Below are 72,089 nucleotides of genomic sequence, written 5' to 3'. Positions count from 1 at the left end.
TTAGATTTGGAGAAACAAAATTTAAGTCATTATGAAAATCTTGAGGGAAAATTTGAAAATTAAATTAGTTTTTAATTCAAATTAGCCGCCACAGATGGCTGAACCAATGAGGAATAAGTGTGATTGACTTTCGAGATATCGATAGTCTCGATATTCGTTTTTTTTTAATAGAATTACTCAAAAACTTGAGCTAGAGAGAAGTGAACTGATCTCGTTTTACCACTTTGAGACCGAAAAAGAAATAAAAATATGAGGAATGTTCTTCTTAAAATTAATGAATAAACAAAATAACAATTAAATGTTTTTTTAAGTGAACATTTCATTGATAAGGATTCAAATGTGCAAAGGCAAGTGCTGCCCCCTGTGCGAATATATTATAATTAGTGCTACCGGAGGTGAATGAATTGCTTTATATCACAAGTCAGTGAACAATTTATATAATAATTGACTTTATTACTTTGTTAAAATACAAATCTGTACAAATTTATTTGTTCATATCGCCGTTCAGTTCTAGATCCAATTTCTCTAATTTTCTAGAGTATAAAAAAATACATCAATACCTGTAGTCACTATTTAATTATAAACTATCAACATAAAGCCTTTTTTTATAAATCACCAATCGAAAGAAAATATTGTTATAAATCAAAATTAAAGGATAATCTTCTTTCTGTCAATACAACTTTATCTCTATATAATTTTTCCTTCCATATAAATTGCCAACAATAATTTATGAAGTTAAAATCGATTAAGGGAACCCATTTTTGATAAAATAAATGATCCTCTCAAGGACATGAACATTCCGTAAAAATATATATTTATCTCACTGCATGTAACAGAACTTCGTCATCGCTGTCCATTAGCTCGTCGAAGTTCTCGGTAATTTTTTTTATCTCTAAAAACTGCCTCTTTATTAATGGAAACGAAAAATAAATTCACACATTGGTGTATTGTATGTGGGTAGACTGATGGTAAACATAAAGTTGTGAGTTGATCGTGCTTGACTTTTGGACGGTTGACGGTTGGCTAACTGTTGTATAGTGAGACGGCGATTCAATTCTCGTGTATAATATCCAAGAAGTGTGGGACCACTAAAAATCCTGGATCGTAATATACGAAAAGTGTGTCATAATCAAGAAACTCGCACAGCAAAAAACGAGTTTGAGCTGTTTATCCAACAGTTAAGCGCGTGTAGAATGTCCTGTTTCGTAAAAAAAATATTTCATACAGTCGTCCATCCGAGTCGGTGAAGATCCTGATCTCCCATCCTATTCGGAATATATAGGATAAAAATTCAGGCCATTCACGGACGCGAGTGGGCGACTGTACCCCATTAATTTATATAAAAAATGGAATATAAACCATGCGCGGTAATAATAATAAACATTGACGCATCTGAGCCGTACAAATACTGGTGAGAAGGTAGTAGTGAAGGATGTAATGATTGCAGCGAATGAAATATTCTTTTTCAGACGATTGTCAAGTGATGCGCTCTGAAAGCCATAAGAAATGGTCACTGATGTCATGTTTATGGATATAAACAATGGGAAATGGTGATAACATGAATTTTATTAAATAAAAGAAATAAAATTAGGGTACCATATATCATGTATAAAATATGGTATATAATATATAATACATAATAGCCAATACATAATATATAATATATAATATGGATAAATAATCAAAATGCACAGTAGCACTTGAAACATTATTTGTTTACGATTACTAACTAATCAACGATTCGATGAACATTAGCAATGATGGTTGCTCATCAATTGATGAACCAATAATGACTCAATTCAACATTGAATTTAATGTTTCATCAGTCGATCGTTAATTGCAATTATTGATTGGTTTAATGCCGGTGATAAACTTCAATGGTGATGACTGATCAATTGAGTAATTGATAATTATTCTGTATTATTATTTAATCTTATGATAAGTTTAGAAATATAGATGGGTACTAATTGATAAAATGAACGAGGAATCTATACCTGTGAATATCGATTGAATTAATAATAATGTATAATTATAATTCGATTATTCATTATTTAACACGTCTTTTTTCTGTCGTCGATTGATAACTATTACAATAATTATATATTATATATTCTTTGAATTGTTAATTAAAAAAAAATCAGTTTTTATTCTTTTCTCCCCTCCATTTTTTATTACTTATTTTTTCACACGATAGTTTAAGGCACTCTCCATACATTATTGTTTAAGCAAAATCACTCTGTCAACACATATCGACAAAATACTTTAAAATGTTAAGACAGTCGTCACCTAATAAAAATATTGAAGAAATAAAAATTTCCATTAAAAATTATTTACAATAAAACTGCTTTCTAAATTAACATTAATTCTGGACACACATTAAAAATCTTTCTCGACGAAATGCCTTCCAAGTTGTTGAGATTTTCCTTTCAACATAAACAAATTAAATTTCCCCATGAGAGGCACTTCAAGAGTCTCAGTATGAAAAAGTAACTCAAGGGATGGAATATGATATGGTGTCTCGCACAAGCTCTCACCCTCGTTTATATCTGCATGTACTCTCTGAAAGTTATTATAAAAATAATCAAAGTTTCCCCCGTACCCTTGGATTGGCCAAGTGGAATGGTCGAGGCGTAGGGGATGAATTCATGGGACGACTGTCTCACAAACCTATGCAAAAAGATGGCGAAGGGTTTTCCTTTGGAGGGGTTTAATACGAAATGGGAGGCGGCCTCCGGTCCTCCAACCGGGCTTGACTCTCTCGTTACGTTTGACAATTATGCGTTAATTTGCACCCTGTGATACTTCAAACGGTTTTTATTCATTGCGCATCGAAGCGAGTTACGAAGAAAGTGCTATATATACAAGATGTTACTTCTAGGACAGTCTTCACTGGTAGCTCAACGTGGTAGATAAAAAATGTAGTGGGGAAAAAAAAAATAACGGGGATGATTTTATCTCTTCAGGTTTGAGATTTCTGTGATTTTGCCGGATGAAAGTTGGACCAAAGGAAACGTGAGATGATAATGCGTAATGTTGTGCTGAATATGTAGGCGGTGGGGGAGGGGGGGGAGGGCAGTTTCCGTCTTCAATATGGAAGGGGGGGGGGCACAATGGGATCATCTTGATGAATTTTTAAAAATTGAAGTTCGTTTTTTTTTCATTTTTTAGGTGTCATTTTGGTCGAAAGATGATGGAAAAGGAGTTTTGAATTAATGTGAAGGGTCAAAGGTATTGATAGGTCAATTTGGGGGTATAACGGGGCATAAGTTGAACGGGGATAAGTTGAACCGAAGTTATCGATAATTCTGCTTTTCCTCATAAATGATTGATTTTAGGAGAAAATGTCAAAAAATCTTTTTTGTAGCTGATGAAATTTTCTACAAAAAGTTTATTTGCCTTTTTAGAGTCAAATGTCTAATTTCGGAGATAAAGGATAGTCCTAAATACAGTTTAAATTGGGAAATTGTGCTCTAGTCATTCCCATTCTGGTTTCCTTTCAAGAAACAAGATTTCCTTATACTATAACCTAAATGATACTCACAAACAATACTAACCTACCCTTATATTTTTGTAAATAATTGTTAACAACTTTTCTCCTCCATGTATAGTTGTATAATCCTGAAGGTGTCGCGTTCATAATAAAAAATATATAAATAAATAAAAGGGAGATAAATGCACAATTTTGAAAAAATGTCATTTTCAATTATTACAGTTTGCCACTTCATCACTGATGTAATTCATTAAATCTTTTTACTTCATTTTTATTTATTTCTACATTTTCCACTTTTCAAATTGTATTTTATTCAATATTTTCATTTTTAATGTTTTTTTTTTCAAGCTCTTTGCAATTACGCGCGTTCCAACTAGTGCGGAGCGATTTTTTTCAGGTACTGTAGTCTTATAATATTAAAAAAAAAAACATTTTTATAAAATTTTGAATCTCCTGGGGATACCCCATCCTACCCCGTGTCCTGTTTGCCCCCTCTTTTCACCCCCCCACCCCCCTCTCCGTTGGATTCTCATAACAAAAAATGGATTAAAAAATCGATTTTATAATTTACCATTTTTACACACCTGAAAAATCCAGAATTTCGGGTAAAAATTACATGAAAAAACGTAATCGCTATCCAATTTTTATAATTGTAAATTTAACGTGACATCGACTGTACTTTTTACGCTTCCAATCACGTAAACTCGACGGCGGAGCTGACTCAGTGTGTTGTCCTAACGATCGACCCACTAACAACAAATCTCTAGTGTAGTGGGTAAGTTTCTTGTCTCACATGCCAAAGGTCGTCAGGTCGAAACTCGGTCGAATAAAAAAAAACGGTATAGCCAATTTTACGGAACTGAGTCGTAAAATTTTCCTACTCGTGTGGTATTTTCCCTGATTTCACATTACGCCCCACTTTTACGTTTCAAACAGCAATTTTTGCGGAACTTCTCACGTACTTTTTCCAGTGTTTTTATTTTCTTGTAGAGATTGTAGTGAGACGACATCGAATTGAAAGGAGTTGATATTTCTTCGCCGGAAGTAAATGGTATTAATGTACAATAACAGAATTCCAGATGACAGTGATTCTAGGCAAGTTTGAATATCACGTGCGACGAGCTCGATTTCGGAGTCCGCATCACTTGATAATACATTGAAATGAATTTGTTATCAATTCATGGGAGGAAAACATTTTTTTAATACTATTGGAAATGGGATAATTATAAATAATTTATACCTGTGAATCCCGTTTTATTCTTTCATTTAATACGCTGGAAAGGCACAAACCTAACAGGAGATGAGGAATGCTGGCCGACTGTCGGCCAGCATTGGCCAAATGTCGGCCCACTGTCGGCCATTCCTCATCTCCTGTTAGGGATAACCCCTCTGTTTCTCTCTCATCAACAATAGTCCGACTCATGCACCTCTGTATACATTCAAGAAAACAGAGCATACACATCACCCCCAAATTTCCTAGAATTTTCTCTCACAAAAAAGTTTTCCAATCTCAAGTGGAAACACCAGAATAAAAGAAATACTAATTGCACAAAGACCTATTCAATCCATCTGTAAATTAATTTTTGATAAACATTCGAAATGTAAACTCCAATAAAGACAGATGACATTTCGTAATGAAATATTGATAGATATTTTATATTGATTAATTCTGGCGTTGTCGGTTACGTTTTGGATTCTGTCACAATACATGTTGAAAATCTTGAGCGTCTGCTCCACAACAGCAACTCGGATCGTTAGTTATTCCACCTCTCGCCAGGGAGGCTACAAGATGCTAATGATTGGCTCTAATCCGGTTAACTATTACCATTGCTCCTCCCTCGAGTTTGCAATTTTTATATCACAGCTGTGCAGTTTCCCTCCAATATGAGTTCAGATATTTCGCGTTTTTTGTTAGAACTTGCCTTGTTCTTGTGCACGATATACTGAGTGTTATCTTTTTCTGTTTCAAAATAATTTCTGCGATCAGTGCACGATATTGTTTTAATGTATTAACATGGACCAGTGAGGTAAAATAGACGAGAAAGATAAAAAATAGTTATGAACATTCCACAGAATCACGAATTTAGTTATGAGTGAGGTTAGAATGCACCATTTTATTTTAATAAATTGTCACTTTCACTCTTTGATTGTGATCTAGTTTACTATAGCATATACTATATAGTATATGGTATAGTATAGTATAGCATAGTACAGTAGTAGTAGAGTATATACTATATAGTGTAGTATAATATTAGACTATACTACACAGAGTATATTCTATATAGTATAGTATACGAAGTTTAATATATTAAACTATAGTTACTTGTATAGACCATAGTGGTGTCGATAGTTGTACCAGTATAGTTCCAACTACTACTATTACTATGCTGCCCCTACAGCTGTATCATTACAGTTACAACTACACCATCACTATAGTTGTAAGTAGTATAGTAAGTAGTGTATAGTATCGTTACAACTATAATTACCACTATAGTAATATGTAAAGTCTTGATACAGTGATACCACTATAGTTATAACGATAGTTACACTATATAGTTACCGCTATAGTTGTAACGATAGTTACCACTATAATAAGTATGGTAAAGGGCTCAATGTGCAAATAGCCATCTCTCCTATAGTCACATGATATTAATTACTATAGAACAATCTAATATCTACTACTCTACATGGTAAGAATAACTATGACGGCCAATTGAAGACGTCATTTAGCATATTCTTATGGTAAAATCTCCCATACGATAGTAATCTCCATTCATTTTTCTCCCTGTATTAGTGTCCAGTAACATTCCACCTGGAACCGCACATGTCAATACCATTGAATAGTGTTTTTTTTTCATCGAGATAGAGAGAGAATTCCAACCTAATGGACAATGGGCTCTGTCTCATTGAGGCGTTAATCTTCTTTCGGTTTTTTTCTGGTGAAAAACGTAACAGATTGGAAACCGCATTTGATCGGAGATATATAAGGGGTGGTTTTTTTGTTATTTGTTTACAGTGCTGGAACCCCAGAATGGGGTCATTTACACTATCAATCCGCTAGTTATACTATTACTATCGATTTCACATCTTGTGTACATTATTTTAGTTTAAAATATCAAGTCATGTTATACATTGAGGTTGCACTCTTAAGATAATTATATATTTGTTCTACATAGTTATAGTCGGTACTATGTAATAGTGTTAAAGTGTTCATCTTCTGCTTCTGTTTTTTTTAGTAAAAAATGAAGATTGGAAATCGCAATCGATCGCAGAATTTGGTTATTTACCCGACAACCCACTAGTTATACTCTCACTATCGATAAGGATAGTTAGTTGCACTCTCACTATCAGTGTTACATTTTATGTACATTATTTTATTAGTATAAAAAATTAAGTCAAGTCATAAATTTAGATTGCGCTCTTTAAGATAATTACATATTTGTTGTACATAGTTGTAGTCTGTACTATGTTATAGTGTTTTTTTTATCGCGATAGTAAGAAAATTCAGACATGATGAACAATGGGCCCTGTTTCATTGACGCGTTAATGTTTTCTTGTTTTTGCAGAATTGGGTTTTTCACACTGTCAACCCACCAGTTACACTATCGATAGTGATTGTTAGTTAGATAGTTGCACTATCACTATCTTCATTCTGTGAACATTATTTCAATTTAACACATCAAGTCCTGTGACATATTTATATTACATTCTTTAAAATAATTACATACTTGTTCTACATAATAGTAGTTCCTACTATGCAATAGTATTTTTTTCATCGAGATAGTAAGGGAATTCTGGCCTATCGGCCAATCGTCTCTGTTTCCTTGAGGCGTTAATCGTCTCTTTTTTTACAGAGTAAGATTTTCTAAACTATCAACCCACTAGTTTACACTATCGCACTATCAATAATGATAGTTGCACTATTACAATCTTCATTTTGCATTTTGTCAACATTATTTCAATTTAACACCTCGAGCCCTCTTACACATTTATATTACATTCTTTAAGATTAAAATTACATATTTTTTCTACATAGTAGTAGTCCCTACTATGTTATAGTATTTTTTTTTTCATCGCAGCGATAGAAAGAGAAATTTCACCTAATGGACAATGGCCTGTTTCATTGCCGCGTTAATCTTCTTCCTCTTTTTTTTCGGTGAAAAACGTAACAGATTGGAAACCGCATTCGATCAGATGTATATAAGGGGTGTACTGGTGTATTAACATTTCTCCCACCGTGGACGCTATTAACTAATGCCACCCCTGTAGAACGTGACGCCATACGTGCGGCAAGAGTCACATACAGACGGGGTGAAGGCATACGCAGAGCGTGAGTGAATCCACCGTAGAGGATATATCCCTGTAGGATACGACTGGAGTTTAAGCCTTGATATATCGCCTGACGACACTCCCAACTTCTGTCACCGTTTTGTATCGCTCCTTTTTTTTATTCCCTTCCCTTCCCTTCCCCTGTTCTCACTACGGTTGACCATATGTCCACCGAGATGTCCAAATCGGTTTAGAATTTGTTTTTATTCAAAAAGGTCTTGTCATGACTACCAGTAACGGTAGATATCTACAATTTTTATGGTTCGGATGTATCGCAAATGGGACAATTAAATATTTGGGAAACGTCAATTGCGTTGCACGTAATGGATTCCAAATTTGTGATTTGATGACGTTCTGTAATACGATTGGCAGATCAGGATAGAGTACATGAATTTTTTTAATGAAATTAAAAATTGAAATTCAATAAAATTATAATTTTTATCGAAATTTCATTGGAAGGACGAAAATGAGGATAATTGGATGACTCAGGGGTCCAATTAAGGATAATTTAATGGATTTTGGTATTTAAAGGAGCAATCCTGAGGGACCTTAAGTATAATGAATCAATAGTTATGATATGACACTAAATTTACTAGAATAGTTACTAATTATTGAATTATTCTTGATGAATAGTCTCGCAAAATTGTGAAACACAGTTGCAATTCAATTTATTAACTTACTTAAAATTTCTAATTGTATCATAAAATTGTATTAATCTAATTGTGCATTGGTCATGTGTATTATTGAACATCCTATTGCATTTAAAAATTAAAAATATTATTATTAAAAATGGAACACAAGGAATTCGTAGCAGAATCTTGCAATTTTGAATATATATTACGTAGTTTCCAAAATATCAATACGTCACTACGAATTAATCAATAAGCTAGTGAATAAAACTGATTGCACAGCGTCCTACATCACTTGAAAATTCACAGATGCCACTGACCACAATTATATTGAAGAATAGCCTATTTCGATATAAATGCGACGGGGTGGTAACGAATGTGAAGTTGGCGGCCCGAGGCGAAGCCGATGGCTACCAATCACTCGAGTTAAAACACCCCGTCGCACGTGTACCCGAACTATACTTTTTGTTAGTGATGTTACGTTCAGTGAGTGGCGAGCTTTTCTATTTTTCGTTTACTGCGAAACGAGAATTCTCTTCGTCCACATGTTTCGACGTTTCGTTTGCTAGTAAACGAAATAATTTGTTGTGTCGTTAGGCTGAAATCCTAGGCTTTTCCAGACTGCCACCTGCTGATGGTCTAGAAATACTTTACGCATATTTATGGAGTAGCTCTAGTGGTCCAAGCGCACAAAGTCGCCTTTATTTTGGTACCAGATATTGGAGTTTACATTTCAAACTGTTTATCAAAAATTAATTTACAGTTTGATTGAATAGGTGTTTGTACGATTTGTATTTTTTTTATTCTCGTGTTTCCACTTGAGATTGGAAAACATTTTTATATTCTATAGAATAAACTATAAATAAAATAACATTCATCTGTTTGAATCATTACAATCATTTCAAATATATAATTTAAAAAATTGTACTGTAAATAATAAGACATAATATCATTATAAATAGTTAAATGTTTTTCCCAATATGTATTTCTTAGTAATACAAACGGGTTAACATAATAAATTTAAAACCCAGTGGATAAATTTTTCTTCTAAATCTTAATTATAACTTATTCGAAATGGGATTTAATTAAATATAGAATTCAGTGGATTTACTATCCTTTTTTTTAATTTTATAATTGGCAATGAGGAAGCAATGTTCGACCCTCACGAACTGCTCACGCAGTCTAAAGGTAGTGGCAAAGGTCAAATGAATGTCGTCACCCATCGGTAAAGAACTCTCAGTTCTTCCTCGACCTTCAGTCATTGTTTATGTTTATATTAGCTCTCTGGGACTCTGTACGTCTATCCGTGTTTGGATGACAATTCAACACAATTCAACATCTAGTAAAGTACGAGTGCATTTCACCCCTACCCAGCAGATAATAAAATTTGCCCCAATTTTTTCACTTATTCAAATCTTTCCCCGATGCAATCAGGAACTTCTGATTAATATCGGGCTTACGCCTGATCTGAGATCGGGCAAACAACTGAATTTTCCATTCACAATTGCCGCTACGTTGGAAGTCCTCTGACTCCACCCTCAAACCCATATTTGCCGATGCGAACCTCTCAAATTTTTGACAAATTTCGGTCCCGGTGACGAGACGGGATCAAGAGAAAATGTTGAATAAAAACTACCGAAGGTTCAGTAAAAAGTACGAAACGCCCCATAAATTATCCCCAGTCAGTTATTGAATTCCAATAAACTGCAGTCTTCCATAGAATCTATATTTTCAGATTAAGATTCAAGGACTTTTTAGATATCTTCCTGACAGATTGTTACTTAGTGTAATGCCGGATCGAAGCTGGGGAAAAATGCGGAGGTCCTCAATATAAGTGTTTGTCGTTTTGGTTCGTTGGAGGGGATGATTTCTAGTACCGAAATCGTAACTGTCATCCCTGTGAAGAGGATATCTATTTAATTCGGAAGAAGTCTGAAGGGTTATCTCGGTAAGGTCGAGGTTTTATTGAGGAAGGACCCAGAGGGTTATGGGAGTTTACTTGAGGTTCACTAGTAATTATCAACATGTAGATATATAGGTATATAACACAGTTACGTAATTTTTGCTGATTCCTTCGTATTTTTTATTGATTCCTTTGTAATTTTTATTGATTCCTTCATAAATTTTATTGATTACTTCGTAATTTTTATTGATTCTTTCATAATTTTTATTGATACCTACGTAATTTTCATTGATTCCTTCGTAATTTGTATCGATTGCTTCATAATTTTTATTGATTACTTCGTAATTTTTATTGATTCCTTCATAATTTTTATTGATTCCTTCATAATTTTTATCGATTACTTCGTAATTTTTATTGATTCCTTCATAATTTTTATCGATTCCTTCGTAATTTGTATCGATTCCTTCATAATTTTTATTGATTCCTTCGTACTTTTCATTGATTCCTTCATAATTTTTATTGAGTCCTTCATAATTTTTATTGATTCCTTCGTAATTTTTATTGATTCTTTCGTAATTTTTACTGATTTCTTCATAAATTTTACTGATTCTTTTATCATTTTTATTGATTCCTTCATAATTTTCATCGATTCTTTCGCACTTTACATTGAAATTTTCTATAATTTTGATTCACCTATTTCTCTCCATATGATCTAATCAGTTTCAAATTCCCAAGTCCTTCATCTTCATTACTGAATTAATTGAATCGAAGTGCAATTCAAAAAAATTATTCCCCAAGCTATATTCAACTGTCCTTAAACCCAATAGTTCACTTGCTAGGTCACTTAGTCACGGTCCCAGTTGTCCTGCTGTGCTCCGAGGTAACAAATGATGCCACATGTTCGCATCTTGAACGTATGAAGCGTAACCCGCGGGCATGGGGTGAATTTAACTCGTCGTCACTGCCGCACGGTTTGCACGGGTCGTTGGACTTGTCCGCGTAATTCGTCTAGTCGCTCTTCTACCCTTTGCAGTTGTGTGGGCTGTTTTAACCCCCTGAAAAGAAATATAAGAGAGGGCGATGAAGCGAGGAGTGAGATTGGATAACTGCCGCACCGGGACCATTCTCAAATGATAGAGAATTATTACTTTTTAAATGAGCAAAATTTTTTAAAATTCGACTGAAAAATTACGAAACCTAAAATTTTAAAAATTTTATATTGAGTGGTACGTACAGATATTCATACGAAGCCAAATAAATATCATGCGGGAAAGTGGATGATCTGCACACCTCAAAATAAATTTGTGGAGAAGTTGTATTTATCGATAAAAAGGTCTTCATGTTTTTTCCGTTTTTCTCTTCAAATTCGCTTAACCGGTCAATTCGACAGCAGTTCTTGTCTTCTCTGTTTTGGACTTTCTAAGTTCGGCATAAGGTGAGAAAGGACAAGACCAATTGTCGCCGCCTTAGCGTTAACGTACCCTATTTGCTGTTTGAAATAGATCTGAGCATCGATCATCTCTCCCTAATCAGACTGATGGGTATTGGGTTTGGTAGTAGCCAGATTTCTCTGATGACTCGATGTCTTCTGAAAAACTGGTCAAGTTTGATGGGATTAGTCGAATTCGTTATTGTAAGAAACATTTTTATTAAAGAAAACGATAGAAAGAAATGGAGGCAAATGAGTCTCAGGAAACCTGAGCAAATTTATATTCACAAAACTTGATTTGGATGAGGCTAGACAGTCCTGATGTAGTTTGGATCTAGAGGTCTGACCTGAAGCATCAACTTGATTTAATCTAAAATCATAGATTTGATTCAGTGCGGAACCACAGGCTTGATCCAGTCCGAAACTATGGACTTGATTCAGTCCGGAACTATGGACTTGATCGAGACAGACTTGATCTAGTCTAGAATTACAGACTGCACCTAGTCCTGAATCATCAACTTGATCTTATGCCCAAGTAAAGACTTGATATAGTTCGGAACCACAGATTTGATGCAGTCCGAAACTATGGACTTGATCGAGTCTGGAACTATGGACTTCATCCAGTCCGGAACTAGAGACTTGATCGAGACAGACCTGATCTAGTCTAGAACTACATACTGGACCTAGTCCTGAACCATAATCTTGATCTTATGGATAATTAAAGACTTGATTCAGTTCGAAAACACAGACTTGATGCAGTCCGAGACTATGGACTTGATTCAGTCCGGAACTATGTGCTTGATCGAGACAGACCTGATCTAGTCTAGAACTACATACTGGACCTAGTCCTGAACCATCAACTTGATCTTATGGATAATTAAAGACTTGATTCAGTTCGAAAACACAGACTTGATGCAGTCCGAGACTATGGACTTGATCCAGCCCGGAACTATAGACTTGATCGAGACAGACCTGATCTAGTCTACAACTACAGACTGGGCCTAGTTCTGAATCATCAACTTGATCCTATGCACAATTAAAGACTTTATTCAGTTCGGAATCACAGACTTGATTCAGTTCGGAATCACAAACTTGATCCAGTCCGAAACTATAAACTTGACCCGATTTGAAGCTGTTACCATTCGATCCAGCCACCATATTCCATCCTGACTGTAATCAGGTCCATCCTGGTCAAGTCCTGATTTGAAACTGATCGACATTCCCTCTCGGTCTTCCCAACATTCTGTCTACTCCTGCCCAGCACAGCCTTCGTCTTATGATCTCCCTCCATCAGTCCTTCCGGATCTCTCCACTGACGGATTCCCTCCTGGATCGGGTCGAAGATGTCGGTAAGCTTCGTCAAAGGGGCGAGGGGGAGAAAACCAGATATCGACTTGAGAAGACTTCTTTGTCCTCAGACTTCTGAATACGAACCACTCCCCATCATCAATAGTTCAGTACTGCATCACACCAGTTCTTCCCAAAATGTCTGTAATTTTTAGTCTATTGTCAGACTTTATTCAACCACAAGAGAAATCTCCCATTCGCCCCGAGAATAACTCGACAGCAGATGAATACGTCATGGGCATACCCGAAACAAGTCAAGATTGAGAGTCCAATGTTTGAATAAATGTGGACTAGTCGTTCCAGAATATTTCAAAGGTATCATCTCGTTGATTAAGAACGGGCTATCAGTTAGTTCTTTTCATCCGATGTCGAGACAAATGTTCTGTGAATTTCCATTGGCCGGTGGCTGGTTTGTAGACCAAGGTGACAAAAAATACCGGTAAAGAGGAAACCGACGACTAAGTGGCATTCAAATCTGTGAAAAGAAGCCGAACGTGTAACTGACCGGCGACTTTCAATGGATTTCTTGAGAGGTGTCATTTGTTGCGATTAGTTCCGGACTATTCAGAGCTTATTTCCCGCCATGGGCCGTCGGGAAATCGGTCCCTGGAGGAAAAATAACTCACTTATGTACAGAAATAGTCAACGAATTCAATCATTCAATTGAATACTCGTAGACTTCATGTGGTTATCACTTGTTTCAGCTGTTTGGTCGATCCGATCTCGGTATCGAAGAGGATCGACTACTGCTCGATCGATACACCGCGAGAAACAATGAAAATCGGCCATTGAGTTTAGATCATGAAATAAACATCAGGGGATCGATTCGCCCAGCCGTCCGCAATGTCGGTACCCCACTTTCGGTGAACGTCGGCGAGAATGCCCCGGGGGTGAAGGACCGAGGAGGGGCCTTTGGAGGAAGAACCGATGCTCCGTGAAGTGCAGACTTGGTTTTCTACGAAAATTAATCAGTGGCCGGAAACCAGCAATTTTTTTTCATTTTACCCAACGCCAATACCAGATCACCCTCCTGTGTTCTAATTTAATAGATTCATCTGCATAATATTAAGGCGGTTATTGAACGCGAAAATTTGGTCCTCTTCATCGTTTATGTTGCTGCTTTGTGAGTGGGGGAAAATTGGTTTATGGTCGGGGATTATGGGCAGAATGTAAACGGTGAAAAAAAAAATGGAATCAAGTCGATAACAGATTAATTCCAATTGATTTTTTTATCATCTCGATTAAGTACTGGTGGAGTAGGGGATGCAGTATTGAAAAGAGCGGAACCATTCGATGTTTTTAGTTTCGATACTATTCGATATGTAAGGGGGGAGGGGGGAGGGTTTTCCGGGTTGACAGGAGAGGCCTTTTTCTTAGTATCGAGACAAAGACAGTTCTATGTGACAACTGCAGCGTTTTTTATGAAGAGTTACGGGTTTCGATACGATATCGATAGTTCAGGGTATCGATATTTTTTTATTCGATATTCGGTGTTTTGTATTGGTATTTTCTCGCGTATGTATTGAGTGCATCGATATTGTTGGGGTAATATTGGTATTTTTTTCACATCGGAGAGAAGCTCCGGGAGTTTGTTAATTGGAGGAGATATTTAGTGATGAATATAATTAGTGTTAAATTACTGTGTGAAAGAGCAATTTTTGGGTAACTCATTGTGATTGGTGAACGATGAGTCCCGAACGGAGCCGATTATTGCCGACGTTGGACTTCGTCAGGGAAAATGGCGGATGGGACTGCGAATTTTGACGAGGCGGATATAGAGGTTTTTCTAAGATGATAAAGAAATTGTACTATGCGGCATAGTAATTTTTTTCAGGTCTGCAGTTTGCTTCGAGATTGTAAGACAGCACAGTAATTTTTATGGAAATTACAGTATAAAAATTATCATATTTTATATGGGATTGTGGATAGGGATTTACTAAATAATATCAAACGATTTGGCTATAAACTTTAATTCTTTATTATCACACGCAGAAGGTATATCTGTCTCCTATGATGTATCAAGAACTAACCCTTAGTGACCAAAGTCTTCACACTCTGGTTTATTCATTCCTTTCTGGTCCTTCTCTGGTTCCGTTTATTAAAACTATTCTAAACATTTCGGGACTGTTGGAGTTTTCATGAAATAAATAGAGAACAAAAATCAATCTTATTCTCTTCTGAGTGTTTATATTTACATTGAAAAACATTTTTATGGACTGGAATTTTGAGAAGTGTGAGGTATGATGTTTAGATTTGATTTTAAGTATGTAGACAAAGTGGAATGAATAGGACTCTTTGAGAGCATGTGACTAAAAGGTCCAGGGTGTTGTTTCCCTTTGTAAATCTAGTTAACTCCTCTAATCAATCGGTACAGAGCGGATGCATCTTCCGAGCACAATTATTTGAGTTACATAATGAAGAAAGAAAATAGTGTAAATTACTTACAGAATTATTATTTCTAATAACCCATTCCCAATAGGGACATTTTGGTAAAAACTATCAAATACTGACATGCACTAAACACAGCTATAGACAGACGGTTAATGTTTGTTCCCACATACCATCCATTTTGAATATTTAACTCTCCTTGTAGATGTCATTAGTGGGATAATTACGGGAGACTAAATAAAATACCATATAACCTTAGATTTAGTCGAACCATAAAATATGTACATTTTTATTATCCCCACGGAGAATAGCAAACAGTCTGGCAAGTTTATGTCTACTCTCCAGAAATTAACTGATCTTTGTTTCCTGTACCAATCTTTACTGAGTATAGAGGTAGAAAGATTGATAGATGGAAGTCCCCCATTCGTGTTTGTTTTTCCGATTACTTAATGCCTTCCAATCCATCCCTTCTCGTTATTTGCGTGGCATGGGTCCCGGCCAGAGTGAATTCCCGACAGATGGAGGAAAAAGCTTTGTAAATTCATCCCACCTGCCCCGACTTGTATCGAAATCTCTTGTGCCCCTGTCGATTTTTATATCGAGGAAACTAATTTTTTTTCTCTGCAGACATTGAAATTGAAATTGAGAGACTGATGAGCGACACTGGGGCGTTTCTTATTTACTGCTATTCTTAAAGTATAATTATTATTGGGTATGGGGTATATAAATTATTGGAGTTTACATTTAAAATGTTTATCAAAAATTAATTTACAGTTGGATTGAATAGGTCTTCGTACGATTGGTATTTTTTTTATTCTGGTGTTTCCACTTGAGATTGGAAAACATTTTTATGGTAGAAAATTCTAGGAAGTTTGGGGGTGATGTGTATGGGACTATTGTTGATGAGAGACATGAGGCCCAGGGTGTTGTATCCCTTTAGTCTTTTAGTTAGTGCCTTTAAGGAATCGAAGCCGAGCGGTTGTGCCTTTCCAGCGTATAAAATAAAAGAATAAAACAACATTCACACGTATAAATCATTTATAATTATTCAATTTCCAATATAAATGGATATAAAATGCAAAGGATTTAACTTTAACTCTGTCTTTATTTAGAAGGACACGAGGAAGAAACGTCTGTTCTCTGTGGATCTCTAGACGAGACTGAAAACTGATCATAAAGGCTAAAAGAATATTCGTCACCTAAATGAAAGAAGTCTCTGTTCTTTCTCAGTATGAAATTATTGTTTATGTTTATATAAACACTCGGGTGGCACTTCGGCGCCGTCCACGTTGATTCGTTTTTATAACCACCATTTCTCTTTTAATTAATTCTATGAACACGATTTAATAATCAAATAATTATTATATATTATTATTGATCCCTTGTAGATTTGCATTTGACAAGTTAGAAAATATTTTCGAAGAGTGAACACCGATTTTTTGGAAGGGAAATTTATGAAACGATAGCAACTCAATGAAATTGATAGCTCCGATGATCTATAATTTTTCAATATAGCGTCGCGTAGATCAACGTGAAAAAACCACTTGGATATTGTTAACATAATGTCATCAATTTCGTTAATAAACTTTTAGGTGTGATCTGAATATTGTCGTAGAGGCAGATTGGGCCTGATGTGATTGTGAGAAACAATAACTCAGCATTTGTTCATTCATCTGAACGAAATTATCGAGACACTGTGATCGATCTATTATTTTTTAGCATAATTCAATTGAAAAGTTATTCGTGGAAAGTTAACTGTTTGTTTCCACCCCAACCCATCCGGTATCAACGCATCCAAAGTGGGCCCGAATCAAGCGACCGGCCTGATAATAATGAAACGAGTAGAATTTCATTCACGACTGCCTCAATAAAATAATCGATCGCTATTTTATTTGATTTCATGAGGACAAAATTTTCTTTTCATACGACAGAATTCGATGAAATCAATTACTCGGGATTCACTAATTATTCACATGGCAAGTAATTGACGGAGATTTCGAAAATTTTAGTCAAATCTGCTACGTCTTTACATCGATTTATCAATATTTTTTTTACATTCGTAATTATCCTTTCACCTTATCGTATTCAACGGAGGGGGAATTCATTTCCGAAATCAATGTGTCACTGAGGAAAGAAATCACCGTTTTAATCACGTGAAAGCACATGAAGTCATGCGATTTCATTGATTTAGGATGATTTCTCCCACGAAACTAATGAATCAATGGAGAAGGAATAGAAGAGAAAAAGATTGAGCGTACGAAGGAAGTGATAAATAAGGAACACAATTTTTTTAAATGACCTTGACGTGTGCTGTGAGGCGCGTTGTTTACATTTGCAGACGCAGAGGAACGTAAACAAAACAACGACAATAAGACACGAAACGATGACAACGTGAGGTGCTCAGGAAATATCGATTTTTGTATATCGAAGATGGACTTTTTTTCTGCACTTCATTGAATAAATAAATAGTTAAGAACTTCTCAGGCCCTTGACTTAGTTTTCTCGCGGCCTAGTGTATTCCAACATTCAATTGAACTGAACTTTTCCTTCTCTATTTCATGAGGGAAATAAAAGAGTTGGAATCGTTCGAAGTCATTCGAAATCATATTAAATCATGAAATCACCGGAAGAGGGAAATGAGGCGGTGGACAAGCTGACAGGGGAAGCGACAGACAATCTTTCAGATGAGTTTAAAGTCCCATTCACGGATTTCCAAACTCAATTCAAATGTGAACAATAGAGAGGAACGTCCACTAAAATAATAGAGCAGGCGACCAATGCCAAAAGGAAAGAAGGTGCAGAATTCTTCCAGCTCCACTACAAGGGCACTCCTAAGACTTGGTATTATAACTATAAACTCCCGAGAGAATCAATAGTTACTATCAATCGTGTTAGAGCCAACCACTACCATTTAGCCGCCTCCCTGGAAAGAGTTGGAATAATCAATGACCCCAGCTGCTCCTGGGGAGCCCTAAACCAAACGCTTGATCACGTCCTTTGGTATTGTCCGAAATATGTGGACCAAAGACGTGAGTTACTTGACAATCTAAGTAAATCGATCTCTACACAACCTTTGACGACTAAAAGCTTTGCAGATGCAACTGATAAAAGATACATCAACCTTATTTCTAAATATTTGAAAGTCTGCAATTTACAAATCTGAATCGACTCAGAACATAAGAAAAAAAAAGTTAAATACCCACTAACATTAATGACAGTCTAAACAACCCATCACCCGAACTACACCCTTTAAACAAATAAAAAAATCGGCGGAAAATTCCGAGGAAATCCCATGAAATTCACCACTTGAAAAATCACCCAAATCTATTCCCTTTCGTATTCAACAGTCATCACAGCAATTGTCCATCAAATTGTTGTCTGTTCATCAACCTCAACCGACTGTTAATACAAATACGAACAAAACCACCCAACAAAAGAATCAGTTCACTTGTTTTTCTTTTTCATTCCCTTTCTGCCTCTTCAGGGAGACGAAAGAGAGGGAGACCACCTTCCTTTAACCCTCGTCATTAATACCAACCGACTGTTACATATGGATGAGAATTCTCTAGTCCTGGAGTTGTGAAAGAACAGACGAAGAACGGAATCAGCAGGGAGTTATAACTGAACGCAAAACGACACAGAACACACGCGGACATTATTCAGAGGATGTGAGAAACGATGCACGATCGAATGGGGTAAAGGAAAACCGAACTCATCGACTAAAAGCATTCGCGGAAAGAACCGCGAGTCACCCCTCCACCACCCCTTCCCCCTCATCCCCCTCCCCAACGAAGGACTTGATTTGATTCAGAGAATTTTTGCTTCGAGTATTTAGAGATGGAAAAACATGTTTTTGTATGATGATTTCCGGTCCAAGACAACTAATTAATTTATGTATATTGTTGTTAACAAAAAAAAATCTTTTTTGGTGGCTGAATGACACGATAGGTTTAAATCCATAAATAAATGAATAATAATAAAAATGTGACCAAATAATTTATGTGTATTTTTGTGTAAAAAAAATTTTGTTAGGAACAAAATCAATTGAGAGGGTTCGATGTAAAAATAAATAAATAAAAAACATGACCAATCGTGAGCTTTTTTTATTGTTTTTTAGGGTTGTTGATTTCTGAGGGTGTGGATGGGCAAAATGAGAATTTTCAGAGGAAATTATTTATTAGCTACAATGTTTCGGTCGTCGTGATTGGTTGTTACAAATAAATAAATAATAGAATTATGATCAGTTGAACTTTTAATTTTTTTTTGCAAACTATTTACTTTTTTTAAAAGTATAATTTTGATGTTCGTTCTGAGCTAATGTTTTTATTTTTCGATTGTTTCGTAGATGTTCACATCTTATTAACTGGTAATAATAATCTCCTGGGAAAATATATTGACTATTTGTATTAGAAAAATCTTTAGATTCAAAGGAATTTTTTTGGTTGAACTCTTTAGTTTTTTGTGAACTATTTGCTTCTCTAAAAAGATAATAGGTTAGTTCTAAGGTTTTTTTCATCGTTTCGGGACCCAAAAATAGAGAATGGTTTTTTATGCAAATGTATATTTTTACGAGATCTAGGCCCATATTATTTACAAAATATTCACATCTTACAAAGTAGTAATAAAAATTTTGTGGGAGAATATATTTATTATTTGTTTTAACAAAATGTTTAGATTCAAGAAAATTTCTTTTGGTTTTATAGTTCACTGGTCATAGTTATTTGAAGGTGGTATTGTCTTTTGCAAAATATTTGGTTTTCTAAAACGATAATTATAATGTTTTTTTTGAGCTTTTAGAGACTAAAAATACAGAACTGTTTTTTATGCACAACAGTAACAATTATAAGAATGAGGAACAACAACATGTACAAATGCATATTTTTAGAAGATCTGTGACTCTAAGAAATAATAAAATTAGATAACAAATTATAGTTTATAATTGATCGAGTTGGGGTAGAGTTCACCACACGATAATTATAATGTCTTCCATAGCACAGAGACTACTTGTGGATTCTTTCGTGTTTTTACAATTGTTTATTGAATGTTCCTATCTCAATTTATAATATATGTCATTACAAACGTTTAAAAAAATCCTCTTGAAATATTTTGCAAAATTACATTCATAAAAAATTCTGATTTCAATCTTTGATTGCAACGAAAATATTAACTTTTTCCTAAGACACTCTATGAAGTTCTAATTTTGAAAAATTATTTTTTTTTAAATCAGAACGATCATTAAATCCAGGAAAAAATTATGACTCCATGTGTGATTACGTTCGCTGAAAATTTTGGGTAGCTTGCGATAATTTGTGAATTTACTAAAAGGGTAGAGCTACTTTAATTGACGCTTCCCTCGTTGGCTTAATGTAAGTGGAGCGGTATTTTAATAGCCGTATACTCACGCTCGAGCCTGCACACGTTGATTTTTATAGTATTTTGGAACCTCATGGTGGCTCGTCTCATCCGTTCCAATAAATAAATTTTTCGAGTAGTCGAGTTTATTATCCTAATTAGTCATGCGCATATTTATTTTGATCAGCTAGCTTTTGTGCAAGCCTTTACCGAACCTTTGCGCGTTTATATTTTCAAAACCATCTCCACAATGAAAAAAAAAGTGAAGACCTTTTTTGTGTGGAATTTTACAAGGAATAATTTTGGTTCAATTCATTTTTTTGTTAGGAACAATATTTACGGAGATATTCTCCAAAAACGCTCAAGCCGCAACTGTAATTTGTTTAAACAATATATCCAGGGGAAATTAAAGGGCGAGTTATTTACATTTTTGTTAGTTAACATTACAACTAGGAATAGAAACAATAAAACCTTTTACATGAATTATTCGATCAATTTTCCACGTCTGACTTTGAACATGAGACAACTTTGTTTATGTTTCATTTGAACAAACGACGTCTGCAATGTTTTTCATGACGAATATCACGTTGACGATCTTCACGACGGGATGACAATCGACTCAGTCGAGTCACATCGCCCCCACTCCTCATATTATTCATCTCCTAATATATTTTTACATCTTAATTAATTTTTAAAAAATCCTAATCAGTTTGCAACACACCGAAGACACTATACTCAACAAAAAAATATTCCTCAATGAATTTATTATAGTCCTGCTCACCATAAACCCTTTCCCTGCGTAAAAAACTGTAACAAAAAAAATGAACAATAATCACATGATCATTATCATTAAACGACAGATCAAAAACCTTCATTTTCCGCACGTCCTCCGCTCGGAAATTTCATGTTTATTTGAATTTAAGATGGCCAGAGGGTGGAATGGTCCAGACTCTGGCAGCTTTACTAGACCCATAAATCCATCGTCCACCACTATCCCCATGTATTTCTTAAGAGGAGTGAAAACCCAATATAGGTAATGTTCTGGCTGAGCTATTTAACAAATTGCTACAAATTGCGGTGGGCATTTAGTCTCAGACTGGTGAATCCCACACACTCGGTTACCGCCCTTCGTTTATGCCCTGCTAGGCGAAAAGAGCTATATGGGTGATAGTTTTCAAGGGAGGGGGCTGGTCCTGTCAGGGCTTTCCGGGGACCACAGTGGTTTTCACAGTGGCCACATGGTGTTCCCATATGTCCAGTGGCAACTCCCCTAATGCTAAATGTCCACTGAAGTAGACAAATCTCATGAACACACTCAACGAAACTACCCGAGATATCAAGTCTCCTTGTCATTCTGAAAATGGAAACGCGCTTTTACCGCTGAGAAATGTCCCATGTTGATTCTGACCGTAAGAGAATGGGAGAAACATGGACGAATGGTAGTTCAGTGTAGTGTTAAATACTGTGGTTATCCCCACAAGGTTTATTTATCGAATACGGACTAAGTTGATTAGGCGGTCGAGCCATTTGTCCTCCATTTTCGTACCGATGGTTTAGCGTTTTATGAATGCAAATGGAGGTATATACGTTATACGTAAAATCAGGATAATTATTTAACTGGAATAAGTAGAATAATACATTTATTTGAAGTCGATTTTATATTCGATTCGAGGATAATCGATTTTTGATGATAATATTGAGTAAAAAATCATTCTTAAATGAGGTTATGTTCTTCTGCGCATAGATTCTGCGCAGAGAAATGTCTTATGTTCATTCAGACAATAAGAGAATAGGAGAAATATGGACGAATGGTCGTTTAGTGTAGTGTTACATACTGTCGTTATCATCACAAGGTTTATTTATTGAATCCGGATTAAGTTGATTAGACGATCGAGCCATTTGTCCTCCATTTTCATACCGATGGTTTACCGTTTGATGAATGCAAATGGGGGTTTACAAGTTATATCTAATATAAGTATAATTATATATTTAAAATAAGTAAACCGATGACGGTGGCCGAATCGGTTAACCCACTCGGTCGGACGACAGGATCCTGAGGCGCGGGTTCGAGTCCGGCTTTTAGGGCATCGGAATTTTTAATTTTTCGGAAACCGTCGAACGGAAGTCTAGACAGCGCGAATCGTCAAGAAATATTATTTTCGTCTACTATTATTTCAAATAAATTTTGCACATAATTCAAGGTTATTCGATTATCGCCGACAATTTTGAGATAAAAAATTATTTTCGTTACTGAGGCGCGGAAAGCTCTGTCTACCCAACTGGTTTGAGGACGACAGGTTAAATATTATAAAACCGGACTTCCCCGAGATACATTACAGCTCCTAGGAGTACAGGTCCTTACCTACCCTCCGCTAAACGCCATCTACTACGCCTCTAGCGGAGACTCTCGTAACTTCGGAGTGACATGACAGTTGAGCATTATTCATTTTTTAGTATTTCGATTAACATTCGTTTTCCTTAGTTTATATTGTTTATGGCTACATATTTTTCCAAAGAATGAATATTTTTTCATTACGTCTATTTCACCCCCCTCCTTCGCCCCCCGCCATAGGCCTTCGTAACGAAAAACAGATTATGGCATCAGGACGATGGGGTCAGATTGTCTCCACCTACCCTAGTAGGAGATGACGAACGGCCAACAGTGGGCCGAGGCTCGGCCCGTATTGGCCGACACTGGGCCAGTATCGGCCGATTGTCGGCCAGTTCTCATCTCTTACGTGGGTATCCTCCTCATGCTATAATCTACTATTTCTCAGGAGTCTATTGTCCTTTGTGCATTGATTAAATCATTTAGAAACTTTCATCTTCAATATATGATCTCAATGCTTTCAAAACGACCGCAAGATGGCTCCACTGGATTTTATATCCTGAGGACTAAAGGAATCCGAACCGCTCATTACGTTCTACCCGCGCAGCTGATAGTTGATGTGAATGTTGGCCCAACGTCGGCCTCGTCAAATGGTGCGAAGTTAGTTTCTAGTGATCGGCGGATGATTGATCGGTCATCAGCGGTAATGATCGGCTAGCTCGGTGCCGATCTCGGTACAGCTAATGTTAGCATGCAACGTTTCACATTCCGCTACATGAGAAAGTGCCTAAGAGTCGAAGGATATTGTTCCGTTTCCACCTTCGAGTCTCTGAATTGTAAAAATCAATTGAGGGAGTGAAGAGTATTGACCTACCATCGGTGAAAATTGGGCTGAACCAGAGGGTGGGGTCAGTGTCATGTGCCTCGTGATTGGGAAGTTGTCATTGTAAAAGACTGATCTCGTCGTCAGGCGCCTGTGATACGCTGCACGTGTCCTGAAGTGACGCAAAGGGCTGACCCGTCAATACATCATTAAGTGTGTTGCCCCAATATAACTAAGCACTAATGGCGCTGTAAAAGCAAATGCTTTAGGAAAGCAATCAACGATCAGGCAAGTTAATTTCACGGGTATTTCACGCATCTCACTCGACAGTGGCACAAAACCAATGGTCGGGGGATCCATTTGACCGGACGTCTGGAGGTTTAAACGAGATCCCTTCGGTGATGGTACCACTGATTTCTTATACTGGAAAGCATAATGGGAAATACAAACTTATCAGCCCGGACGGATGATTGATCAATCATAGTTAGATGAATTGGTTACACGTCAGTTCGTACAAAAAAACTCATCTCACCAGGGTTCATCCGTCAACTCAGCGAAACAACTCATTTTGGTTCAAGTCAGCGGCCATTGCGTTCCAAATAAATGTCATTCTCGAAGAAATTTTTCTACTCGAACTCGTCCAGAGGTACGATATGATAAAACAAAAAAATTGGATAGTAGGAGAAGTTATTGATTAGAAAAAGTCAATTGATGGCGAATGTTGACAGTTGAGTTTTGAAAAAAAGAGAAAACGTTGTGTTGATGATGATGGAGTGGACGAGGTCGTTGGCAGCTCAAAGTCATGAGGGACATGTGAATCAAAACATCTGAGTCAAATCGATATAAACTGAAGTCCATCGAATACACAACAACGGAGCTGATTTAGGTATCAGATGGACAGTAATTCAATGAGTTATGATATTATCCTTGTTATGTGATCGTAATTTGTAATGTGGGGAAGAAGAATGTCCTTGAGTTGCACCTGATGGTGCACCACTGATTTTGAATAAACTTAAGTCAGTCAGTGGTTTTGTATTAAATGAAGACTTTAAAGTCTCATCACTATATTTAGTTGACTTACCAGAAAATACTAAATGTAAGAGCAGCCAAATATTTCTCTTTGAATAATTAATAAACTGTGTTAAAGAATTGTTAATCATCGCATTTTGCCATCATTGGAAATCGATTATCAGAATTTATCTGATTAAATCCATTATCAGAATCCATTCATCTTTTTGAGATCAGAGCTGTTGTTCTCCTCTCCCAAATCAGTTTCTCCTTTTCCATTAAATTAGGAGTAGCTTTTAATTGCTCATTAGAATTTAATTCTAATTTAACTAAAGATAGATTTATCTGAAGATATTCATTGCTTCATACTTAAAATGGAGCCCCCAAGAAAGCAAATAATTCTGAAAAAAATTCTTCTTTAATCCAAAAAAACCCCGAATCTCTTCACATAAATTATCAATTAAAAGCTTCGTCCAAATGAATCAAAACAATAAAACCCAGTTCATACAATAAAAACATCATTTCTGTCATTTCCACCATTTTTACATTTTCATTTCTCCATCACTCCTCACAATACCAACAAAAACATTTTTCTTTAACATTCCCCTTCCATAAAAGACTGACCTACAATCCAAGGCCCATAAGGCCCCCATTCCTCCCCACTACCCTCCCCGCCATTCTCCTCATCCTGACAGATTAATGCCTCTACCTATCCAATTTTTTGATCCATCACATCATCTGCCCACATCCACTGAACACATTATTGTCCTCCGTTGACAATTTAAACATAGGACAATCCCCATCTCCATCAACCGCCCACCTCCACCCCTCATCACATCCCCTTTCCATACACGAGCCCGTCCAGGCAATTCTACCTCCCAGTGTGAATGTTGTCAGCCAATTTTCTTGGCCAGTGCTTCCAAATGCCGCAGATTTCCATCTAACCCACAAATTCGCGGGAACGAAGGCCCCATCGCTTGGTACACTCGGGTAAGTATCCCCCTGGAAATGCTTTCTATCTCTCATTCCATCCATTCCCTTCATCCCATTTCAGTCCATGGTACATGGCTGGGGGTGGGGAAGGGGTTGGGGGGGTGGGGGGACTCGTAGGAAGGGGGGGAATGCTATTTCTACCCCCTTCAACACCTAAAATCCACCCATGGCTGGCCACAACTGTGATTATAATTCGCAGGGCCTTCTCTGGTTATGTGTTGGTGTATTGCCATGTTCCTGTACTTGACGGATATCTCACACTCGTACACGACAACTTGTCCGACGGAGGCGTATCAAACGACGATGTTCTTGCTTATGCGGCATTGCGGTTGTGTGCGACACTGTGATGACGGCGAGAGGGGGTGAGGGGATGTGTGTGTGGAGGGGTGGGGGGCGCACAGGACGTTGTAAAGGATTATGCACGCGGATTTAACTGATGAATCACATTGTCGTCTTGATTCGCGGTGGCGTTAATTTTCCAGGGACCTGGACCACCATCAAAAGGTAGATCTTGATGAAGAGAATAGAGGGTTGGGGGGGTGGATTTTCCGCTCGTTGCCTCCTCGACGGCTATGTGAATTTTACGGATTAGAGTCATGGACAGCCGGGGATTAGTGTGCTCCATTGAAAAAGTGTGAAATCAATCAACATAGAGTTGGTGGAGTGGAGTGGATTTGGTCTGAGGTAGAATCAATTTTGGATTTTCCAATTTTTGTTTTTTTTTGGAAAATCCGGGGGCTCTATAATTATCTGATGTTGCCTCACGTCTGGAGATGTGTTTCATAGCGATAATGAAATATTTTTGTTGATATTTTTTTGGAATCAATGGGGGAGGGAATAAACAGTGACATTTAAAGGGGTAATTAAAAAAATAAATAAATATGGATGCACAGCTCTGCAATTTAATTCTTTGTAGGAGTGCAGGGGGTTGATATTTTTGGAGCATTTAGGGGAGATAGTAATTGGAAGTTTCTGTAAAAATTGAGAATTTGGGGCAGGGGGTGAATAGAAAATTTTTGAAAAGCGAGAAAAGATTTTGCGGGGATTTTGTTTAAGAGGCGAAGGAACCGATGCAATTTTTAATATTAATGAATAATTTATTTGAATTTAGCAGAATTAATGCTGTTTATTGGGGAAACTGCTTCCAATCTCAATTAACATTTCAGCAAGATTAATATATTAATATATCAAGATGTTAATGAAGCGAAAACGAACATGGAAATGTTATTTTTTTACCAGACATTCCAATCGGAATTTTCGGGAAAAATTGAGGAAATTTGAGGAAAATTGGGTTCAGTGGATGGAGAGAAAGTTTTCTAGGAGTGGGAAAGGATTTACTGGACGATTCTTTTCAAGAGTTAAAGGAAATTGTACGATTATAATAACAATAAGTAATTTATTGAAATTTAGAAAAATTAATGGTGCTGATTATGAAAATTGATTTAGATCTCAATTATTTGGAGTTGACTCAATTCTTCAGATCTCTATAAACATTTCATTGACAGTAATATATTAATATATCAAGATATTAATATACAAATTCAATCTAATATACAAGTAATATTTGGTATAACAATCATGACGAATTATTATCGGATACTTTGCGATTACGAATATCGCAAATGCTACTGTCCGCACATCAGGCTTTTTACTATACTCGATATAGTGGCAACTATCAAATATGTGATAACGATTACCTTAGTAATGAAAATTCATTGTTCTATTATTTTTCTGATTTTTCAAATTATGGGTTATCGTTTACTATAGCATGTAGTAATCACTACTATGACATAGTGATGCTTACTAAACGATAGTTATTATTACTACGCGTGTGGGAGCAGTCAGAATCAGAATATGTTGAAGTAACGATGAAGTCAAAATTGAATTGAAAATTGTAAATATTTAATCATAAAAATGTATTCGATTTGAGATGATAAGATATTAAATATCTTGAATATATAATATAATATACAATATAATATATAACATAATATATAATATAATATATTTGAATATATTCAATATATCATCAAGTCAACTTGAACATTTTTATGATATATTAAGATATATAATATATTAAATATATTGTATATATTGAATATACTGAATTGATAATAATATTGAGAGAAGTTTTAATTACCTTTAATATTTAATAAAAATTGTAGGACTCAATAAAAACTCTTAAACGTTCACATGATCTTTCAAGTTTTGATTTCAATTGTGGCCAACGAAAGCATTGACGGGGATTTGTCATTTGGTCCCCCTCTGGGGCTCCTCAAATTACAAAGAATAATCAATTTGTGTTGACAATTAACATTGGTACTCCCTCAACAACGAAATAAACTCTTACATTCAATAATTTTCCAGGCGATTTGTCGGAAGCTCATCGCAGTGTCAATTCTCAATACGAGACCATTACGAGAAGAATAGGGGATTCATTTCGGGAAATGTTTGCTGGAGGGAGGATAGTGGAACTAAGGGTGGTTTTGTGGTGCAGAAAAGTACACCCACAAGAATGAACCACCTTCAATTCGAACAGACCGAGTTGTCTGGGCTTATTAATTTCACCAATAGCATGTTGAGGGAAGGGTGGAGGGCACAGATGGTGCGTCACAAGTCAATATTATGCTTTGTCCCGCAATTCGACCCATTCCCCTCAAGGATAATCGGTTACTATAGGTACATGTAGGCAAATTGTATGTGTATACCGTAGGGATTTCTCTTACCCACTCGGCTGGAGATGTGGCATAAAAATTATTAAGAATTTTGTCGATAAATCAAGTTTTATGGATTAGTTTTATGGACCAAATCAGGAATTTTAATCGAAGGGGGTGTGCTGGGTGGATGACATTTGACAGAAGGGATCTGTGGGTATTTCTGATGACTGGGTCGAGCTTCGTTGGTGATGGTGGAAGACTGGAGCTTCTGCTTTAATTCTCAGTTCGGATCGGGTGATTAATAAGGTCGAAAGACTGTCAAAGGAAATCGTGACATGTCATGGACCTGACAAGCTGCCATTTTCAGTGATTTGGTGTGGAGGGAAGTAGCAGCGCAGGTGCATTACTAGCAGTGGTAGTTCATCATGTAAGTGACGAATCAGTGTAATAATTGTTGATATTACATTTTCAATTAATTATAAATGTCTGGGGATATTAAAAAACTCACTAGGATTATTATTTCAATAGATAAAATGGGGTAATTAGAAACTGATACGAAATCGTAAGCTGATTCTAGTGGATTATGAACAGGGGTTTAGTAAATGATATCAAACGATTTGGTTGTAACCTTTAATTATTAATTATCACACGCAGAAGGTATATCTTAGTGATAAAAGGTTTCACACTCTGGATCCATTAAACAAAAGGCCCTTGTGCACTCATTTCTCTCTTTTCCTTCTCTGTTTCTGTTTATTAAAACTATTATAAACATTCCGACGGTGTTCTGAGAAAAACTAGAAAATACTGACATGGACTAACCAGAGCTAATTAATTTTAGAGGACTAACCAGAGCTAATTAATTTCAGAGGACTAGCCAGAACTAGTTAATTGTTTCCACACATACCATGCATTCTCAATAGATCCAGTTGTTAATCAGTGTTATTCGACTAGAATATTTATATTTTTTTCTCTTGTCTTGATGATCATATTGATCAACAGTGACAATCATGATTGATATAAATTATACATCAATAGAGCAGTGATGACCAGGTCCCTGAATTTCTTAAAATTAAGAGTATCTTAACTATCAGTGATCAGCTATTGGTTGAGACGATCACACAAGTGTCTACGTGAATGGTAAAGTCTCCTGTTTTCGTGATTAGAAACTGTCTCACCTCGTGATTACAAACTCCTCTACACTAAAACGTTGATCAAAAATTCCCGAAAATTTGAATTCTTTAAAAAGGTGATTTTATTTAATTAGTCATTTAATATTTCACTAAAACCAATTCATTGATAATTATAAATAAATAGCCACGGTTCAAGTTAAAAGTGGTTTCAACTGGATTTGATGGCTTAACTATTATTCCGATAAATGAGGAAGGAACTTCATTTCTTTAGAAATTCTATTTCTTTCACTGAAACCTATCTCGGAGACTAAATACCTGTTTATTGCAAAATCACTGTCATTTGAAAATTTTCAAACTAATGATAGTTCGTTCAAATGAAATTCTTATAATAAAATTCATTTTTTTATCAAAATAAATGTTATTTAACCTCAAGGATGGGCTAAGGTGCCCATCGAGGTCACCTGTCCCTTGATATCAACATTTGCATCTCGATATGAGAAACCTCAAGTCGATTTAAATCCATAAATAGGAACCGAGATTCGGACAATCTGCGCGACCACGCAGGAAAAACCCTCATCTGCATTTATTGGACTTTGGATTTTTTGGACGTTCTGGTTCGTATCATCCGCATCCCCGTCGCGAGCCCTTAGTGCCGAGCGCAGAATGCTAGTAGGGTTTCATATGAATGTCCTACCACAGCGCGTCCAAATTAATTGCAATACCTTCATCAGTATCATATACGTTATTTGAATCCAGATTGTCTATTGGTATAAGTCAGTATAGTACAGCGTTAGGTTTGATTTTAAGTGTGTAGACAAAGTGGAATGAATAGGACTCTTTGAGGGCATGTGACTAAAAGGTCCAGGGTGTTGTTTCCCTTTTTAAATCTAGTTAATTCCTCTAAGGAATCGGCACAGAGCGGATGTGTCTTCCAAGCACAATTATTTGAGTTAAATAATAAAGTAGAGAAATAGTTTCAAGCATTTCCAGAATTATTATTTTAAATAATCCATTTTCAATATCAAACTTCTCACAATTTTCACCCATAAAAATGTTTTTCAATTTCAAGTGGCAACACGAGAATAAAAGAAATGCAAATTAGTTATTTTAATAAATAGAACCAGAGAAGAAACGGAAAGGAATTAATGAACAAGGGCCTTTTGTCAAATGGGTCTAGAGTGTCAAATCTTTAGTCAATGGGAGTCAATTGATCTGGAGACATCATACGATAATAAAGAATTAAAGTTAATAGTTAAATCGTTTTTATATTATTGAGACAATTCCTATCCTTAATTAATTTTTGATAAACAGTTTGAAATGCAAACTCCAATATCTGGTGCCGAAATAAAGACGACTTTGTGCACTTGGGCCACTAGAGCTACTTCAATAGTTTCAATTATTCCCAGAATTATTCTTTCAAATAACCCAATCCCAAAAACAACAAAAAAATTCAATAATTTTCTGAAGTTAATGAATATTTGAAAAAAATAATTTATTTCTCAGTGTCGCATGGCCCAGTAATTTTTCTGCGACTTTTCTCTCCGTTCGCCGTCACCACACCGTCGGGGTACATGGTAAAAGTGGTGAGGGGGTTGCAGAGATGAAACCGATGCAGGAGGGAAGTGAGAGGTTGGAGAAAAGGCGCGCCGAGAGGAGGAGGAGAATCGCTGAGAGTGGAGTGTTGCCCCTCTTCTTCTCCCAACCGTTGACTCAAACGCCCGCGATATCTCCACCAATCGAATCACACCGCCGGCTCCGCCTTTTATCATTATTTTTTTACTTCACCCTCATTGGATGACATCCAGGGGCACCCCCCTGGTGTCGCTGAAGAAATAATAAAAAAAAAATGTTGACTCTCCTCTCTCGTACCCGAAGAGCACTCCCTGCTCGCTGTCTCTGTCATATTCTTGAGGATAAACTATCACTCCTCCTGGTCCTTCACTGATATGCCCAGCGTGGTTACAAGTGGACTCTAGACGACATTCAGCGCTTATCCTACTCGCATTATCCGCAGACTCCTTGAGATACCATGATTCTTCGAGATCCCAACAACTGAGATTATTCCATTTTCGGGGGAGACCTGAGGACGGAGGTCAAATGTTATATTTTTGTCAGGTGCAACTGAGTACATCAATGGGGAATAATTTATGGGATAGTTTTCCTCAGAGATGGGGAAGATAAGTATTGTTTTGAGGGAAGGGTTTAGTGGGGGGTGATATAATGAGATAATAATGATTCCCTATTTTTTGTGATTTCAGAGTGATTTCATATGATTTTTGGATGATTTCTCATGAGTTCAGTTCATCTTAACTAATTTAGGTTTTTAGATTTTCTTCAGCAACTCCATTACTCAAAGACAACTGATCGGAATTAGACAGAATGATGAAATTAGATTTTGTATGAGCAGCTGTGAGGAAGTTGGAGAAGATTTCAAGTGATTTCATACGATTTTTATCTAATTTCCAGTGATTTCCGTTGATTTCAACTGATTTCAGTTTTAAAATTTTATTCATTAGCTCATTTGCTTAAGGGCAGCTGATCGGAATCAGACGGAATGATGAAATTAGATTTTGTATGAGCAGCTGTCAGGAAGTTGGAGAAGATTCCAGGCGATTTCATACGATTTTGACCTGATTTCTAATTATTTCGATTGATTTCCACTGATTTCAATTTGAAAATTTTATTCATCAGCTCATTTTCTTAAGGGTAACTGATCAGAATCTGATAGAATGATGAAATTAAATTTTGTAACAGGATCACGCAGGAAGTTACAGGAGATTCGTTCTTCAAGGAATCAATTAATAACTCATCAATTCATAAAAATTGACTTATTTTTGGGTTTATTTGACCTCCCTAAGCTACAAAAATACTATTTTCCCTATATCGAAGGGACGAAGGCAAGTGATTTCATTTGAAATGGGATGAAATGCCTGAAATCATGCGATTTGATTGATTCCAGGTGATTAAGAGAAATAGAATTACAGACAAAAAATATTCGGTATTAACTCAATCGGGAATCGAACCCGGTCTGTCAGTTTGACAACTGGTCTTGTTACCCATCGAGAACCATAAAAATCCACTCTCGAATCCACCCCTAACTTCCTTCAGACATTAAATAATTCTAAGAGAATTAAAATTAGAGAAAAAAAACATACACTTTACCCCACCCGGGAATCGAACCCAATTCTCCCATTTTCACACCGACCGACCTTACCAACCAAGAACCCCAGAAACTGACTCTCAAATGCACCCCTAACACCACTTACCCTCCCTCAGACATTAAATAATGCTAAGAGAATTATAATTAGAAACAAAAAAACTCCACCGAATCGTCAATCGAACCCAATTCTCCCAGTTTCATACCGGGTACTCTGACCAACCGAGAACCCCAGAAACTGACTCTCAAATTCACCCCTAACATCACTTACCCTCCTTCAGACATTAAATAATTCTAAAAAAAAATTAGAATTAAAAACAAAAAAACTCCACCGAGTCAGGAATCGAACCCACTTCTCCCATTTTCACACCAACCGACTTTACCGACTGCGAACCCCCCAAACTCCCTCTCAAATTCCCCTAAAAACTCCCCAATCTCCCCTAGCCATCAAATAATTCTCCCAGAATTGCACCCAGACAAAACCCATTTTCACTTCCGCCCGCCGGGAATCGAACCCGAGTCTTCCACTTTCCCTCCCGCCACCCTTACCGACTCAGCTACCTCAGCTACCGGTACCACGTGATTTAAAAAATCCCTTCCATTTCAATCAAGGGTGAGACAGTGATTCCACCCTTGAACAACCCGTCGATTTGAACCTGATGATTTTTTTTCTCCCAACATTCCTCGAGATAGCGATAAATTCGATGGCATCAGTTGGCGAATCTCTTTAGGCTCCTGAAATAATGTAAAGTTACATGTACCAAAGAAAGAGCAACCCATACCGACACATCGCCCGGCTTGATCTGGGGCATTGTATTGTATTGTATGTATATCGTGTAGCTTTTAACCGTCGGAAAAGGGGGCAGAGAAGGTGAACAAGCGTAAGACAATGTAAAGCTGGTATGGGGCAATCTGAGATGTAACCTATGCCTGTGTCTTTTCAGATACCAAAGAGCAGTTGAAGTTATTTTTTTTATTGTTTTTGTCTTTGTCTTGGGACTGAAAGGGTGCCGATGGCGATGGTATGGGAATATTCAAGTAGTGGATCCTGAGATTTGAGAGATTGCGGTGGTTATGTCGATATCACACCGATAGAGGCGCCCTCTTTACCCTATTTCATGTTTTCTAGGCAATTTATCAGGTTATCAGGTTTATTGCGGTGGTATTGGGGTGGATAAAAAATATGGGGTGAAGGGGGTAAAATGGAAGGAGTGATGGGGTTGAGGTGAGTGAGTTGAGTCCTATTCTAAAAAGGAGAGCCACATATCGTATCGAAAATCTCGAATCGAATCGAAATCTCGCAAAGATGTAGCCAGTATCCTATTGGTCGTTTAATCTTTAGGCGCTAATTTTAAAACATAATGTAAAGATCGTTATGATTCACCGTGAGAGAGAGATTCAAGTGTTGATCACTCACTCACTATGATTCAAGTGTTGATGTCAAATGCTTTCGGACGAATCAAAGGTGAATCAAATTGAATTATATGACTGAAACAAAACTCATCCTTCATTTTCCGCGCGCTGAAGCGCGCGTTCGGTCTCCTGATATAAAATTTTAGATCTTTGTTGGGGTTATGAAATGGGAAGACGATACCTTCAACTACAGAGTGTAGGGTAGGTTTATTGTAACAATTAGTCACATGTTGTAATAATTAATTATATAATAGTCAATAGCCGTTCCATGAGGCATAGAGTTGATGGTAAGATAATTGTGAGGTTAAGTACGCAGGAGGGAGGGGGAATGATTCGCATAGAGAGCAGTGGGGGTGGCTAGGCGGGACGGAAGACAAAATACAAAAGATAATGTGTCTTGTTGAATATCCAAGAAAAATGATGATCAGAGAGTCACATGAGGTGGGATAAATGGAACGGGATGAGATGATAATTGAGATTGGTAATGAGGTTATGTAATGAGGGGTTTATGTCTATAAGTTCGAGAAAGAACTTTCGATAAACAAAATTTGGTCGCAATAATATGAAGAGATTTAACTGAATGCAAAAAAAGTTTATATACAATTACTTTGGTGGAAAAAAATTCAGAAACAAGTTCAGACAAATAAAATGGAAACACCTCAATTTTTAAAATATAATAACATTGTTTAATCACTTTACCCAAATGCACAGGTAAGTTCTGATTTTTTAGTTTTTTTTGGAAAACAAAAAATAATTAAATTGAGGAAAAATCTACGATTCCAAATGTGTTCAAATTTTCTAAACATTTTGTGTAGCTTTTAATCTTTGAATTTAGTAAACAGTTAAAGCTACTTTAATTCGAGTTCAAAATCCGAAACTATCAATCAATTTTTGCTTTTGTAAAATTTTTTTAAATACTTTAATCAAACAATCACTTTATCCTTAAATCACTTGCAAGTTCTGATTTTTTAATTTGATTTTTGGAAAAACAAATGATCACGAAATTGAGAAAATCAATAGGATTCCAAAAGTTATCGAGTTTTCTAAAAATTTAGTAAAGTTTATAATCTTTAAATTTAATAAAAGGCTAAACTACTTTAATTCAAGTTAAAAAGCTGAAAATACCAACAAATTTTCACTTCTAAAAAAAGGAAAAATTAATACTTAAATCACGTAATCACTTTAACAGTTGAATGGTTTTATCAGTACTAGCTAATCAGTAATTCAACCCATTGCATCAATATTGATATAGTTCTAAGTGTCTGATTTCCGTAATTTCCGTCAGTCACACATAAAAATGTTGAATAAAAAATTATCGAAATACTTCGCATAGCAATTATTACCTCTAGTCCCTCCTCACCTTTGACTCTTAATGTTTATTTCAATTATCGTATTTCGTTGTGGTCAAGGCTTCATGTGGGTTGATAAGCATCAGATAGTGTTCCCTGGTGTCTTGTGGCTATTTTCAAGTCATCACCGCTAGACAAAAACACCCATCAAGTGACGTAATCAAGTTCAGTGATTTATCATATCTCTAATTTGATTCTCCCAATATTTATGTTCTAGAGCCACTTATTTTCACGAAATCCGACATACAAATCTTTTTATCGGTTGACGATCTTCTCGAAATCTTCAAAAAAATGTTTGGATGGTCCTCCTGGTGAAGTAAAAATATTCTTTGGAAGATTTCGTGAGATAACTTTTTCTCAAGAAAATATTCTGAATTTATCGTTGGAAAATGTTACTTACAAATTCTTATCTTAACATATGTGTAAACAAAGATCTTCAATTGGACATCTTTGAAGATCTTCGAGAAAAAATTTTTTTTTACAGAAAAATTCAATAACGAAGTGCTAAAATGAGATTAGTAACTTTTGACTATTGATCACTTTTTGGTGAATATCTCGAAATCTAAGGAAGATATCAAAATTTTTGGTGAAACCTTTTTTGTGGAGCGGATTCAGTACTATAATAAAGGTTATTACAAAAATTCCGTTATCTCCCTTAGATTCAGAGTTATTGTTCCAAAAGTAGACTCAGAGATAACTCAACTTATCTCGTTTTACGACTTCGCTACTGAATTTCCTTTGAAGATCTTCAAGAAACAATTTTTGTGTGCAGATTTCTTTCGTAGATCTTCGCGAGAGATCTTCCGATCATTTCCCTGAATGTTTTTGCAAGATATAGGGTAGACAAAACTCACTAAATTGGATCGTAAGACACATTTATAGATTTTCATGTTGAAATTTTGAAATTCTGTCTCACTTTTATCTGTAATCAATGTTAGCTGACCCTCCACAGATTGAGAACTCGTTGTATTTTTCAATTTCAGTCCCAAAAAAGATGGTTATCTCCAAATGGCAGCAAATATATAGTCAAAATTTCGATGTTATCACTTCGGCCATTTTCTCACAAAAAAATCCGAAATTTACCGTCAAAAACCAGTCGCCACATGAGATGAGCCACTCAATAAAATATAATCCAATTCCTCTCATATGATAATATAATTTATTTATTAATCTGACTTTAAATAAAACCAATACTTGACGGATTATTTTATGCACACACTGACAGAAAAATATAATTTTTCCACTAAAATATTCATCTGACAAGAATTTAATTTATCGAATTTTCCAAATGGAAATTTCGGGCGTTTGTTTGTTCAAACAAATATCATTAACAAAATTATATTTTTTCCTCAATGTACAACTTTCCTATGTAAATCATCTTTATTCATATTTCTCTCTTATTCATTCCTCTTTTTGCACTGAATAATTAAATGCGGACTAAACGATGTTAATTTGCGTAAAATTGTCATTAATAAAATGAAGTTTTTCGAGAGTTTCTATGTTTCCCAATCGGTCCACTTTGCCTCGTCCTCTCCTATAAAATTGACTGGATTGAATTTCTTCCTCTCGTTCTGTCATTAAAATTCATGAAAATGATTTTAAATAAATTCGATTAATCCGTTCTTTCCGTCTATTCTATTACGTCGGCTTATCTAACTGAACCAGTTTTCCCAATTCCGAATTGCGTAATTCGATTGTATTGAGTCCATTAGCTGTTCGATAATTGTCTCATTTCCGATGCATTCCCACCACCATTATGCCCGGCAAGTGCTCCACTTTGTCAATTTTTACATGTCACTTTGACTAAGTGGATACAGCAGATCTCTGTATTTGCCCGCGATCACAAAAGTCCCACACGAAGAGGTAGAACTAACCGGGTATCTATCCAATAACAGAAAAAAACTGGACGACGAGAGAAAACATAAATTATTGAACAAGTCATGTAACCACGGAGCGTCGGCCAATCGTCGTCTGAAGTAGCCAAGAAAGCAAGTAAAACACGACTCGTGTTCATACTTTATGCCACCTCAAAGATTCATTAGAGGCTGAAATTACAGAAAAATATCGAGAAAAATTTTATGATTCACCGCACGGAGAGCAATATTCAGGAAAAATTACGGAACTCGTATTTCGCTTATCGATTACGGAATTGACTAAAGAATTTTACGTGAGGGTATCGTAATTTTTGATATACGATTCAGATAAAAATATGAAAATTACTAAAGTTACAGAAATTTCAGGAAAAAGTCTGTGACAGTTCGGTAAAATTACCAGTCATTATATTTTCATATATACGACTATATATAATTTTTATTGATTTTTCACAGGTTTCCTTTTTTGAAAAATTAAATCAAATGTTTTTTAAATCCCGTTTCGAGCTATTCTACACAACGAGAAATATTCAGAAAAAATGACCGAAATCGTATTTCGCTTATCGATTACGGAATTGACTAGAAAATTTTACGTGAGGGTATCGTAATTTTCCACACGACGCGAAATATTCCGTAAAAATTACGGAACTCGCAGTTCACTCCCCGATTACGGAATCGACTGGGAAATTTTACGTGACAGCATCGTAATTTTTGACAGTCGATTTAGCGAAAAGTTCCAGAACTTTCAGGAAAAATTCCGTGTCAGTTCCGTAATTTTTCTTGAATATTTCTCTCCGTGTAAAGATCTAATAAATATCTTATATATAATTTGTCTATGAATTTCTTTAATTTACTGATTCACGATCGATTTGAATCTTCAATAATTATTTCATAATATTGAAAGTGAAAATAATTGAAAGTAACTGGAATTAATGACGAAGGCGACAGGAGTTACGCGACGGTTGATGAGTTATTGAAATGAATCGGTATATTTTCTTTGCCATCAATAAATTGATGGCGAGGTTCCGAATGACTTTTACGATACGTTTTTTACTATCAATTTATATCTCTTACGAATGTATACATATAGATCTCAATAGGAGATTGAACAAAAACCTCTGATTATTTAATGAGATAGTTTTTATTTACCGCTGCGGTAACCTTACCCATGAAGACAGTATATTTTTCCGAAGGTAATATAATGAACAACTGAACAAAAAACAATTTTTATTTGTTTATCCCTACTATTTTCCTCTATTTTATTCAATTGATTATGATAGAGGACATGAAGACTAAAATTTAGAGATAGAAAAAAAAAGTGGAACATCACTATAACATAGTATACTATAGTGATTATAGTATAGTGATTATAGTGATTATAATCATTGCCGACAAACTATATCTATCCACTATATCTAGCGAGTCTGTCAACCATTACTACAGCATATAGTAATTGTTACTATACACATAGTAATTATTTCTATAAGATGATAATCATTTCTACATCATAGTAATCATTACTATAACATAGTAATAACTATAGTAATTACTATAACATAGTAATTATTCCTATAAGATGACTATAACATAGTAATGGCAATTCAATTATAGTCACTCCTACTACAGATAAATATTCATATAGTTCTCTACTATACCTTCCTTTTCCGTACCATTTGTAACAATCACAACTGATGAATCGAGCCAGGCCAATTAAAAAAAAAAAATTCATGGGGTATTATGACACATCAGGGAGGATATACGAATCGGATAGCGATTTATTTCCAAAAGCAATATAAACCCTTGTGGGCGGTATTGCACAGGTCGGAAATCGAGAAAGTGAGCGTGGCCTTTCCCCCCCTCCCCCTCCCGCCCCCCAAAAATTTGCATGAGGTATTAAAGCACGGTGGCTGGGTTTTCAACGGGTTGGAGCCGATGTTTGCCGACAGCGCGACAGTCACGCGATCAAAGGATCTCTGCTCTCGTTTCATCACCTTCCCATTTTCCCTTTCTACGTAATTATCTCTCTCGCTCCCATCTGTTTTTGGCCCTCTCGCCCATGAGTTCGGTGAGCGCCTGCTACCTTTTAGTCCTACAAAAGTTACTTGAGCTTCTCTTTGTGTGCCCCTGCGAATCGTCTTATTCCCCGTAGGACAGCGATTCCCTCGTTTGCCATCCCTTCACCCTGCGCCCATCCTTTCTCCAGTATCCAGAAGTGATTCACCCATGAAAACACTACCAAGGAATGTAAATTTCGTGGCAAAACTTCTCTCATTCCCTTTTAAACACAAGAAATCGTAAACCAGAATCACTCGTATCTTAATTACCGAGTGAGGTTAATTATTTCAAGGAGGGAAGAATAAATTTTAGTGGAAGTATTTTCATTCAGCGTTGATTCTGGCTCACATTACGTGAATATTTTAGATATCAACAGTACATTATAGTTGCCGTTAAATTCTTTATCGCATTCACATTTGGATTTACGGGCACGTGCTGTCGATAAGAATTGCTACTAGTCTTCGTTGGAGAATGAGACGTCTACCGCTCAACACTTGATGTGAAAGCCATATTATTAAAATAATATTAAATTTCCATGTTGTTGAAGAAAAAATATCCGATATTCTGGAACTACTGAATGTCGAGAATTGATTGTTTCTCATCGATTTATGAAAATACTTGATATCGATTCTCGAATTATCGATTTTGGAGAATCGATTTTTTTTTAATCGATTTATGAAATTAATCGAGGTTTATGAATATATTCGGTCGAACCTGAAGAGTTTTTGGCACGCGACGAGCAGCTTCTGACTTGTATAAAGGACTCATCTTTTCAAAATTTCCTTTAATGAATCGGTTTCCACTTTTTTCATTAAATTAGGAATAACTTTTAATTGATTATTGCAATTTAATTTTAATTTAGGTAGAGATAGATCAATATGAAGATTTTCATTGCTTCGTAATTAAAATGGAGCCCCCAAGAAAGTAAATGATTCCGGAAAAAATCCTTTTTTAACTCAAGGGAAAACAAATGTCTTCATCTAAATTAGATTTAAATTCCTAAATTAAAATTAAAGAATTCTTCCAAATTAATCGATACAGTGAACCCTCATTCATTCAATAAAAACATCATCTCTGTCTGCGAAAAGAGGAATAAAATTTCATTGAGTTAACTTGAAAACTATTTACTCCATTTGAAGATTTTTTCCTTTCAGAAATTCGGAATAACTTTTCAGATATTGTTATAAGATAATTCACTGTATTTGTTCAAGTGGCCAGACACTCGAATGGCGCAGATGACGATGAAACGCCAATTGGAGTATCGGAGACCGATCTCTCCCACGTGTCGTCTCACCCAAACCATTTTTTCTTCATTTTATTTCGAGAGGACAAAGTCGCGGAGAGCGGAAGTGACAAAGCGACAGATCGTCAGCCTTCTATCAACTGATGAATGGGTCCTAGGACCTATCTTAGTTATGCGATGCACGCTCTCGTCGAAATGCATCACTGCCAACTCATCACAAAAACGGTTTTCATGCGGCCAAACGAAAATGTTCACGAATATGTTTACGCGCGTCAACATTCTTGAAACAAATGTTAAACGTTTTCATTTTTTACTGTTCGGTGGGTATTCAAAAGAGAAGAAGCGAAGATTCTGAACCTTCATTTGTATTCTTAATTTATGGAAATTGATGAAAAGTCTCTTGTCAAAGGGGAGCAAAAATGTGTCCCTCATTTTTTTATATGTTTAGGTCAAAGATAACATTCTATGGTACATCGAAAGACCGGGAGGATGATTTTTAAATTAATGTGAGTCAAGATCATAAACTGCTACAACAAAAACGATGATAAATTCAAAGAAAAAATAATTTACAAAAAAATAACGAAATACGAATAACCAAAAAGGACAAATGAGAAACATAAAATAAAAATATTTAAAGTCATTAATACAGTTCGATAAATGTTAAATATGGAGCGATAATTAATCTAGAATTACAACAAATATTTCTACATATTTATTTGTTTTTTATAAATAAATTGATGTAAATCACTAAAAATACTTAAAGCAAGGGAATGTTGAAAAACTATAAAATTATCTCGATTATTAATTATCAACTGATTGAATTCACTTTCTTTGCTTAATTGTTCCTTCGTCCAAAAATAATTAAAAACCGATAATGGAAATAAATACAAGGTATCATCCATATCAGCTTGACATGTAAACACAAAAATTGAAATGATAAACTGATTAAAAATATATAATCAAAATTACCGGCAATAAATTCTCTTGAAGAATTCTACGATTTGATCGACGAATGAAGTATATCGACAATAATTGTCATTTGTTTTTATCTATTCTCTTGTTTATTCACAGCAACATTCTTTTTTGTATTTACTTGTGTTGTATGCTACGCACAATAAACATTGAAACTTAGCAACTAGGAAATTTCCCTTTTCTTTATGTAAATTGATATTTAATGATATTTCCATTCATCATTTATCATTCTTCTATTCATCAATATATTTGCTAATACTTTTGGATCGACTCAGAATATAATACGATATAATGCATTTATGATGAACTGGAAACGTCGAAATAGTTTTTTTTTCATGTGGAAAGGTATTTATGATTAATAACATTATGGAAGTCCTGAGGATGTTAACCTCCACATTGAAAAAAGGTAATTGTCTGCAATAGCTCCCTGAGTAATAAAATTCCATATTGATTGCCTAATGATAGGTAGGCGGCGAGGTATGAGTTTAAAAGGATGAGAAATTCGTCGGGAATGAAGAAGACGCCCGGTAGCTCAATTGGAAGAGTAGTGGACCCCATTTTTCGAGCGCAATATATCAATAATTTTTCATTTCTCTTTTTCATACGAGAACCAGGAAATAAAAAAAAACTTTGGTAAAAATGAAAACGCAGATTATTTATTAAACTTTAGAATTATTTTAAAAAAATAATTATATCAAAACGAAACAGATATTTTAATTTTTTATGTACCTGATTTGCATCTGTATAGATTACACATAATTGCAGATAGTTATTAAATATTTGTTGAAACTAAAAAAATGGCTTAAAAGAAAACGAACTGTAAAACTGAGACTGAGGTTATGAAGATGAGAGTTCAACTTCTATCTGAGTACTTTCAAATTATTTGAAAATTGTTTCCTTTGATAGTATTAAATTACAACGAAATTAAATTAAATTAGAATTAAAATTTTGGGGACAAATATTTTGTTGAATGGGTCCAGAGTGTGAAAATGTTGGTTACTAAGGGTTGGTTCCTCTGGAGACATCATACGAGAAAGATATCCCTTCTGCCTGCGATAATAAAGAATTAAAGTTTATAGCCACATCGTTTGATATTATTTAGTCAATCCCTATCGATAATCCAATAAATCTGATTTCATGTCAAAATATTCGATGAAGAGCGATTGCAATTGATCGAAGTGAATATTATAAGTCGAATAACATGAAATGGTCTGCATTATATGACGACTGAACCATTATCTAATACAAATCAATACAATCCTCATCACCCATTCTTAAAGATTAAAAATTTCGATAAATATTGATCGCATGGTCCCTGGCTAACGCGTGTAAAGTGCGACTTACCTAACAACATAAAATTTATACAAAAAAAAATCGAAATGTGAGACACATGGAAACATTTCTTCAATGATACTAGATTTCTTCTGAAGAATTCCTCCTACTGTGCGTCTTACATCGAACTCTTCAATCGTTTGAGAATCAGATAATCGATCCAACATGAATGCCCATGATGCTCAAGCCTGACTTGATTCTCGGAGATAAAATGCCTTTACGTAATCGAAAAAATCGAAGAGATTCTCTGCCGAGAACTGCAAAACACACCGAAACCACAGGAAAATTATTCTAGAATGATTCATGTTGTAGTGGTTTCATTCGGAAGTCCCCTCGGACATTGTATGCGAGCTATCCATACCACTGTACTTTGGCCCACGAGGATATAATTTTACGACGCGAGCGAACAGAACGTAACACACGGCAGTGTAACAGGAGATGGAACGGAATGCAGAAATCCCTCGAGCGGTTTTTGGCCAAGTGAAGTATCTGCGTGGAAGGGAGGAGGAGAGGGAGAGCGACAGACAGAATCAGCAAGAGAGGTGAAAAAAAGGAAAGAGAGAGTGAGAGAGAGAAAAAGAGCTTGAGACATTGATAGACAGCCGGACAGAGACGAAGACAGACAGACAGAGACAAAGACAGTCAGCCAGATAAAACGAAAGACGGACAGATATAGACAGAGACGAAAACGGACAGAGATAGACAGAAACAAAAACAAACAGCCAGACAGAGACGAAAATAGACTGAGTTGGACAGAGGTAAAGACAGGTAGCCAGACAGAGACGAGGATATACAATCAGAAACGGCAACAGGAACAGAGACAAGGACATGGAGAGCGACGAAAATGAGAGAGACAAAGACAGGGATAGACGGAAACAGGAATACGGACAGACCATCCGACGGAGATGAAGACAGACACAGACATAGAAAGACGTAGAGATAGAGACAGAAACAAGGACACAGACAACGACAGAAAGTGACAAGGACAGGCAGACGAAAAAGAAAGACTGCCAGATATAGACAGACAGAAGCAAAGATAGAAACGGAGACAGACATTGGGACAGGGACGAAGATAGACACAGCCGAATAGAGACAGCAAGACAAAGACAGATAGAGGTGGAGATAGCGGTGGAGACAGAGGCAGAACGCGGAATAGAGATCAAGACAGAGGTAACGACAGACAGCGGCAAAGACAGGAACAAAGAGAGACGGAGGCAAAAACAAAGACAGACAGCCGGATGAAGATGATGGCAGTCAGCTATAGATAGAGATAAAGATAGATGAGCAGACGGAAACGAAGCGAGACAGAGATAAGCAGACATCCACAACAGCAGCGACAGAGGCAGAGGCAAAGAAAGAGACAGAAAGATATCTACAAAGGTGGAGATAGAGGGAGATAAATGGCCACAAAGGCAGAGGCAGAGACAGAGACGGATTGACAGCCACAGAGGCAGAGACAGAGGGAAAGACGAAAAATGAGACTAACAGAGCCAGATAGACAGTCGCAAGGGCAAAGGCAGAGACAGAGATAGAGATGGAAACCGAGACAGACAGAGACAGAGTCAGATAGATAGTCGCAAGGGCAAAGACAGAGACAGTTATGGAGACACAGACAGACAGAGACAGATGGACAGCCACAGAGGCAGGGACAGAGAGAGAGGGAGACGAAAATTGAGACTGTCAGAGCCAGATAGACAGTTGCAAGGGAAAAGACAGAGACAGTAATGGAGACACAGACAGAGACAGAGACAAATTGACAGCAATACAGGCAGAGACAGAGAAAGACACGAGAACTGAGACTGACAGAGCCAGATAGACTGTCGCAAGGGCAAAGACAGCGACAGATATACAGACACAGAGACAGAGAGAGAGAGAGAGAGAAAGACGAAAACTAAGACTGTCAGAACCAGATAGACAGTCGCAAGAGCAAAGACAGAGACAGATATAGAGACGCAGGCAAAGACAGAGACTGATTGACAGCCACAGAAGCAGAGTCAGAGAGAGAGAGACAAAAACTGAGACTGACAGGACCAGATAGACAAACGCAAGAGCAAAGACAGAGACAGGAACAAAGACAGAAACCGAAACAGATATAAAGACAGCGATGCAGACAGACAGAGACAGAGTCAGCGATAGAGAGGGAGAGAAAGAGAGAGAGAAATTGTGGCTCCCGTCGCGTTTTACAAATTATTCAATTAGCCCCCTCGTATTGAGATATAAATATTCATTATTCGTAATACGCGGGGTCCAGGTTGGGCGGGATTTGAAGACCGCACGGTTGCTGGTCTGTACCCGCAAACCCCCCGCCGGGTCACAACAAATGTATACGTTACAAAGGTCCACTGCCAAAGCACATAAACAATTCGAGCGGACACGCGCGTTAGATGCTCTAACGGTCGTATATGCGCACACTTGCCGGGATTTCCTACAATTTCCGGCCAACCCGAAAATTGTATTCAACGAGATGCAAAATGATGGGAATTCTACGCTTCGTCGAGGGAGCTTCTTTATTCGATACGCCCGGACGACTCGTAATAGTGAGAAATATCGAGAAACTTGGAATGTGTATACGTATTTGTGAAAATGACCTCCACTCAGGTATGTAATGCTGCAATCGTATTTTCCATCGACACTGTTACAAGCCGATAAAAACGCCTGGCATTTTTTCACCGCTAGAATGAGTAAATAAATACGGTCAATGAAACTGTTTTTCTATCATGAAAAATGGAAATCTAGAGAGTAGATAAATTGCGGGTGACAATTTCTGGATTTACCCGCAATTCTTTTCACTTTTTAATTCCATCTAATGAATTTCTTATTTTTTATCTCCTCTATCGTAAATATGACCGGCACTCATTGATGCCATTTTCTTATAATTTCTCGTACAAGCAGTTATCTTGCATAATGAAATGTGATTATGTCATGTGGTTCTATATCCAGAAGATTAGTTTCCCCCTCTTAATGCGAAGGAATTTCTGATAATAATTGTGCTGCTGTTTTTCGTTCAGTCTTGTCTTTGCTCTATTGACATAAAATTTAAAAAACTGATCCTCAATTTATATTCCAAACCAAGACTATTCTATTCGGACAATTAATGAATTATTTGGAGAGATATTAATGTAAGGAAGACATTCTTAATTGGGTCTGGTAATCTTTGAAATATTGAATTGAAGAATACAAATGTCTTAGTTCAACGTATGAAAAAATACTGATAAAAAATTCAAGAGAAGAGATAATGAAAATTCAATTATTGTAAATTAAAAATTCAAATGTCGATATAATATATGACATATACTATATAATATCTTATTATATTAATATTATATATTATGTAAAATGAAGCAATTAGCGTTAAATAATCGATCCTACATATTACATACAGTTATTATTCCCACAATTATTTCCGAAGCAATATATTATTATTGTGATAGTTATTATTATCGCCGGTATTATATATTATATAGATTATAAAAGAGCTGAACGAAAACTTTACATTTATTTAAAGGACTTCCCTATGTGGATAACTCCTAAGTCCTCTGAGTGTTCTAGGAAAAATGTTTTCCGGAAAATCGTTCGCTAGGAAAGTCATTTCCCAGAAAAATGTCTCCCACATTTCATTTTCAATGCAAACTTCCATCTTATTATTCCCATTTTCAAGCCCAATCACCACGAACACTAAATACATAACATTCACTCTTACAATTATTAATGTAAAATAAATTTCTAAGTGAAAACGCTCACCCTTTGACAGAATACGAATACAAACAAATCAATTAATAAATCAGGAAAAAGTGGTACTCTTCCAGGTACCGAATTTCGTAGACAAAATTTTCCGTCAACATCTGTCCAGATAACTGTCCGGAAACCCTTCCGTTCGGACGCAAATATAATCCAATAAAAATTCCACCCCATCCCCCATCAATAGTAATCTCCATCGGCTTAATTAATCACAGAATTTCACGTGAAATTTATGGTTGATGTAATTGATGCAACTTTCAGGTGCTAAACCATCCTGGAGAACGAGAAACATAAAGTGGAATAACAGAACAACAAAAAAAAAAGGAACGTGTAGGTATTTTAATAGGAGCGTTTCGCACACTCAGTTCCTCGCGCCCTCCTGTGGTTCATCTCGCGATGTTTCGCACACGGGCCATAGGAGCCTTAGCCACCAGTGAAATACAAAGTGAGTTGTGCGGCAAGTTTAAAAACGAGCCCCGAGAAATGCACATTTTAATCGTATCGCCTAATAGTGAGGCGTTTATAAGCTTCGCTGGGTATCTCATGAATACGCATGTTATCCACCACCCTCTTCATCGCTGTTACAAGGACTGTTCTAAATTAATGCGCGAATGAGACTGGTCATATACTACGAACTGGTGGAATGCTCTTCATAAAGTGCCCTACAAATTTTTTTTTTCAACAGTAACCCAACTATGACGGGGCTTAATGCTATTACCCGCCCCCTTTTTTTATTTAAAGCATTTAACCCATCAGGGTTACACTGCTGTGATAAGTGAACGTACATTCCGGATGTATATCTAAACAAGGGATGTAGACTTACATATTGGCTTTAATTCTGATGAGAAATGAATGTTATTTGATATTCACGAGGAGAGAAAATTCGGTGAATTTTTCTCGTGTGATTCCGATAAAAATTACTGTGGTGTGTTAGAAAGTCGGGGTAAATTGCAATTTCTTTATCGACTTGGGAAAACTGCTGTATCGACTTCGTAGAAATTCAGTCTAATGGGCGATGAGAAGATGGACGCCGGATGGCTGATGCAGTAGGTTCGATGACGGAGTCCAACGGCGGCAGTAGTCGGATATATTCGGCGCTCGTCGTTAACCAATCACAGGCAGGTAACGAAAAATTGCTGCGCGGCAGAATAAAATAAATTGATGAAGATAGAAATTTTTAGAAGATTTTTATGAATGTTTCATTTGAATTCAAATGAATTACAAAATTATTAATTACAAAATTTATGGTACTGATGGGAATTTTCATGTGTAATAAAACACATTTCAGTATTCTAGTATTTTGCACCTGAATTCTGGTGCCTGACACAGTAATTTTTCTGCGACTTTTCTGTTTGTCACATCAACCGGAGGAAACACTCGCTCTCCCCCAAGTTTTTCGATTAATTTGTTATTGAGAATGTTATTAACAATAGTGGGGGTATCGCCACAGTATAATTCTAATTCTCTTCAAATTATTTGATGCTTAAAGAAGGTGATGCGGTGTTTCTGGTGAATTTGAAAGTGAATGTCTGTGGTATCTGGTAGCTCAGTTGGTAAAAGTATTCTGATGAATAAGAGAACTTTTCTCTCTTTTTGTACATAGTTGTATTTAGCCGAAGGATTTTAAGTTTATTAATAAGTGATGTAACCTTGTCATGACATAGCCCTTTTTTACCCACCGTTTTTGGGGACTACATTCACACACGAAACTGTTTCAACCTCATGGTTTCTTTCTATTCATGAGAGAAAAGAAAATAATATATATAGGAAAATTGGTGATATGGGTATGTGCTAAATTTTTCAAATGATTTACTCATAAAAACTGTATTGATTGTGAATGTAAATTATTGCCAATCCCATTATCTCAAATTTGTCATAAGGTTACATACGTTAACTTATAAGTCTGTAACATTCATATCTTTCTTTCTCGGTGACTAAACGTTTTATTATAAAAAAAAAGACAACGACACGAACAATTATTATGTGCCTTACATAGAGATCTGGTCAAACTACAGTAGTTCGCTCTTGCACAGAGAAAAAAATTTAATTTTGCCAATCACCTCTGTTATGGACAATTAAATGTCAAAATCCCCATTCGAAAAATCGCCTTAAATTCTTGTAAGAAGAATATTTGGTTCGCAAAATGATATTTTCCTCGCCGTGTACAGAATTTACTCGTCTAATGGTTCTTCGGGACTTTACCTGCCGCTTGTAAAGAAAAAAACCGAGGAAAATGATGAGGAAAAATGAACGCAAGGTGCATCGCGTGCTGTTTAATGACTCAATGTTTAAACCAAAAGATTAGATACCTTCGAGACTCCGTTTGGCTCATTCACGTGATCCGCAAAGCTCAACCGGATGCAATTTAATCTGAAATCACAAACGGTGTGAGACGACTAACCAGTACATTGTACCACGCTTTTCTTCAATAACGGAGTTGATGATTTTTAATACAACTTCCCGGCGGGATGAGCAGTGTTAACGTGAGGACTTGACTTTCCCAGAAAAAAAAAGAAACGGGCGAGGGAGAAGGAACAAGGGATATGGGGGATGAGTGTAAAACCGGAGATCGCAGCACATATCGAGATCGAAAAATATTCCGCGTGTATGACCTCGTCACGATATCATGGCAGATAAATGAATTCCATGGGGAAAAAATAGTTGAATGACGGATGTTTTATATTTTATCCTGGTGTAGGATGACTGATCTTTTTGTGTGGAATAAAACAAGGACAAAAGTGGGTATGAGTGAGATGGAAGTATGTCGCCAGAATGAGTAAACCTAGACTGTAATATTTAGACGATTGACAAGATTTGAATGTTTATATGAAAGTATCGAATGTCCGTTGCGTGATAGAAAAAAGAGCCATTGTGAGATTAAGCGGAAGAGGGAAATGATTTTTGGGAATGAGTGCGACGAGTGTGGTATGTATTTGTGTATTTATGCGTGTCCTATGAGCGGAATGAGTTTGAGAGAGAAATAGTGTGACAGAGGGAGAAAGAAAAGTATTATAAACAAATGAGTATGGATGGTGCGAGAGGACGATGTATGATTCAGTCTGAGGATGAGAGTTGACCAGTTAAGATCGCGGATCTTTATTATACTCGATTTAATTTTTATTATCGATAAATATTTTAAGTTTGATTAAAATTATTGATGTCCCCTGTACCCTGATCCTATACTGGTATATTCGATTTTCAATGGGAAAACCCCAGAAACATTTGACTTATATAATATATTGTATATGATGTACAATATGTACCATTAAGATCATGTAGGAATAGGATTAATTAATGGCAGTACTTTGTAAGGTTTTAAATTGTTTAGAGGTGTATAGGCATATGACACGAAACGTTCACACATTCGTTGAAATCCTGTATATGCTGCGTAAATTAGAATGATGCGCCTTGAAATAATAAAGGGAGTGTTGCACTTGTGAGATATAAAGTTTATTGTACCAAGTTCGTATTGTGGACAATAGATTAGAAGAGACAACTTCATCCTTCGAATGTTCGAATGTAACTAACTCAAAACTAATTTTACAAACCCATTCAGGGTCTCGCCTACTTCAGGCAAGAGGGAGCCACATTAAGTTTAAATTTTCTTATTATTTGGTTGTATAAACTAATCCAAACTAAAGTAGTTATTGATCAGGTTATGGTATTACCTGACACTTGGTTTCGGCTTCGATTCCCGGCTGCGTTAAAGCGCAATTTTTTTCTCTTTAATTCGCATTCTCTTCGAATTATTTTTTATTTCATATCACGATCTTTTTGATTTCCCGTCTTGAATGTTGTTTTTCCCCTGTATCAATTTTTGTGAGGCCCATTGCTCAGCGTACGCAGTCCTATAATAAAAATCAGAGGACAGATTCGACGTGGTGTTAATTATAACTACTATTTTATTTTTCTTTCCAGAAATCGTCTTATCAATTTCTATTTCCTCCAGTCTAAACTCCCTCGATGTTCGACGATTTTTCCTGGGTCACGGTATCTCAGTGTTTCATGTCTCCTTTTCGGATAATCCGCGAGAATAGTCCGTCGTAAATGTCAATTTCTGGTCTCGTTGCCGGAATATCAGACTGCGCGTACAGCTAGCAAAATTACCACTAATTAACTAATAATTCCTACAATAATTGACTAGTAAAGGCAACTATTCCCATCATTCACCGAACTTTCAGTTATTCGAGTAAAAAATTTCCGCGTTTTGCCCTCAATCAGTTATTATTCCTGTAAAATCAAACTTTATTCTTCTTTTAACCTCCAATAAAATCATAAAATCACTTCCTAACTATTTATTTAAATTCCTTCATGAAGTCCACAAATATTTAATATATTTGTTAACTCACGTTACGTTTTGCGTCACCGTTTTATTTTGCTACTGTAACACACAATAAAATACCTTTTGCAAATACATTAAATGTCAGATTTGTCAGTTTAGGGTCCACGATGCTTGGTCCTGTCGTCAATTCTTGGAAACTCCCACCGGGGTGTAATACAACGAGTGTCGAGGTTACCGGGTGCTACTGGAATTGAATAAGGAAGCCAGTTACTCTCAACCTACTGTATCATATGTCTGGAATATTTTTTGAAGGTGAATGGCACTCGTAATTTCCGAGTAATCGTTTAATATGGCACCGACTCCCTGGCATGAGAATGAGAGGTGGTGGAGGGAGGGGGGGGGGAGGGTACTTGTTTACATAAAACCACGGAAATATCAGTGGAGCGTTACGAGGGTATTATGCACAAGTGGTAGTATGAGTCCTCTTGGCTCTGGTGATATTACAAAAAATGAAGGAATAATATATAATATAACACGATGCGAAAACGGCAGATGTCCACGATGATGTCTCCCCGAGAGCATAAAATTCCCACCGGCCGACGGCGTGCGATGTTTTCCGTCTCGCGGATTCTCCATTACGAAAGAAACTTTATGAGAGACAGGAGACACGACTCCCGATGGTTACCTTCGTTTGTTGGCTTCTCTTTATATGACCTCTCTTTTCTTCGTTCAAATGGGAAAATTATTCTGCCACGATAAATCCATGATTCCACGTGAATTCACATCGCGCCTTATTTTTATATCGACGAACATCAGTGCCCTGACTTTTTTAGGAAAACGTTGCAAACATTTAAACTGGTGATTTTCATGGGATTGAATGTGGTTGTAGGCTGATGGAATAATATAGCATCGATATTTTTTTTATCGTTTTTGGAATAAGAAAAAATGGGGACCTCGATTTTTCTGAGAATAAAATTTGTTTGAAATTTAAATTAGTGGGTATGATCGCGCGTAATTTGTGGTGTGTGGTGAAGAAAAAAGAGTGGAAGTGTTTTTAAACAAGTTATTAGGAATTTTTTGTTCGAGGAAATTACACAGATAAAAAATGAAATGGATGTTTCTGGTAAAAAAACAATTTTTTTGTAGTCTTCATTTTTTATAATCAATCTACAAATGTCAGGCAATATAATACAAAATTATATTATAAAAACTGGATTTCATAATTACTATTGTAACCTTCAAAGCAAACATTCGAATAAAACGTTATTTGTAATGTGATTATTGTTAACTAGCACTGAAAATTATAATTTTCCTTATATTTCAGTTGAATTGATATTTTAGTTATGTAGGGGCTTCAACTCATATTTTCCATGAAGTTAACAAAGGAGAAACAAATGAACAAATCACGAAATTTACATGTTATATCCTAAATTCAGCATTCGATAAAATTTATTGTAATCAAATAAACTGAATTATGGAATTAAATTGAATGGAACGTGTACATATAATTTACTTCACAAATATTTAAATTCCCAATTATAATTAAAATAAATTTCATTTAATGATCACTCTACTGCATAGTCAATAGTTTACATATATCATATGTATATTATATAAATAATATATGACATAGACATTTAATTCAATTGAATTAAATTAAACTCAATGATATGTTGAATGTATATATACATTATATATTACACATTATATCTAATATATTATATATTATATACTACATATTACATACTATATATGCCTGTCGACTTCACTAGTCAATAACAACTACCAAACTACTAAATTTCGACAATTTCAACTCATTTTCATTTCCATGATTTGCAAGAAAACGACGTGTTGAAATATTTGTTTGCATTTTAGGAGCCATAGCCCACGTAAATCTAAAATAAGTTCCTTTCTCGTGCTATATGGCAATAAATTCCCTGAAATTATATTTATTAACCCCCCCAACGTAATGCACGAGCAAATTCCCGTCATAGTTCACTTTCGAAAGGCCTACAATTACGTGCGCCTATTTTTTTTTTAAAAGTATCTTTTTATTTTCACATTTGTTTTTGTGATGATAAATGGATAATCGGATAGTGAACAACAGACACGGACTTCCGTTTAGTTAGAAGCATTTCACGTGAAAAAAAAAATATTAATCACGAGACATAATCTAGCTACGCAGTGAATATACATAAATATCAGGTAATTTTTTCTTTTTTTTTATCGCACTTCAAATATGTACAAGTACGTCATCTCTACGTGTTATCGGAAAATCATCGTGTAATTAATAACGTTCATTAGAGAAGAGCGACGTTTGTAGCGCGTAATAATAATTCCATTTGATAGGTAATCAGCTCGAAGGGGAGCTCAGGTAATTGCGTTAATTGAGACTGCGACCGAGACCGAGAACCGTGCGCCAACGTCGTCATGGAGAGTTCATACTTGATATACTTAACTATCTTCTACGTTTTATTGCGTTGCGCAAGGCTTCGCCTGCATTCTATTGGAACAGACAAATAACCGCAGGATTTAAAAATTTTCCGTTTCATTATTTCAATTTTTTTAGTGAGGCAATTATCGTGGACTCAAGGGGCCATTCATTTAAAAATTGGGTGACAGCGATTGCGGATTCGAAAGGTAGTTCGTTGATTTCATGCAATTATCGATTTCAGGGGATTTCATAGGAGTTTTGCAGCGATTTCAGATGATTTTGAGTGAATTTGTATATTCGATCTGGTACAAATACGAAGTTAATGAGCGATGAGAAGATGGACGATATATGGCTGATGCAACAGGTCCCATGACGGAGTCCAACGTCGGCAATAGTCGGACATATTCGGCGCTCATCGTTAATCAATCATTAGGAGTTAACAAATATTGCGGTGCGACACAGGAAAAAATGAGAGGGCACAGTAAAATTAATTGATCTTGAGAAGAATTTTTAAAAGTAAATATGATGTCCTGGAAGGCCCAGTGATATATATGTTATATATATCATATATATGTAGAATATATGGGTCGTACAGTATTTTTGACCTAGAGTAAAAATCATATTTTTATTGAAAAAAACTGAATGAAAATTTCGAGCTTTTTAATTATCAATTTTAACTGTAGACCAGTATTTATTATTTATTTATCATTAACCGCCTCCAATGCCCCGACTTCCTACGGCAGAAGAGTTCAACTTGTACATAAAGTTTATATAAAGTCAGTATATAAAACAAATAAACGAATATCTAGTAATTAAGTGGAGTAAATCGCTTGACCAAATACGAAAGAATGACTTCTCAGTAGAAATCAGACGACTTCTACGACTCTATTTTCTCAGACAAAAGATGATCGGTATTTTGTAATGAGTTGATCAGGCTTAATGTACGTCGGTAATTTCTTAACTAACACAGAGTCTCTCACAGCTAATATAGGGGATAGAAAGAAACGGAGAGCGGTGATAGCTGGTTTATCCGGAGCGTTCAGAAAAGCAAGAATTTTTTAATTATTGAGGAATGGTATTAATAGTTGGAAAATCTCATTAACGGTAACTCAATGTTTATATGAAAGTACATAGCAACCGACAGGGGGCTCAGTTCATGAAATATCATAATTGTAACTCTTAATATATATTTATTATATAATATTTGCCTGAGAACGTTTTTTAGTGATTATCGATTACTGATTGATCGGTTCACCTCAATTAATGATTCGCAAAATACGTTGATTATTAATTTTTTATTGCGCGATTAAGTCAACGAATGGAAAACCTTTACACAGTTGTATTCGTAATCAGTTATGCTGTAATTAATTAAAATTATGACTGTTCAATCGAGATATTGCTGTTATTTTCTTTAATTGTTAACTATTGTTTTAATAACTGTAACTTTTAATATATAATAATTATATAAGATTTACCTGAGAACGTTTTTCTTCTAGTGATGATAAGTTGTTGATTGATCGGTTAACCATAATTAATGAATCCATAAATTCGTTTATTACTTATTTTTTAACGTGCAGTTAAGTCAATAAATTGACAACATTTACACAGTTTATTTCCTAATCAATTATATTGTGAATAATTAAAATGACGGCTGTTCAGTTAAAATAGTGATGTTATGTTTTTTCAATGGTTAGTTATTTCCTAAAATAATTGTAATTTTTAATATGTAGTGATTATATAATATTTACTTGAGAACGTCTTGTTTCTAGTGATTATCGATTACTGATTGATCGGCTGGCCCTAATTAATAATTCCAAAAATGTGTTTATCATTTTTTTTATCCTCCAATTAAGTCAACAGATTGCCAACTCTATAATTTTATTGATAACCAGTTATGTAATAATTAATTAAAATAATTATTGTTCAATCAAGACAGTGGTACTATTTTTTTTTCAACACAACAAAAAACAAAAACAATATTTTGGATAAAATATGAGAGATTTTTGGCGCATTAATAATGCATTAAATGCAAAATATATTTCCAATTAAAAACATTCTGTTTAATATTAAAACATGTACTTCAATTGTTAATTATGGTGGCAATTAATAATTTATGATTTGGGAAATTCGTTTCTCCGCGTGCAGTTGCCAATATCGTTGTTTTTATCTTAGAAAATTATGATAAAAAATCTTACACCATTTGTTAAACAATAAATAGTGGTTATTGGAGTTTGTTCAAGGTCATGTACAGCGCAGTTATTTTCTGACACAATATCCTTACCATATTCTTTCTTCTTATGAAATGAAAAATCAAGCCGTGGGTGCACAGACAAACGTAATTAATTGATAAACGTTGGGTGCCAGTGATGGCAGTACGTGGGCAGTTAAACGCAGGAAAGAGGTTGACGACAGGAAAATAGAACCGACTGTTGCTGATGGAAAACAATAGGTTCCCACGTACTTGAATGTTTTATTTAATGCCGAGAATTCAATTCAAGTGACTAATTGTCAAGTGATTATTGACGATATCTTATCAGCTTTTGAGTTGTTGAGAAAATTATAAAAAACGATTGATAATATTTATATGCAAAATATGCATTGATGTAAAAGTGCATATGATAGACTACTTGATAAACAATTTGTAGTGCGCAAAGTTTAAAATCCCTCGACGCAGTGGAAAATCCAGACAACAAAACGCGAGTCTCCAATCGACTTTCATCGATTTCTAGTCGTTAAATAATGACTTTAAACAACACATGCAATAACAATAATATTAAAAAATGATACCTTTAAGTCGAAATTGTTTAATTCAGTTACTCGTTCCACTAAATGCCGGGGGAGCAGTTACCGGACGGATATTTTTGGAAACCGGTTCGTACAGTTCAATCGTTTCTTGTCTAATGATTTCATTGATTGACTTTCGATTCGTCCATTTAATTATTCGTCTCTTTGACTAATTTTTTCATTGGGTTCTTAGATTAACTGATGATTAAATGTCTTGAAAATAAGTAAAAAATTGGTTCTCTCTTTGAAATTTAATTAATTTAATTTTCTGATGGAATGTGATGTTTAATCACACAAATGACCCATTAATTAGCACTATTTCATGGTATCATTTTACAGGATAATAATTTTATAAATTGATCTGTGGAAAATTCAACGAATTTTTATGATTTCATTCAAAGAGAATAATTTGATAATTAAAAAGGAGGAACGACTGTCTCATTTTTTTCTTTTACGATCGGTATTTGAGTTGTGTAATTCATTTTTGTCATGTTTCATTGCTGTCTCTGAGTGGGAATCGTATCGTTATTTATTTTTCAGTTGCTACTGGTTTCACGTTAGATAATTGTCTGAGATAGAATTCGATGTGCTTGGAATGATGATTAGGTTCACACTGTTCGACTATTTTTTTTATTTGTTTAAAGTGGTTAGATTGGTTCTATCATCGTAATTAGTGCAGTGGATTTTGTGTGATTTTACGGTGAGTGAGTCATTATCTAATGTACTATGGGTCTGTGTTGATATTTATAAAACTTCGGAGTAAAAATAAAATGGAACTAAATGAAATCAATTATATCTGCTTCGAAATATTTTTAGTTACCAAATTAATCTACTCATTGTTCAACTGCAATTGAATTTTGGAAGTTGTTGATAGTTTTCTAAATAATAGAATTATTACAAAATTCTTCGATTTTTTTACGTCTAATGATCGATACCCTAACAGGAGATGAAGAATCGCCGACTGTCGGCCAGAATTGGCCAAATGTCGGCCCACTGTCGGTCATTCCTCATCTCCTGCCAGGGATACTAAATTCGCGTGGGTAATTCTTCCACGTCCGGAAACTGGGTTACACTTACGATTATCCTAACAATTAGAGTTTTTTTTATTCTACTTGATTGAAAAAAAAAATTTAACAAAAGGTAGAATCCAAATATTTTTTGGGAACAGCCCTTAGACCGATGAACTTGATAAAGTTCAAGTTCAATGTGTTTTTTAAAATTGTTCAGAAGTTTTCAGAGTTTTTTTTAATTTTCTAGAGAACTATTCCCTTATTCCGAGAATTCCAAACTAAAAATCTGTTTAAAGAGGTAAAAAAAGATTTTCAGATGAAAACAATGTTGTAGTGAAGTGGTAAAACGAGGCAAGTTAACAATCTTCATTCGTGTTTTTCGATAAATATCTCAACGACGACGGGAAATAGGGCAATTTACATAATAACCTTTTTTGTAGGGAGAAATGGATTTTACAGGAAAGTTTCCATGGAAATTTTTCCACTGCTTCTAGATCATGAGATATTGATCAAAGTCAAGGTTGAAGATAAGGTTACTTAAGGTAGCTGCGGGTATCGCTGATCACTGAGCCGCATTTTCGTTCATTTTGTGAGTTTTGTCGAAATTATCGACAGCAGGCATTTTTAGTAGTTGTATTTCATCATGTAAGGGACGAATCAGTGTTATAATCATTGGTATCACATCTTCAATTAATAATAGATGTCTGAGAATATTAAAAAACCTACGATAATTAGTATTTTAATACATAAAACGGGGTAATCAGACACTGATACAAAATCCTAAGGTGATCCAGTTGTTAGTCAGTGCTATTCAACTTGGATAGTCATATTGTTTTCTCTTGTCTCGATGATCATATTGATCCACAGTGACAACAATGATTGATATAAATTATATATCAACAGAGCAGTGATGACCAAGTCCCTGAATTTCTTAAAATTAACAGTATCTTAGCTATCAGTCATCAGCTATCGGCTGAGAAGATCAAACAAGAGTTTCCACGTGAATGTTGAATCCTCTTGTTTTCGTGATTATAAACTGGCTCACCTCGTGATCAGAAACTCCGCCGAGCTAAAACGTTGATCAGAAATTCCCTCGAAATTGAATTCTTCAAACCCATAATTTTAATTAATTATTCAATGTTGAAAGTCTATTAATTTATCGATAATTATTTATAAATTTCTATAATTCAAGTTAGAAGAAGTGTCACTTGAATTTTATTAACTTTCATTTCCAACACAGGACTCCACTGATCAGAAACTGTAGCAGTTACCTTTAATTATAAATTTTTCAGATGACAAATTTTGCGTCAATAGGCAATTTCTGACAGTTTAATAAAAAAATCATTTGAGGGTAATAAAATTCTTTTTAAACATCATCAAATATCGATTATTTTCTCTTTTTCATTTTTCATACAAGAGAATTTATTAAAGATAAAGAAAATAATAAATTAAAGACAAATTTTGATTTTAGTGAAATGTAAATGGAATCCTTCTGACCAGAACATTAATTGAATTAACTATTTAAAGACCTAATGCCATTTTTTAAATAATAAATCGTTTTGATTTTTATATATTTTCTCTACGTCTCACCTTTACTTTATTCTAAATTCCATTAAATTCATTAATAGTTGAGTATTTGGTATAGTTTCCTACTAATTAGTATTTGTTCAGTGAGAGACCAAATTTAATTATTCAATATTCAACTCCACTACATTTATCAATAATTAATAATAAATACCCACAATCCAACTTAAAAGAATCGCCACTTGAATTTCACTAACTTCCACCCCCCCCCTTCCCACCCAGCACTCAGCCGATCAGAAACTGCAGCAGATCCCTTTCCTCCTTTACCACTTCACCCAGATTTAGTCCTTCCACCCAATCCATCCTAAAAATCCAAACCTTTACCCCCACATTTTTTTTATAAAAAAAGGACCACGTTCACTCCTGACTCTTCAAAACCGGAAGTTTTATTGGAATTAAAAGAAATATATCCAAGATGCCAGGATAGCAGGGAGTGCCATGTCATTCTTCAGGGAATTGTCGAGGCGTAACGTAGGGCAGGTGAGATTTTGGTGTGCCACGCGTCCACTGGTAACAACATTTCAAATAATAACCGTTCTCTGTTCTCTGTTCTCTGTTCATCCAGGCTGGACACTCCCTCGTCATGGCCACTTTTGCGGTATCAAGGAAACCCCACTTAGTCAACTGCTTACCTTGACTTGGGGCCAATTTTATAGATTGAACGATAGATGAACTCTGAGATAATACAACCAACTGCGGGACATACGACCCTTAATTCCGATGGTGAATGTGGAGACAGGTGTATTCACACAAATAACGCCTGCCAAGACGCAGCTGACTACTCACTCAATTCCGGAAAAAAACGAGACATTGTTTCTCGTCACGGTGAAACATACAAAAATTCTAGGTAAATCGTTATCAAGACGGCCTTCCATAATCTGATGGTTAATAGGGATAATTAAAAACAAAGAACTGGTGGGGATATTAATTTATTATCGTTGAAGCCGATAATTACTCGGTGGATCGTATTTTCGTATGAATTTATGGGAGAGTTAATTATCCATTTGATTTGCATCACGTTTGTTGAATCTGGATTAATCGAGATCTTATAAATCCATTAATAGATTCTAATTAAGCAGGGAAAGATAAAAATACAAAGGAGAGTGGATGAAGGAGTAGGAGTAGTTTTGTAGTACATTAAAAAATTATCGAAATTGAACGAAAGCTAAATTAAACAATTTTTGTTTTTTTTTTTATTAGTTAAGTGTTTCTGAAAAAACATAGTTTAATTTGTATATATATTTTTGGGCTTCTAGAACTAATGAATATAGATGTGAGTTGTTTATCATCATGGTATTGAGTCTAAGTTAAGAATAATTAGTCATTTTCATATTTTTAAGGTACTTGTGTGGAAGAATTCAGTGAATTAAGGAAATTTAACTGTTGAAAAATTTACAGATTGCGCTGACCAAAGTAATTGCAGATTGTAATTTATAAATTTAAAAGACGCAATAGTTTAGGCTAAAATAATGTACATAAAATGTTAAGTGAGGATAATGTAATAAGTTGAAGGTTGAAGTTTTACTGAATTTTGAATAAAGGTTTAATGCAACCTACAAAATATATATTTTATCATTTATTTATTTGAGTCTCCTCCGTTAATTTCACAGAAAATCTTGCTGAACCCCCCAAATAACAAAAACCCCAATTTAACCCAATAAATATGAAAATTCTCATTTTCAATACTTTTTAGCGATAATCATATTTCAATTAACATTATCCTCAAATTGTCATTTCCATCGAGTTCGCACCCTATAATTATAATTACAAAACTCGCTTTGTATAACATAACGACAATATTTTCCTAACATTAATAGAAAAATCCAAAAATTATTTTACTCCCAACAACAAATTTTCAATTATTTATTTTAAAACAATTCCACACTTTTTTATTTCTGTCACCACGCACCACAAAACCCGCACAATTACCCTCAGTAAATGCGAAAATATCCCCAATAACCCGTCAAGTGTCAATTTTCTGACCGCAAAAATCCCTCAGATCCCGATAAAATGCTCCACTCCCAAAATAACCGCCACCCCCCCACCCCCCTCATGAATTCATTCAACTTCCCCGTAATATTCGTCTGCTTATAATTTCATCCGCAGCGAATGAATAATAGTGACCAAAAAATATGTAATAATGAAAAAACTTTTTAGTGAGTATTATAAATCTTTTGAGTTTGCGTTCGAGGGGATGTTGTCGTGAAAAGGGGAACAGGCCAGAAATTTTGTCGACGCAGGGGGGTGGTGGGGGTAGGGGCGGAGGGAAATGAAGAGGACAGACGAGGGTTATCCACTTGTTGGTGGAAGAGAGAGAAGTGAGGGCGAGGCCCTCACGGAACGAATACGTGCGCTGGTGAGAAGGTAAAAACGCACGAAGCCACAAGACGAACGTGACGCGACGGAACGTCCGAGGTAGTCCGTCTCCTGCTCCTCCTCCTCGACTCGTTCGTTCATGAGGTTGACACACACAAACTGTCTTCAGCTGGATATTTTTTTTTATTCTTCAACAACTCCTTCTATACCCCAACTACTTTAGGTCGCCCACGACTCCTCTTTTAGTCGCGTAAAAAACAAAGCGACACGCGAAACTATGCATTGTCCTGTGGACGAGGTGGAGTCCTGAATTACAATGGATTTCGTTTCATCTGAGAACAAGAGGGAATATGATGATGGGGTTTATACGTTGCCGAAGTTGGGAAAATCTGTGGTACCTGATGGGAAGATTAAATTGGGTAAATTGATGGAGTGAAAGGAGAGATTTCAGTAGCGAAGTGGTGAAATGAGATAAGTGAATTTTCACTGTTGATTAGTTTTTCATGGATATCTTGAAAATGAGGGGAGATGGCGAAATTTTTAGTGGGACCTTTTTTGTAGAGGGGATCTAGGGGGACAATAAATGTTATAATGAAAATTTTGTTATCTCTTATAGATTCGGAGTTATTCCCCCAAAACTTGAGTTAGATTAATCAACTTATCTCGTTTTACTTCTTCGCGACTGATTTTTTTTTATTTTCTTTGGTTTCGGATTTTAAAAAATTTGTTTTTATTTGTTTAAAGTGCTGAAACCCTAGTGTTGGGTTATTTACACTATTCTCATTTTACAATTCATGCATATTAGTTTAGTTTAAAATATTAAGTATTTTAATTTTTGAAATTTGGTTTCGAAGTGAGTGAATAATTTTTGTGGAGTAATGGTGGGAGGGAAATGATGGAGCAATTAATCGGAGGGTTTTTTGGGAGGGATATAAAGGGAATGAAGGGATGGGAGGTGGACCGATGGGAAAAATTATTCTGACAAGTGACTTTCATTTGAATGAATGAAAATCTATTATCTCTGATGTGAGATCGATTTGATTGAAAGAAATTGAACTTCTGTAGAATTGAAGTATTTGATTTTTGGTCGACCCGAAGTTTTCTTTTACCAAAATTACTGACAGCCATCAGCTTATTATTTATTCCATTGCCATCGAAAAACACTAAGTGTTCAACTCGAAAAATAATCTGTCTGTTTTACCCCATTTTTTTCTCACTGAATCAAAGGGGCGAAAAAAATATGGGGCACTCGGCCAAAATGACGAAATATTTAGAAGTTTCGATCCCATATGACCGAATGTTAGCGCATGCGTTTAGAGAATTTGATCCACTCTATTCCTAAATAATTAATGTGGGTTGGTCGGTGGATTGAAATTTTTATGAAAATTAAGGGAATAACCCTCCCTGAGGGAGGAAAAATGATTTCTTTCTGTGATTAATTGCAATTTAGGATGAGCATACGTCAAAAATATAGAAACCATTGATCGAATTGATAGTGAAATGTTCTTGTTGTATGTGAAACTGAAGATTATCATACAACAAAATCATCATTCACAGGCGAATTGCGATTTGGAAAATTTCAATCCAAAATTGAATGTTAAACTGATATTAATTGGACATAAATTTGATGATTGGTGATATTAATCATTGGAAGTATCTGTAACGCGTTTCAAAATTATTTAGCCCAATATAATATTTATATTCTAAATGGCGCGCGTGGATAAATTAATGAAATCATTTTTCAATTTTAGACTGTCGTTAATATTAATTATGCTAATTATGAAATTAAAGTCAACTTCAGACCATTTCTACGACCGAATCGAATTATATATCAATTAATAAATGATACGCAGATGTATTATATATGTTTTTTACTATAAATCATATTTTATATTCTATTATTATATTATTTTATATTTGACATTAAGTTTTTTTGTAATGCATCTGAATATTTATATACTTATATATCTATGTATATCAAAACAATTGAAATAATAATTTTTTCATGTAAAAGAAATTTTAATTAACATTTTAAGTGAATTGTAAATAAAATCCAAGATCACGCGACGCGAAATAAATCACTAATACACAACGTTCCACGTTTTCTTTTAAATAAATGAATTGATGATGACAGCAACAAGCAAATAATGTTAATAAAAAATTGCCGATAGGTCATCTCTGGAGACAAAAGACTGAAGGTAACGATAATAACGATATTTGTCCTGATATTCATAATTTTTAATATATTTTCCATCAACACAATTATATTATCAAATTCAAAGAAACAAATTATCAACTAGACTGAGGAGGTGCCAGTGCAATTTGTGTTATTGATAGAATATTTCGAAAAATATTTTATAAAAGGTACAAAATTAAAATTTATTGTTGTAAAAAGAAGACTTGAAAAAACAACACAATAAAATAGAGAAGAGACACTTTTAGGACGTCTTTAAATCCAAATGTGATCCACTATTCATATATTATAATGTTAAAGGAATTAATTTAAGACTTAATATTAGATCTACAGTGTAAATAAATTTTATGTGCAGATTTCAACACTTTAAATAAAATAAAAAACAATTATATTTCGCCGTTGCGAACCTATAAAAGGCCTGTCATTGGAACATGAATGAATTTTCTTCGAGGCATTAAAACTTTTCAGTCCTCAGACTATTGTTTCTCCCCCGGGAGTTCCCGGCCCCGTGTCCTACGTGAAAGTACGAACGGTACGTGCCATTCACGACTACGTGATTCACAGCTTTTTTTTTTTTTTGGTCGGGAAAAAAATCGTCAAATTTCAATGACGACCCGGTCCTTTTTCACCTTAATCACTTCAATGGAAATTTCTAAACCCATTTTTTTTTGGCTTCAAAGTCAGTCCGAATTTTTTCGTTTCGACGTATTGTTGCGTATTCATAAATCGTATGCAATAAATTTGGCTTCAAGGTGAGAAGACAAGTGGGCTTCGTTTCGACTCGACGATGATGACGAGAATAGCTACCCTATACGTGATTGTCATTGTCTTAGCCGTGACCAAGCAACATGCGTGATGTGAATTCATTATCCCACGAGGTTTCAGTACGATTGTGTCGCCAAATTGTCCCAAGAGCGAACACATACTCTTGAACATTTTCAAGTTGAATTTTCAATATCGGCGCCGAACAATTTGAATTATCGAGAAACTTTCGGATTTTCAGGAATTATTGTTGCATATTGTGCGGGTGTTAAACATTTTTTTGAATATTTGTCAAACTTTCATGTAATGAGAGGAATAATAACAATTAATAATGGGAAAATAAATTATGGAAAATATGATTTTGAAGAATATTTGACGAGAAAAAATATTTTCCATTGAAGGTATTTGCAATTTGACATGTTATTGACCGAAGATTTCAAAAGATCTTCGTTTGTTTTGTGAATAATATTTTGGATCATCAAAAAAAATAGATAATGGGTTTGAATGGCGTGATGCAGATCCACATTCTCTCAGGAAAAAATCATCAATTATCATTGTAATAATCTTAAAGGATAATCAATCATCATCTTAATCGTTTTTAAAATGTTTTAGACTCTTTTCATTAGGATTCGTGCTTTCTAATTAATTTTTCTCTCAATTTTACACTGGAATCGACGCAAAAAATATGAAATTTTTACGTTTTGTCATTTGATGCCTCCTAAATTATCAAAATTGTGTGAATATTTCTCTGCGTTTTTTCTAAACTTAAAAAAAATTCCAAACTGTCCAAAATACTCATAAAAATGATGGCTCCACCACGAAATATCGTGATACCATTAAATTATCAGAAAAGGCAAAAACCCAAATTTCTCCCCGTTAATCCTTTTAATTATTTGCCAAAGAAATTAGAAAAGTGCAAATTTCGACCAAAAAGATCTCGAACAAATTAGTCTATATCTCATTTAAAAAATGGCATCATGAGAAGTCCCTATATTTGTTGCGAAACCCTTAAATTAAAAAAAATAACGAAGAAAGTTTTCAGCAAAATTTGACTTTCAACGGATTTTTTTTTAATTTCTCGTAAAATTTAAATATCTGATGCTTTTAACAATCGACATTATTCAAAGTTCATATTTAATGGATTGAATTATACTTTTATAGCTCAAAAGCCAATGGAGAAATTAATTTTTTCTCCGACGACAATTCGCTTGATAATGTATTTTTAATTCAGATTGAAGGCTCGTGAACTCGGACATATGATTTCCAGTAATAGACTTGATTGATATGCATCCCCGGTGAATTCCAATTCATTTGAATAATTGGAGAAGAGGTGATGATAAAAATTCATGAGGATAAACATATGCAAGAGTAAGTATGCAAACTCCCAATAGTTCAGACCATCAGCATTACAGGTTGATGATCCGATTCTTCTGATTTAAAATACCCACAGATGAACAATTATTACAAAATTTTTTTTTTATTGTTACAAGACCATCTTTATAATTATTGTACTTAGTAGATATTTTATTTTATATTTTTTAATGCCCTTTAAACTGCAATTAATTATGCGAAATTCGATGCAACATTTTTTTTTGTGATTTCATGATTTTTCGGAGGGTAGTTCACTCTTAAAATATTAACCCTCGGAGGTTATTTCAATTTTTATCTTAAGTATTGTTTAGAGACTTATAATGTAAATGAAAATATAGAAAACAAAATTGTGTAAATAGTGGTCTAATTCGTGGGAATGAAGGTACACCCCAGGAGGCGGTGAACGTCAGAGGGCGGTTTCACCCCCTAAACACGTGGATTGCCCGATGAAAAAAAATGGGTTCCTTAATTTTAAATTCTCTGTAATTTATTGGAGTTTTATAAAAATGAAGAAATATTCAGGAAGAATTACGTAAAACTTAGTAAAACTTGAGCGAAAATTCAGTAAAGATTTAGTCAACATTCAGTCGCAATTTAGTCAGAATTCAGTAAAATGTCCGTAAGTTTCGGTACAAATTCCGTAAAAGTTCCATAAAAACCAGTACAGATGCAGTCGAAATTCAGTAAATGTTCGGTAAAACTTCAGGAAAAATTCAGTAAAAATTCAGCAAAAATTCAGTGAAGACAGTAAAAACTCGGCCAAAATTCAGTAAAACTTCAGTAAAAATTCCGTAGAAATTCTGTAAAAATTCGGTCAAAATTCAGTCAAAAGTCAGCAAAACTTCGGTAAAAATTGAGTAAAAATTCAGCAAAAATTCAGTAAAACTTCAGTAAAAGTTCCATTGAAATTCCATAAAAATTCGGTCAAAATTCCGTAAAAACTCAGCAAAACCTCGGTCAAAATTCAATAAAAATTATGAAGAAGCTAGTAATTCGTCAATGAAAATAAGCACCCGATAAAAATTCACGAAAGGTCCACTAAAAACTACAGAATTTTCCGTAAATAGTCCGCAATGAATGCCTTGATTGTCACTGAGCGTTTAGTACTTGTTATTGAACCCTTCGTAATTTTACGGCTCATTGTTGTCACTCTGCATTACGAACCTTCCGTGTAATTTTTATTACACTCTTTCTCTCCGTGTACAGCACTTTGGACACTTCGATTTCATATTCAGTGCAATTCATATAAAACAATTATGTTATCAAATTGAATAATTGCTTTTGCCTCATCATATCTGCGCGGCACGTGCGCGCCCTTATGTCGTAATCAAAAATGGAAAAAAATTGGATTGGATTCATTGGATGGAATTGGATGGATTCTAGGGAATTTATGTCACTGAAATTTGATATTTTCTGGGTTTACAACCTCTCTCCCTTCAGTTGACCTTGAATGCCCTTGAAATTTCCATCACAAAATGCATGAAAATGGATTGAAGTTGATAAATCTTGTCAATAGTAAATAGAATTGAACTGAATCATCTCCTTCAAATTTTCCTTTCCAATATCAGGAAACTTGTCATGTTTTTTAGGACATATCGATCGTGTATTTTTGTTTCATGTTCACTCAATTTAAAAAAATACACCCAAGAGCACACCCCAGCGTCACGTCACTGATTCCCACGAGAGTTGCCACACGAACAACTCGACCGTTTTGACAGTCTCACGTGGTCGTCCATTGCACCCAGTGAACATCCACGGAATGACTTCCCATCATGTACGAAGTTAAAGTGAAGTAACCGGTAGCACTGAATTATGAGAAAACGTTACATTTTCCAAAATAATTTTATAAAAATGCTCACCACGTAGATTTCTGCGGACGTCATCACGAAAGTGACGTTGACAGTTAAGGATTGGGGGTAAATTGATAGAAAAACTGATCTGTATTTATTTAGTTAGTTTATTTAAACTTTAAATTTAAAGAAAAAGTGGTGGATTATATTTGGATTTAAAGACGTCCTGAAATTGTTTCCTCTCTATTTTATTGTGTGTTTTTTTTTCAAGTTTTCTTTGTACCACAGTAAATTTTAATTTTGTACTTTCTATAAAATCTTTTTCAAAATTTTCTATGAATAACCCAAATAAGTAGCAAAACATTAATAAAGTTTTGAAATACTCAATTCATTTTTGCTACTTGTTAGGGTAGCAAAAATTAAAGTCTTTGCATGGTACAGGACACTATTTTTTTGAATTTGGTATTTTTGCTATGGTACACAGTAGTATTATTGAAAGTATTTGTCTTCATCGAATTTAAAGTAGCTCACGTCTGTGTTTATACTGTGAAAAATGAAAAGCACGACATCAAATCGTAAAAAAAATCGCATTTTTCCAAATTGAAGCTGTAGCTCCCCAAAACTCTTCTTTGCTGTATTTATTTACAAAAAATTATTTTTATTTCCTCAGCAGATTTCATAGATTTTTTCAAACCAAAAAAACGTTTTTACAATTCATAGACTCAGTTTTTCGAAACTGAATTTAGAATTCAATTGAATGGAGTTCCGTTTCTATTTAACTTTCTTGAATATTCGCAACACAATCGAATCCACTGTTAATAATACTTCAATGTAGTATGTACATTTCAGGCCCCAAATCAGATGGGTCAGTGCTGCCCTCACAAATTGTTTCCGCCAGTTTTATAATATAAAATCGTGAAAAATATAAACAACGTACACGAAGGACAATATTCTAATTTATTATCACCTATTCGAAATAATTATTAACAATCATTTAGCGATAGTGGGGGGGGGGGGGGTAGTTGTATCTCTATAAATCTCAATCAATCTTAAAAATCTTAGAATTTTTAAACTTCTGTTTCTTGAAACGAGTGAACAAGTCCACTGCACAACATAAATTGTCTTCAAAAGAGTAAATACATAAATATAGTAAAGACAATAAAGAAATAAAGACTCTCATTTCAATCAAAAGAACTATTCAGCTCAAGTTCGATAAATCAGTATAATATATTGATTTCAAATTTGACCTTTTTTATAAAAAAAAAATTATACAGTTCCATTGACTAACTTTATAGTACTAAATTTGATAGGAACAGAAAAAATAAAAGGCTAAGAACGTTTGAAGTAACAGGCATCAATTTGTTTATGATCAATCGAATCAATCGACTCGTGAATTCAGCTCGTACTACGTGGGCTTAATTGTTGGAAAGTAAACACGGCTGTGCCCAGTGACTGGAAGAAGGGACTAGAGAGATGGGTGGGCATGAATACCCATCTTTCATCTTTCGTGGGTGGATGGAACACCTCTCGAAAGGTTTAACTTGTTCGTAAGGTGGAGAAAACATAAGGAATAATAACAATATATTCTATTGGAAAAGTGAAACCGGTAAAAAATCAAGAGACATACGATAATGGAAGATGAAAAAAAAACTGGAGACTACATGTTAAACATGAGAGTTTCTCTGGAAAAGTATTTAAATCTATTTTTATTGCATCACATTTATGTTTATTTATTGGGGAAATTTATTTTTTATTTATATTTAGGAGAATTCTTGGTCTTCTCCCCATCGAAGCCAATTATATTCGATGAGCTCAAAAAGATATCGAATGTTACATTGATAGTAATGATGATTTTTATTGAGATATTTTTTTTTCTTTAGGAAAGTCACAGGAAAATTAATCAATTGGGCACCAAAATCCAGATGCAAAATGCTGGAATATTGGAATGTCTTATTTACACGTAAAAATTGCTAACAATACCATAAATTTTGTAATGCATTTTCTAATTAATAATATGTTACTTTGTAAAATTTACTAAACAGCTCTATAAAATTTAAAGTTCTACATTTTTTTTAGTTTAAATTAAAAATTGATGGAAATCTTTCAAAAATTCATATCTAGATCAGTTTAGCAACAGAAATTTTTTTTTATTAACTCCTAATGATTGGTTAACGATGAGCGCCGAATATATCCGATTGTTGCCGACGTTGGACTCCGTCATGGGACCTGTTGCGTCAGCCATTTAGCGGCCATTTCCTCATCGCCCATTAGACTGTAAATTTTTGCGAGGTCGATATGGAAGTTTTCATAAGTCGATAAAAACTTTACTAGGGGACATAGTAATTTTTCTCAGTATAAAAATTATAAAGACACTGTAAAAATTCACAGATTTTTCTCTCCCTGTTTCGTAATCTGTGATTCCGTTATTGTAAATGAGATATATCATTACAATCTCAAAGTTTTTTTCACGTAACTTTTCCACGTTAATGATATTCATTCGTTCCACGAAGATTAATGTACTGTTCAACATTTTATCTCTTGTTGTGTCAATAAATCATATCATCACATCATTTCGTCTGTCAATAAATTCGTCACATTAATTCGAAAAATTCGAAACCAGATTTGGAAATATGCGTTGGTGGTTTGAGATACGATAATAAAATACCAGTCAACAAAATATCGAAGTCCAAATATATAATAGAAAAATATCTAAAGTCATTGATACAAATCTATGATTTCAAAATATATGACGTTATGAAATCTATAAATACGATAAAAACTTCGGAATATTCATTTGTTCTTTGAAATTAATTAGTAAACGTCGATTACAAAAACGTGTTCAAAGCAACAGAAAATCCATAACATTATCAAGATTGTAATTATCAATTAATATTTGAAAAACTTCATCAATTTCAACAAAAGAATTTCAACTAATCCTTTTTTACTTGTGCCTTCATTCACCCAAAAATAATGACAAAATTGATAATGAAATTAAGTAATTATACAAACATTAAAATCAATGAGTGCAATCAAAATAAAAATCCACAAACATCAATTATGAAATAAATCAATCATAAAAATCAAATCTCACATTGTTATGCAAATTAATACTAAATAACATTCCCATATTATTATTAATCGCTCTATTTTTCAACATTTGTAAATCATCAACATGTTGTCATAAAAATTTTGAAAGCAATTTTTTTTTTGTATCTCAATCAAATGTCTTCAGTCCCAAATATTTGATAATTAATATTAATTCCTGCCACCGTCATCAGGCCCATTAATCTGACAGATCTTCCCCAAATCGCTTCCGTCTCTCCCAACTCATCTTCACCAAATCGCCAAACTTCACCTGAAATTGGAATTTCAAAAAAATCATTACAATGACTCCAACTGCCTCAAAAAAAATAAACTTCTGAATATTTATGAGATAAATCCGTCCGTCGTTTGCAAGAAGCCCATTCGCTAAACTCACTGGACTATCTCGATCAAGATCTTCTCCGTCGATCGATAATCATAGCTCGTGTCAAAAATATAGTAGATATATCTCGTTGTTAGTCCACCGAGGGACCCTTTTCTCTCAGGGCCTTCCACTGCCTCGAAATAATCCTATTTGTGGTTGAAATTGACTTCTTCCTGGGCCCCCACTGATTGTCTCTTCTTTTTCTTCACTTTTCACACGTCTTTTGCATAGGAATGAGATATCATTACCGATTATCATCAGTCACGATACTGCAGTCAAATTTCGGCTAAAATTTTTTCGTGAGGCCCCCAAATTGACCCCGAGAAAGTGGTCTTGATATATTATTTTCATCTACTGATGACTTCCTTCCTCGGGGTAGATAAACTCTCTTGAGAAATTCGTAGACTGTCTTCAGATACAATGAATGGACTTCAGGGGAGTCGTGGAGATTAGACTCAGCGGGAAACTCTTCAGCTCTGGTTACAGTTTCAAAAGGAATGAGATGAATCTCTATCAATTGTGTTTCTATTGAGGGAAATGAATATCGTTAAATCTATTATCGGTTGGTGGAGTCGAGGACCTGGTGGTTACCTGGTTACCTGGCTGGCTTTGTGGGGAGATATGTGGTGGGGAAGGGTAGGGCAAAACGGTCCATTCAACATTTTTCAATGGGACTCGCTGCTGAGAAACCAGACGTCCACGCTTCATTCATCACTGAATTGGGGAGTGACGTCATCCAGGTAGGGAGTGACAATGGGACCAAGCTTGGACCAGAGCTGGACCAAGATGAGCTCAGTCTGTTTCTGGATTGAGGTCATAGCTTGGACCTGGTGTGGGATGTGCTGGGAGTGAAGCATTGGGTCAAGCTTGAGAAGTTTAGGTTGGTGCAAGGGTGAGGCCCAACATAGGTCCAACAGTATCAAGCAGGCTTGATCCAAGGTAATGTAAACCAAAGCCATATGTTTGTTTTATTTTCCATTTATAATATTTTTATTAAAATCTGTGATAAACCACTTCAACATGATGTACAAAAAGTTTCGTATTGAGTACATTGAGTGATGTAGTTGATGTCTAGTCTAGTCAATTAATCAACTGGAAATTCATGAATCATTAATATGAGACAATTGTTGATTTTTTAAATAAAAATATTTGTCTCCAA

General features: G+C 35.2%; 1 long non-coding RNA gene across 1 annotated transcript; it reads right to left on the bottom strand.

The window, feature by feature from the left end:
- Nucleotides 1-29,238: 29,238 nt before the first annotated feature.
- On the bottom strand, nt 29,239-50,444 carry LOC135169017 (uncharacterized). Its single transcript, XR_010300138.1, has 3 exons — nt 50,397-50,444; nt 49,247-49,307; nt 29,239-31,887 (listed from the first exon to the last, which is right to left on the bottom strand). It is a non-coding gene; the product is annotated as an uncharacterized LOC135169017 (long non-coding RNA).
- Between the last annotated feature and the right edge of the window lie 21,645 nt (nt 50,445-72,089).

This window comes from Diachasmimorpha longicaudata, chromosome 14 (genome assembly GCF_034640455.1).
Source record: "Diachasmimorpha longicaudata isolate KC_UGA_2023 chromosome 14, iyDiaLong2, whole genome shotgun sequence".
Classification (NCBI taxonomy): domain Eukaryota; kingdom Metazoa; phylum Arthropoda; class Insecta; order Hymenoptera; family Braconidae; genus Diachasmimorpha; species Diachasmimorpha longicaudata.
Note: the sequence above shows the minus strand (reverse complement) of the source record. Positions and strands in the feature narration are given on the sequence as shown.